Here is a 72,089-nt window from a genome sequence, read left to right on the forward strand (position 1 = left end):
CAATCGAAGGTTGCCAGATTTCTTGCAGAGTGAGAAACTGAAATATCGGAGCGAGAGTTGGAGGAAGCTGGCTTGATTTTAGATGGGGCAAGGAAGAACATAAAGAAATTTACCTTTTTAGCCCTTTTAAGTAATTGACTCATCAACTTGAAAGGGGTAAAAGTGTATCTGTTTGTAACCTTCAGACGCACCCTTTTTTTATTATATTTTTTGAAAAAAAAATGAATTTTTAAAAAAAAGTAGTTGAAAAAAATAGGATGAATACTTATTGTTTGGATGTGATTTTCATATATGTTGGACAACTTTGGATGCTCAACAGCTTCATAGAGTCATTTTAATTTTTCACTCATTAAAAAAAATTATTTTATTTTTTAGAATTAATAAAAATATTATTAAAATGTTTAAAAAATATATAAAATTAAGAAAAAATACCTATTTTTGTTGAAAAATTATGTATAACATATGTACATAATGTCCAACTTCAAATGGTGTCAAATACATCATTATGTTATAATATTTTATACTTTAAGATATAAAATATTTTTAATAAAAATTTTAAATTTTATTTTTAATTAAGAAATAAATACTAGAGTTAGGGAATAAATAAGAGATAGCTATTTGATTGTTTTAGTAGCTTGCCATTATGTTTAATAGTTATGAATACAATACTTTAAGTCTTCAATAGTTACTAATACATGCTTTTTTATGTAACAGTGTAAAAAATAAGACATTTCTTACACAATGGGGGATATAGCATGGCAACATGGAGTCCCGATGTCCGAGAATAAAAAGAAGTCGAAGTGTAACTATTGTGGAAAGTTTCTATCTGGAGGAGCCACTAGGTTAAAGCAACATTTGTCTGGTATAGGTAAGGACGTTGCCTCATGCCCAAATGTTCCGAGTCAAGTGAAACTGACTATGGCACAAAACTTGAGAGGAGTATGAACAAAAAAAGTTGAGAGGGAAAGACAATAAATAGAGTTTGATGAGGTAGTGCTAGAGAGGGCTGGTGTAGAGATCCATGGAGGAGATAATACTAAATATAGGTCTACACCTGGTGAGTTCGAATCAGAGGCTGAATGGAGAATTTACCAATAGACTTTGGCAAATAGTAGACAAAGTTTGCATTATGAGAATATGAGAAGATATGCGTAAGCAAGAGGAGCTGGTGGATCTGGCATAGCTGCACCAGTGCAATAAGTTGAGAGGAGGAGAAGCACTGATACAAGACAAATCCTATGGCCCCCAGCGTGACCACGAGCACATTCCCTAGATCCCAATTTTTGAGCAAGATCCATCTACCTTTAGGCAACAAGATGCCTACCAGCCAACCATCCCACAAGTGTTTGGTGGTAAACAAGAGGAAGCACAGAAAGCCTTCAGCAAGTTCATGTTATACAATGGTATTCCAGCTAATGTAGCACAAGGAACATATTATCATGTATTCCTTGACGCTGCAGGGAGGGCTGGCCCAGGATGGAAGGGGCCTTCACCACATGAATTATATAATATATATTTGCCTAAGGAGGTAGATGAGCTGAAAGAGTACATTGAGGGTCTGAAGCCAAAGTGGGAGACGTATGGGGTTACCCTTATGACTGATGGTTGGACTGGACCTACTAGACAGTCCATTATGAATTTCATGGTGAGTTGCAATGGGAAGACAATATTCTTGAAGTCTGTCGATGCATCAAGCATGTAAAGGATGCATCATACTTGTATAAGATACTGAAGCAAGTGGTGGACGAAGATATAGAAGCAAAGAACGTTATCCAAACTGTGACGGATAACAGTTCTAACTTTAAAAAGGCTGGAGAGAAGTTGATGAACAAGAAGAGTAAGAGGATCCGCCTCTTTTGGACTCCATGTGCAGCACATTCCATTTATTTAATGCTAAAGGACATGGGGGGAAAAAGCTTTGATGGCAGGTGTAGTCAATAGGACAAGATAAATGACCAATTTTATATATAACCATGGTTATGCTTTAGCCAAGTTGAGGGAAAAATGTAAGGGGGATTTAATGAGGCCTGGTGTCACTCGATTTGCCACCAATTACATTGCATTGAAGAGCTTTTAGATGAAGGTGATAGATCAGAGGTCTATGTTTGCATCTGAACAGTGGTTTGGCTGGCAGGGGTCTAATTCAGAAGAAGGGAAGGCAGCACAACAGACCATTGCAAGTGACCAATTCTGGAAGGACTTGCATAAAGTTGTTGCCATATTAGAGCCAATAGTGACAGTACTAAGGATGGTTGATATGGAGAAAAAGTCTACCTTGCCCCACATTTATATTGCCTTGGAGAAGATGAAGGAAATGGTTAGAGCTATGATAACCCGAAGTGCTAGATCATACATTAACATTATTGATGAGCGGTGGGAGAATCACTTAGGTCATCCATTGCATAAAGCTAGTGAGTTCAACACTTCAACATACTTTACACTTTATATGAGTTTTTACATTTACATATTCAAAACTCAAAAACATTAAGTCACTAACAAGTTATATTTGTGGTTTCCACTTTACTAGCATACTATTTGAATCCGAAGTACCCGTACTCGCATGATCTTGGGCTAGACACAGATTTTTTAGTGGCAGTTCAAACTGTTATTGAGAAGTTGGAGCCCAATGCCAAGACACAAGCTGACTGCAATGACGATGTGAGAATATGGGACTTTGGTACTTTGGTAGTAAGTAAAGGAATGTAATTACTAAATAGCAACTAATGCCTCTAATAATGTTTGAAATTTAAAATGAAAATAGATCAAATTCTTCAGAGAGGCCTCGACAAGTTTTTGTAAAAAATCTGTAGTGGAGGGTAGACAAAAGTCAGACCCTGGTAGGTGGCATGACTTTACAATTATGAATTATAATTTTATCCTTTTAGAATGTATATATTTTTAATATTCTATATTTATAATGCAGCCAACTAGTGGGTGCTTTATGGTACAAGTTCACCCAACCTGAGGAAGATAGCAGTGAAAATACTCTCACAAATTTGTTTAACCTCCGGGTTCAAGAGCAACTGGAGTACATTCGCATTGATATACTCAAAGAGGCGGAACAGATTGGGTAGTCAACGACTGGAGCAGCTGGTGTATATGCATTACAATATAAGACTAAGGATGAGGCACATACGTGAAGGAATTGACACCAATGGCAAAGATCCCATCGAACTAGCCAACATCTTCCAAGAGGACTCTGATGATGATGAGGATCCCCTATTCCAATGGGTGAGGGATCGTGGTGCACCAGATATGGATCAGCATGGAGGTAGGCCCGACCCCACCATTGTATCCGTAATCGGTACAGATGTTGAGGACTATATGTCACAAGAAGGGCGTGCATATTCAGAGTCACCGAGACCTTTTGAGGCTGCAACAGGACCTGCTGATGATGATGATGATGGTGATGGTGATGGTGATGGTGATGGTGATGATGATGGTGATGGTGATGGTGATGGTGATGGTGATGATGGTGGTGGCATGTGGAGTGGTGGTTATTATAATGATCATGCGGGGGTACGCGGGCACTACCAATATGAGGTGGGAATGCAGGCGGACCTTGTGCGTTACACAGGTGAGTCTCAGTTTACGCATGCCATACAAGATCAAGACCATGGTGCCCACACTAAAACGTACAAGAGAAAGACGGGTCGCAAACACCAGCAGCCTCAGGATGATGATACGAGTATGAACACCATGCTTGCAAGTTTCGGAAGCATGAGTATAGATACCAGTAGTGAGCATCAGTCGTGACATTCATCTTAGCCTCATCATTACTATGATTATGGCCAGAGAGCACCGGTTCTGAATATAGTGCCTATGGTCAGTTGGGCAGTCAACACATGAGTTTGACAATCATAGCACTGGGTCTGATGTTGAGCCCATATTCCCAGTCCCATACATGCCTCAATATGACAATAGCAATGGATCTCACACTTCATGGCAACCGTTTCACGCCTTATGGCAACAGCTTTACCCTAGGATAGGGGCCTTGGCATAAGTGGATGACAACTTTTATATGAATGTTGTGGAGCACTATATGCAACAATGCAGCAACAATATGTCATGTGAAGACTTTGTGGCATGAGTGGGGACTGAATACGTGATTCTATTTCATTTTATGTGATGATAGTTGTAACATTGTTAAACAATTTGATGTATCACTTTAACATTTCTAATGTTTATTAAGTTGTTTTACTATTAATTGAATGTTTTGCTCGTTTTCTATTACTAAATTATGTAATTTTTGTGTAGAGTAGAGTATTTTAGTACGTCGTCGTCTACCAACTTAGGGTCCGATGTAAAAGTCCTATTTGGACTTTGTTTTTGCAAAATCTGAGAATGCAATTGTGCTTAAATGGCCTAAAATAGGCTAAATACCAAGTTTCAGACCCAAAATAGGTCTAAAACCCACCAAATTGGGGCTTCGAATAGGAAAAAAAAAATTGCACCAACTCGCCGAGATCTTAGAGAGATCTCGACTCGACTCGACTCGGTTTTTTGAGGGACCGAGATGTCACTGAGACCCGAGTTTTAAAACCTTGATCTAAAATAGAAACTACTAAATCCTAACTAAAACAGAAGGTCACCAAAATTAGAAACTACTAGACGTTATAGTTCAGCCTTCTAAACAAGCAAGGAAACAAAAATAGAAACAAATGAAATTAGAAACTATATAATATACTTTCTCAAATTGAAAATAGAAACTAAACTATGGCAGCTTTTGAATAGAATCTTTCTTCACTTGATGGGCCCACAAAATCCTCTAAAAGATATCTCCACATAAGGAAAATAGGGGTTGTGACACTATTCACATGAACAATGCGTGAACAGTGTTTTGGCCTCTTTTCCTGGCCCTTCTAGAAGACCTGCTGGGCTGGCTCGACCTGGTCCAGTTCTGGTCCATCTGGAGTTGGTTCAATGGGCCTTGGTTGTTCTTCTTCTTCTGGTCAGTCGTGGGTTCTACATCAACTCTCCCCCTCTTAGAAAAAATTCAACCTCGAATTTTGAAGAGGGTAGGACTGATCTTTGTATTGTGCACGTCTGTCTTCAAACCATAATAGTACTCAGGCAACTCCTTGATGTCTGGATTGAAGTCTTGTAATCGTGGCTCTTGTTCTTTGAAGAATTTAGGTGGAAGAATGAACTCTACATGATCTGATTTATAACCAACAATATCCTTTATTATCATATTAGCAGAATTGTATTCCGTTGTGGGCTTAAACTCCTCCTTTTCAGACTCCTGTGCACTGGTGATCTCGATGAGTTCTTGTTGAGGAACCATAATCACCTCGGCTGTCTCTTCAGTATCATAATCTAAGAGGTCATCATCAAGGGTTGTATTGACGGCCCAAAAACCATTGAGCTGAGGCTCGCAAATCTGTACATTGGGGTTAGCTTTCATATCCGCAATGATTGAATTTATTGTCTTCATGGCTGGCCACGGTAGGCTTTGATACCAAATAATGCAGAGTCGATCTCAAACTAGGGAGAATCCAGTGAGCGATCGATTGCAACCAGGATCTATTAATAGCGTGCAACAGCAGCAAATCTGAACCCTGTTTTTACTTGATTCTGATCTTCAAGAGGTCCTCATAGGCTCACAACACTTGTAATAACTTCAAATGACAACAACAATAAAGGACATCAAACAGGGTAGGGAGGAGAGGGAAAATAAGATAGAAGAAGAAGGGGGGTAGGGGGATGGGCCTCTCACCCTGGGTCTCTCACCCATGGCTATCTCAGTTGTTACAGGCTTACAGCATAGGATTTCTCCCATAACCGATGGCAACAAGGTCTGCAAATTCTTTTCTCCAAATCTGTTTTTTCATTATAATGTGATGCCTATTAATAGCTTAGGCAAGCTTACAATAAAATAAAAACTTTCCAAAATATAAACTAATCTAAAATAGAAACTCAGGAAAATAGAAACCACTAAATCCTAACTAAAATAGAAGGTAACTAAAATTAGAAACCACTAGGCTTTATAGTTCAGCCTTCCAAACAAGCAAGTAAACAAAAATAGAAACAAACTGAAATTATAAACTATCTAATATACCTTCTAAAACTGAAAACAGAAACTTAACTATGACAGCTTTTAGATAGAATCTTTCTCCACTTGATGGGCCCACAAAATCCTCTAAAAGATATCTCCACACAAGGAAAATAGGGGTTGTGACACTATTCACGTGAGCAGTGTTTTAACCTCTTTTCCTTGGCCCTTTTAGAAGACCTGCTGGGCTGGCTCGACCTGGTCCAGTTCTGGTCCATCTGGAGTTGGTTCGATAGGCCTTGGTTCTTCTTCTTCTAGTCAGTCGTGGGTTCTACATAACAGATACAACATCCCCGAGATGTATCCTAAGATTATCTCGCACAACCTTTATTCATTCTGATTTTTGGCTCCTCACATTAATCATCACCAAGAACTACGCAAACTATGTCCCTTTGCTTGTTCCCCTGTAAAATTCATATGTCATGGAATTTTATGGGAGCAACCCGAATTTTGTATATCAAAATCAGGAAACGGGGGAATCACCTTGATAAGAGCTGTATCCCCTCATAAAGAACTGGAGCTTTTCCAATGAAGTAGGATTCATGGAAACCAAAGAGTCGTCACCATTTGCAGCTTCATCAACAATAAGACGGTTTGGAGACTTCTTGTGTTCCAATATTGCAGTAGAAAAGTCCTTTTTTGTTACTTTTCCTGTTTGAAGTACACGGATTGAATTATTATCACAGGGAATGTAAAAGAACAAAGAAAAAAACGTATATTAGCCTAAGAGGAAACATGTGTAACATGACAAAACATGAAAACTAAAACGTGCATAATTAGTGCATTTAATTTCTAATAAAGGACAATACAAGTTGTTGAATCTGACTGGATATAACTCATGTTAGTATAACTCACTACTTTTCTACCTTATCCTGTAAGATTTGTTTGAGATTTCAAGCTGAATATGCATGGAACCTGTTTCCAATCTACAATTATTTGCAAAACTTCTCACAAAGGAGAAACAACCTTCACATCATTCCTAATGACTTACATTCTTGAATAATGATTTTTGGAGGTTAATGAATTACAAATATATGATTATAGTAAGGTGCACTTCAACAACCATAACAGTAATTGTACATTATGTGTTCCACAGACACCATACGATGATACGAGACAAATTATTCAGCTGAATTATTTATGGATTATAATCTCAACAAAGGCGAAGAGTAAGACACATATCAAAGTACTTAGCTTAGAGCTCACTTCTATTCAGCAACATACCATGCCAATGTCAAAAGATGATAATAGGCTTCCACAATTTTCCAGATGTAATATTGTTACTCAATTCGGGTGTTGTAAGTCAAACACTTGCACATGCTAGTTTTGATTATGTACATCTCAGTTTACCTACAACTTTAAATTCCAGAATATCGTAAAATCTGCGATTGTTGAGTTTCATGCATTCTTTCAGAATATGTAGATTACCAACAGAACCCAAGTTGTCAAAAAGCAGGCAAATGATGTGCAACCTCCCTTCACATGTTGTAGATTCATGTTGTAAAGTTCAACGTCGTATGCCAATGCTCATAGTAGAATTTGCCTCTAAATTTTCTAAACTATAGCATTCCTATTGAAAGACCCAATGGCTAAAGAACTGATGGAGAAAAATTAACAATAAACATGGAAGAAAAATATGTCCCGCTATGCTAATACAAAATACCCTGTAATCATAAGATAAACGAGACAAGAACCTGCAAAATCTGGAATCAGGGTTTCCTTTTCTAATTTAGGAAAATTATATATATGGGTGGGAAATGGTGCGTGGAGGTTAACAACTACCCTAACCAATAGCCAAGCTAGTGTTGCGGCTTGCAAAGAATTAACAGATACAGTCAAAACCCTTAGTTTCTAGGGTAAATTCGGATCAAACTAAAACTGAAACCAGTATTAAATCTCACCACTACGAGAGATTATGGCTAAAAGTCAGGTCTTTCTTCTCTCACTCTCTCTTTTTCCTTTTTAGAAAAAATCATTTCTTTATTATAAATGTAAGAACTACAAGGTTGTGGGTAGAACAGAAGCTTGAATACGTACAGGTCCGACGATAAAGAAGGCTACCCTCAATCTGCTGTGGATGAAATCAAATATGCCATTGCTCTGCGAATCTTTATTCTAGGGCTTAAGAGCAACTGCGATATAAGTATTCAGCAATGAAATTCAATATATTGACAGCTTTCTTTGGTGATGACTGAAGAATGTAAAACTTTTTTTCAGAGTCCTACTGCCACTAAGATTCTGTAGTCCGAATGGTCAGTAGAGTATTAGCTTACCTCTACTTTTCTTAAACAAATAAATAAAATTGTTTTTCACAGTCCTAGTGCCTTTAAAATTATGTAGTCTGAACAATCAGTACAGTATTAGCACTACTTTTGTAACATATATACAGTTACCACGGCCAAATCAAGGATGCGTCACAAATGAGATGGATTGCATTCAAAGGAAATTTTGGTGGGGTTAAATCAAGGCTGAAAAGAATATATTGGGTCAGTTGAGATTTTATGCCTATACGTGGTCATAAAATTAACATTCACATTATGACAGGGCGATGTAGACAGTCATAAAAACAATACTACTAAAATTAAATTACTTGATTAATCATGATGATGCAAAATATCTTTATTTCCACGAGAAACCAGCCATAAGAACCCTGAATTTCTGTTCTCCCGATTTCCCTTGTAGTGGACAGAAGAGGTTGGGCTGTCAAGAGGTTGTGCATCAGATTCCACGTCATGAGAGCTCTATTTTCAGGAGAGTACATGTAAGTTATTCCAGAACTTGATGGCAAAGGAAAAGTTTCTCCAATTTTACCTGATTCAAATTTGATCAGAAGGCATAGGGAACTCAGTATCCTAAATTGGGTTGGATGGGAGGGGAGAGGAAAGATAAACATATGACGGATTGTATAACCTGATGCTTTTAGATATATTAGAAGAACCCCATCTGGAGGTAACTCTTCACATGTTGTGGCTAGAACCTGCCCATGGAAAACATAAGATCACAAAATGTGATAAATATTGAAATACTGACAGAAGAGATGCACACAGACACAATAAAACCATAGGTGCACAAAATCACAAGAAGCAATGACACCCAACCAAAGCACAGGTGCACAAAATCACAAGAAATAAAAACAGAATAGGGATAGGAGGTTTCCAAACACCATTTTTTCCAACAAAAGAACTGAATCAGTACCTTTGCCATTGGTGCACTCAGAAGTAAATATATTTAAATAATTTAAATGAGTCCGAAAATATGTTATAGTTCCTTGATTGGTAAATCTCTGTCTCTACAAAGTAAAAGAGGCTAAAAGTTGCCAATGACAGCCAGGCTTCTCTCAGATAACCTAATGAATATGTAGCATCATTTCAAACTGAAAAAGAGTAGTGAGGTGCATCCCACACAATTTTGGTTGTGTCTATTGATCCACCATGTAAGCTGTCAGAAAAGATGGTGGTTTGAAAGAAGGCTCTGAACATACACCAAATCGTTCCCAAACATTGAGCTTGGAAGACCCTAAATATGATGAGGAACACAGGTAAAAATAAACTCTGTTGAAGGTGTGAGCAACTTCTAACTATTTGTTTGTTAAACATGTAATTTGTTGGTTCAATATACACCCCTTTCTTGATCCATCAAATATATCTTCAACCCTTACAGGTTCAAGTTACTGAAAGGGTTCTACTACAGCAGTATGTTGCTCCGTGTCTCTCTCAGGATTCTAAGAACAACAGATGCAACTACTTGGGTCAGTATCAAAATCCAGAATCAATCACCTGGCAGCGGAAAGTGTGCTGATGGCAGTTCCATTGCTGCATATCACAACAATATTCATCGTAGCCCTAACAACTCAATTTGTCAAAGTACAATGTGAATCCTGCGTCTCCAACTACCAAAGCCATCCAAGCAACAGATACTCATAAGAAACGAGATTTGGATTGTGGCTAAAGGGACCTTCGTCTTTCTAATAAGTATCATGCACCCAGCTTGATTAGTAGTACAAGAAAAAAAGGATCTCAAATAAAGAAATCACCTCAAAGAATTGGGAAATTGATTCACAGCTCTGAGAAAAGTTAGGTAGCAACTCATTCTGTAGTAGAAGTAGTAGATATAGACTGAATTGATTTTGGAAAAGTAATGACATAGATGATTGATTTGGGCAGGAATTTGGAAGGACTCGATCAACAACAGATCTCCAAGAAGCGATGGAGAGGAAATGCAACTAGCGGTTGTGGATTAGGTTAGGTAGCAACTCAATCTTTTCCATGTTGAGGTGAGGCCTAAAATGAAGAAGACAAAAGCTTTGAATATTGAATTAAATATGAGAATTCAGGTATTAATATCTAGTAACTACAGTAGTCTAGTAATTTAGCCGATTCTTCATTCCTAAGAGTCAACTCTATATATATTACAGTTGATCCAGTTGTTTCATGGCCGCATCATATACACAATGAATTGGATAAGCACTTTGTTCATTCTTTCACAAAGTCGTTGGCCCAATCTAAATTCTATACAAACCAAACTAAACCTAAGCAGCTAGCATCATTCTTTTCTTTTTTTTCAATGCCAAACCTAAGCAGCATTTGAATGGACAGAGTTTGTGGAAAGGAAATAGACTTGGAACTTCAAAAAGTCTATCCAGAGGTCGTCTTACATATTTGATTTTGAGTTCTGTAAGTAGTCAGTATCGAATTTAGAAAGAAAGGAACCAATATGTTCTCAGAGAGAGGGAGTAGCCGTCATCGCTGGTATTATATATGTTTGCAGAGCCAACTGTATCAATAAAGGAAAGTGACCCTTTCATCTACCAACCACGAAATTGATATAATAGCTTGAAGACTCCAAGATCATTTCCACTGTCAATGTAAATTAACAGGTACTATTTCTTACTGTCTCTTCTTGTCAAGGAAAGGTGATGGCAATACAGCCTTGGTCCTCTAGTCATTTCCTCAAGGTGTTGTGGCCCATTGCAAACAGTTGAGACATCAAGATCATTTATTGAAACAGGCAATTCGTAATGAAGTCTGAAGTGTTGCTTCCCTTCAAGCTAAATGTGTTGTGTGCCTCTGCAGGCCTGTATATGAGAAAGAGAATGAATGCGATTCAACAGAACATAAGGGGTAATTTAGGGAAAATTAAAGGCACAAAGTAAAAGGGCATGACAAAAAGAGGCTTTTTTAGGTAGTGAGAGGAATTGAGAACTTGTGATTCAACAAAACATAAGGAGCCAACAAGATTTCCTCTGTGCCCTAGATAGATGGGATAAGGCTTAGTAGACAGTCGGGTCTATGCTCCATAACCCTAAGTGGATCAATCATTGGAACTTAATTGAGCATATAGGTGCTTCTAGTTGGAGCCCCTCTCAACAACACCTACGGGCAAATGACAAAGTATTGAATCATCCTTAATTCTCAATTATCATATTGATGCACAGAGACAATATCTACAAACTTCAAAATATCTTATAATAGATCATCTAGGCAACAACAACCAGTGACAATACATAATAAGGAGCATAACAGAGGCAAGTGATATCACTTAGCTCATTTAATCAAATCCATTTCAATATAATCTTCATTCCTAGTGTGATATGACACAAACATGTTCTAAAGGAGTATTATCGTTGGGTACATAATCCTCAGAACAACAGAATAATACCATCAGATTCATATTTTCCTGAACAAACCTCGCCTACTCCATTAATCACACCCAGAACAAGGTTCATTCTTGATTCAATCAAAATATTACTCTTACTCAGATAGGGTCTCTGAAATCTCTTACATATTTCTTTTAATCCCCATCCAATTTCTCCTCTAATCTAAGCGAGATAACACCTTGTTGCAAAATTCTAGAATGAGAGTTCCTCCACCCTTTTTTTCGGAAAATTCTGAATATTGATTCTAACTGCAGCATTAAAGACCTGGGAAAACAATTTTGATGAACCAAATTCCACAACTTTCTGGTTCACATTTTAATTTCTTTTCAAAGAAACTGGGAAGAAAATATGATTCAAAATTCAGAGCTCCACATACACACACAAACAAAGAGGGACAGGAAAATATGAATCTAATAGTTAAATGTGCTGGAAGATTAGATGCATCACTAAAACAATTTCTATTTCAACTAATGTTCAAACAAATACATGCAAGTCTCACCCAAGTCTCACATACTAAGAATAAGCCTGATTAAAAAAATTAAAGACATAATATTATGGCCTTAGTATAGACTCACAAAAGACTCGCTGAATCAAGAGGAATTTGATGCATGGCTATTACAAAAACAGGTTGCTTTTTGGTAGTTCTAACAGTGTTGTATATTTTTCATATGCACCAGGAACTCAAAATTGGAAGAAATGGTAGCTACAACAAGATAAAGGAACCTTATGAAGACAGCATGGGTTACAAAAGTAACAAAATGTTTAAACACACAAAAACAGAGAGAGAGAGTAGTACCTTGAGTAAATTTGTCCAAAGATTCTAATCCATTATCAGCTGGAATCTCCGTCAGCTTCTTGTAGTCATTACCTTTTAGCTCCTTTAGAATTTTTTAGTTTGAAAGATGCGGTAATCTTTCCAAGGACTCGCAGCTAGTAATCTTCAAAAACTCAATTCTTCAACACCATGAATCTTGGGTAGATTTTTGCAGTCGCTAATCTTTAGACACTACAAGTTTTTTAAGTTTTCAAGATCCGGTAATCTTTCCAAGGAATCACAGCCTATAATATCCAAATGGTTCAAGAATTCCAATCTGTCAACACCATGAATCTCGCTTAGATTCTTGCAACCTCTAATCTCTAGATGAGTTAAGTTTTTTAAGCTTGAAAAATCCGGTAATCTTGCCAAGGACTCACAGCCACTAATTTTCAATTTCTTTAAGTTTTCCAATCTGCCAAAACCATGAATCTCGGCTAGATTCTTGCAGCCTTCAATCTCTAGAAACTCCAAGTTTTGTAAGTTTGAAAGATCCGGTAATCTTTCCAAGAACTCGCAGCCACTAATTTTCAAATTCTGTAAAATTTCCAATCTGCTGTCAATACCATGAATCTCGGCTAGATTCTTGCAGTCTTGAATGGTTAGATACTTCAAGTTTTTTAAGTTTGACAGATCCGGTAATCTTTTCAACGACTCGCAGCCGAAAATAGACAACTTCTCTAAGATTTCCATTCTGTCAATACCAAGTATCTCGGCTAGATTCTTGCAACCTCTAATCGTTAGCCACTTCAAGTTTTTTAACATTGAAAGATCCGGCAATCTTGCCAAGGACTCGCAGCCGATAATTCTCAAACTCGCTAAGGTTTCCAATCTGTCAATACCATGAATCTCGGCTACATTCTTGCAGTCGTCAATACCTAGAAACTTGAGGTTTTTTAAGTTGAAAAGATCCGGTAATCTTGCCAATCTGTCACTGCCAGGACAAATATATAGGTGACTCAACTTGTTTAAGTTTGACAGATCAGGTAATCGTTCAATCAAGTGGCACTCCCTGATTGTAAAACACTCCAAGTTCTTTAGGGCTGAGATATCCGGTATTGTTTTTAATGATGTGGGCCCATGAATTGATAAATGTTTTAAGCATTCATAGTCCTCAAGGCGCTCAATCTCGGTTAATTTCGGACAATTATCGATTTTTAGCATCCACAGCCTTTTCGAATCTGGCAGATATGGTATTTTTCTTATTGATTTGCAATTCTCAATGTCCAATATCTCCAGAGAGTCCATCCCTTCCCCTTCAAAATCGGACATGAGGTCGTTCTTATTGAAACGAAAAGTCACTAGCTTTTTCAAGCCTGTCAGTTTTACTTTTTTTAATGATTTGCACAACTCAATTCCGAAGATCTCCAGGGAGCCCAATTTATAGTCAACACCTTCAATTTCTTCTAGGCTGCTGCATTGATTAAGAATTAATGTCTTTAAATTTCTCAAGCCTCCTCCTGATGATGTACATGATAGTTTTACCATTGACTTGCAATGTCTAGCATCAAGGCTGGTCAAACTTGAGGGAAGACCGGAGATGCGTAGAATTGAAGTGCATTCCTTAAGATCAAGGCTTGTCAAACTTGAGGGAAGACCAGGGATGTCTCGAATTAAGGAGCATTCACTGACATCAAGGCTAGTCAAACTTGTGGAGGAAAGATCTGAGATGCATGTAATTGAAATGCACCTCCTAATATTAAGGCTGATCAAACTTGATGGAAGAGCTGAGATGTTTTGAATTGAGGAGCATTCACTGGCATCAAGGCTGGTCAAACTTGTGGAGGAAAGACCTGATATGTCTCGAATTGAAGTACACCTCCTAAGATTAAGGCAGATCAAACTTGATGGAAAACCACCTGAGATGTTTTGAATTGAGGAGCATTCACTGGCATCAAGGCTGGTCAAACTTGTGCTGGGAAGATTTGAGATTTCTCTGATTGAAGTACACTTCCTAAGATTAAGGCTGGTCAAACTTGAGGGAAGACCTGTGATGTCTTGAATTGAGGAGCATTCACTGGCATCAAGGCTGGTCAAACTTGTGGAGGAAAGGCCTGATATGTCTCGAATTGAAGTACACTTTCTAAGATTCAGGCTGGTCAAACTTGAGGGAAGACCTGAGATGTCTTGAATTGAGGAGCATTCACTGGCATCAAGGCTGGTCAAACTTGTGGAGGAAAGACCTGATATGTCTCTAATTGAAGAGCAGCGACTAATATCAAGGCTGGTCAAACTTGAGGGAAGACTTGAGATGTGATGAAGCTTCTTCCATCCTCGAAGGGACAGGTTTTGTAGATTTTTTACGCATGAAAGCATTGGGAGTGATCTTATCAACACACAATCAGAAGCATCAAAATATTCTAAACTAGAAGGAAGATTTGGAAGCGATTCAAGTTTATTACAACCACTTACACAAAGTGTTGTCAAGGAGGTTATGCGGTCCAATTTCTCCGGCAGCTTATTTAGACTTGTGCACCGCCGTAAATCAAGTGTTTTGAGATAAATCAATTGACAAATTTCAATTGGGAGATCCACTAGACTCCGACAGTCACCCATATCTAATGTGACTAAGTTCCTGAGATAACCAATAGATGTGTCGATCCAAACCAAATTTTCAGACTCTGTAAGAATCAATACCTCCAACTGTTGGTTTGCTGAAACATCAGGAGTACTAGATAGTAGATAACAAGATGAGAGACTTAGAACTTTCAGATTTACTGCCATCTGCAAAATATTAAATTATCTAATTAGCTTAAGAAGGACTAATTCAAAGAAAATTTGAAGTTTTTTTTTTTTAAGACTTAAAATTGAAATGAACAAATTAAACAAAAGAGAGGTTTCTTCGAGACCTTGATGTAGTTCCAACCCATCCATTTTTCTGTAATCTCACTATTTGATAGATCAAGGACAACCAGTTTTTGTGGACAAAAATTGGTTAGTTCATATTGGTCAGGGCATCCTCTCCAACTAAGCCACCTCAGTTCTGAAAAAGAATTTGTCAAGTTTGGAGAAAATTGTGCATGATCAACTTGGAGTAATCTTAGTTCAATCATTGCAGCAAATCCTTCACTCATCAAACATTGCCTCCTTGCTCTATTTCTGAAGTCAATAGTGAGTCCTTCACAATTACTTGTTCCCTACAAAATAGCCGACCTTAATTAAATACCAAACTAAGGTTGTTCTAATAACCAAAGAAAAACCATCAAAGACCTAATTCAAAAAGACCTTACAAAAAATAAAAAATCTGTATTCAATACCTACCGTTTGTTTAATCAGTACATCCAAGACTTCCTCTTGAGACCATATTCGACTACGCTCCCCTGGCTTTTTTATGCTCTCTTGACGAACAATATCCCTTCCAAGATCGCGAAGCAAATCATGCATCCCTAACTTACCATCTTCACTTATCGTTACCAAAGACTTTGCACAAAGAACATCAAGTCCTACTTGAGGAGAAAAATCACACCCTTCCCATATATGGCATGCAATATCTTTTTTCATTCCGATGAAAAAACAAGCAGTATCAAGAAAAATTTGTTGCTCCACATCTTCTAATCCATCGTAACTTATTTTCAAGCTTTTCCTAACATCATTATTGGGAACTTTTTGCAACTTCTTTAACATGCCTTTCCATACTGATTTTTCCTTCTTAAATAAAGATGAACCTATTACCTGAAGAGCCAAGGGAAGTCCTCCAGTAATTTTTACCATGGCTTCTGAGAGACCCATATAATCTTCTAGAGGACGGTCCCTTCCAAACGCATAATGACTAAAAACTTTAAGAGAATCATCTAAAGCCATTTCCTTCGCCTCATAAATCGAATCTGTTTTTTGAGCAATTAAAACATTCTTATTTCTACTTGTGATAATGATCTTACTTCCAATACCAAACCATTCAAGGTCCCCAGCCAAAAACTTTGCTTGATCTTTATCCACATCATCAAGAACAATAAGAACTTTTTTTGTGCAGAATCTTTGCTTGATCACTTTAATTCCAGTATCCACATCAGCAATCTTAGGATTTCCCTTTTTAAGGATACCTGTGATAAGTTGGTTTTGCAGATAGTGAATCCCATACTTTTCAGCATTCTCTCGAATGTTTTCAATAAATGTATATTCTTCAAACTTACTAAGGATTGTATTGCAGACAGCCCTAGCGATTGTTGTCTTTCCAATGCCACCGAGGCCATGGATCCCCACAATCTTTCTGTCATTAGATTCAATATCTAATCGCATCAACATTTCTTTTATATGAGATTCTATTCCAACTAACCTGTCAGAAACATGTGACAGTCTCTTGTTCAATGTACTCCGAACTGTTTTGGCAACTTGTTTTACTAACTTCCCTTCATACCTACATAATTCAAACAAAAAAGGGGTAAATATTGGGTGATGAATAATGTACATAAGGAATAAAATTCAACATGGAAGAAACCACAAATGAATTGTGTGAACCGAAGTAGATTATGCAAGTCTTAATATGTGTTTATGTCTTATTTTTTCTGTTTCTATCTTCGTATTGATTCTCCATCAAAACATTTCACAAGTGAGCAAATAGGTAGCACGTAGGGTGAAGAAAAATGATAAACAAGATCTCACATTTTGTTGGCCCTTAACCCAATTAGTTTTTTTCTTGGGTACCCCTAAACCCAAAATATTCTTTTTTCTATAAGTAAATACATACTAAAAATGATCAAAAAATTCCTACCAAGAAAGAAAGGAGAAGAGGACGACAACAAATAATTTTTTTCTCTAATAATACATTAAAGCAATTTTCAATGTTATAATGCTAAAAGAATTTTGTGAAAAATATGTATAATTAATAAATGGACCTTGAACCTATTTTATCATAGCCCTTATTATGATCATTTTTTTTCCTCTTTTAATTTTTCCTCCCCTTTATGGTTGGACATCAAGTGTGTCAATCCTGGTTCACTTGAAGCCCTAAAGACAAGCCTAAAGAAACTTGGCTTTAAGCTTCAACAATCAAGCCCAAGTCAAGAAGAATCGTTCAAAACCATAGGTAGGCTTGGATTTTAATGAATTGGACTTTTTTGGGTACAAGTAATATGTCCAAGTGTCTATACATATATTTCTTCTAATCTATAAACCTCAGTCTTTATTATATGTCAAGAGAATGAATAATTTCACAATAAATTATCAAATACAATTAAACATATTTAAAAATTAAGTTAACAGACAAAATTACTTGAGAAGATATCATGATCATCGGCATTTTGAAAAAGAAACACCAAATGGAATCTGAGACATCCCTTTCAAAATATTTATAGTGTTTTGAAGTTTCATGTCCTTATAATGGGAAAGGGAGACCACTCAAAAAACTTTTAAAAGATTTGGTACTCTCTATTTCCAATTGAAAAGGCTTGAGATTAAAAAGGGTCATGCTTGGTGTAACCACAGTTAATTACATTGAGCATGTAACGGGATGAAACTGTTCCCATACATAAGTCTGAAATGGGGGTAATATTGACATCTTAGACCACAATTTAAAATTTCCATCATTGAATGTTTCCTTAACTATATGGGTAATAATGAAAAATTATTTAAGTGATCTTACATGAGCTGATAGCCTTGGCATCACTTCAGAGGGTGGAGAGAGAGAAACACTCTCTTTTAGACATATGTCCCACTTAATAAAAGCACTTCTCACTGTTTTTATCTACTCTTTTTTTCCTCTTCCTTTGTTACTGAAATATTATGAAAGCAAATAAGTCACCTTGATCATGTGTTCAAGCCATTAAGCAATATCGACAGATTGTGGATCTTGTTATTATGATTCAATAGACACCGATTTTGAACCCTTTCTTTTTTGGGTCTTAAGATTTGGGTTTCGGCTTTCATCGCCTCTAAATATCTCACAGGGGCTTGATGCAGGAGAGGAGGGAGTATTGCATGGCTTTGTTGATCTTGAGGGGGTCTTTGAGAGAAACCAACGTCTTTGAGGGCTTGACGAACTTCAGAGATGGAGGCAAAAGAAGAAATGATAGCTCGTCTTGCCCTTGGAGATAAAGGGAGACATGGGTGACCTCTGCAAGGGGTTCAAGATCGAGCATGCTTGAACCTTTGATGCAATAAAGTGCTAGATAGAGAGAAGGGGAATGTTTCGGGGTTCCCTATTTTAGTCCTACTATGCAAGATTCAAGATTCCACATTCCACAATATTTTAATCTTGAGTCCTTGTGAGAACAGTGAAAATCCTCTTCCAGAGAATGAGATTCCCGGATTCTTAGGAAAGGGTCGTCACCTCTTTGGGAAAAGAGAGAACAAATATGGACTCACCACCTAGATTAGGGTCTAGCTAGGACCCACAAAAAAAATAAATTGATTCTATGATGTCTAAAATGGACATATTAAACCAAAAGATTAGGGTACGTGTTACGTTGAGGCTTGGGGAAATGTTTTTTTTTTGGGTGAATAAAAAATCCATTACCAAAGGAAGAAAAAGAAAGAACAGGAGGCCCCAAGAGGGGAAAAGAAAGAAAAAAGGACGCCCAACCCCAGCTTAGCTGTAGTGGTCCAAAGCAACAAAAGAAACATTATGAAGGCCCCAGGAATCAACAATAAGCCTGTTCCTAGGGGTATCTAAGCACTGGGAAGAAGCCACAGAGGATATCTTTGCAGAGATCTCGAAGGAGATGGAATCCCAAATCTGCCTGTAAGATGTAGAGTTGGAGGTCCATTTCCTAACATTGCGCTCCATCCAAATGTGGTTTAGGGTTGCACAAAAAGCCAATCTGCCCACACAGTCACATAGGGAAGAGCCTGCAAAGTACTTGGCAATCCACTGCCATTCTCTGGGAAAGGGCCGGATACGTCTCTGAGTAGGCCAGCGCTTGAAGAGGATGCCTTTCTAGATAGCTTTGGTGGTGGGGCACTCAAAGAAAAGGTTATTCAGATCTTCATCATTGTTCCAGCAAAGACAACAAGTAGGAGACACAAGGATCTGCCGGCTGCGAAGAAAAGCCTGAGTTGGGAGGCAATTGTTGAAGATTCTCCAGGCAGTGAAGCTGTGCCGAGGGATGTGGTGTTTGAACCAAATGAGCTTGTACCAGGGGACCACCGGGGCTTTAAGCGAATGTAGTTCCAGGCCACTTTGGAAGAAAACACACATGGCTTGTCTATTGACCAAGTAACACAATCTCCCCTTGTCCTCTGCCTTCTGGAAATAGATGGGAGATCATTCCAAAAAGTGGCAAGAGCAGGGGTAGGGGAGGGGGGAGTCCAGCCATCTGAATCAAGGATGTCTGCCACCAAGGAGAGCCTATGGAGACCTGAGGCATAGATGGTTCTCGGGGTGACCAAGTAAAGAAGAATTCCCCTCGGGTGCCAATTGTCCAGCCAAAGGCAGAGGAAATGTTAGGAACCCCCACTTGGTAAAACCGATCTTCCTATTTACTTGGTATTTTTTTTATAATTAATAAATATTCTCGATCATTTAAAGAATCAAACGTAATGACATGTTTTACAAAAATCAATCAGGTATGAAAATTTAAAAAAAAAATGCAAGGAGAAGGGAGGATGTTAGAAAACAACTTATGTAAGCAACCTATAAAACTTAAGAATTTTACAAAAAACAAGGAGAAGGGAGGCTGAGATTTACAGTAGCTGATGTAGAACTACAATACAGGGATTAGTGTACATGAGATAATATGGTAGTATTTAAATAGTATGCAATAAAATCAAAAGAACTAAGCTAAGCTACCATTGGTTAGTAAAATAGAAACTAGAACTCTAGAACACAAACATGCTTTATTTACTATAAGGGAAATTATCAGCGCCACCCCCTGAGCTATCCTGTTATTTTAATGCAACCCCACTAAGTACAAAAATTTCAATTCTAGCCCAAAAACTAACGGGTTAACTGAGTGTAATGCAAATGACTAAACTACCCTCTACACCAAAACATAAAGAGTAAATAACACCTGAGATGCCCATTGTTTAAGGTACCTTGTGAACTATTTTTCTTCACAAATCAAACAAATTTCCTATTTTACCCTCTCCATCTCATCCTCTACCTCCACCTCCACCTCCATCTCAACTTCCGCCCCAACCTCATTTTCAGCTACCGCGGCTTGCTGTGCAACCTCCACTCCCACCACCCACTGCTCTCCCCCACCACCGCCTGTCCTTGCCACTCACTCTCATCCCCAGCTTATAAAGTATAAACTGTCCCTGAGAAAAGGGGGACGATTCAGTTTCAGCCTTCAGAGGCAATCAGAGGTTCTTCTTCTTCTTTTGGGATTTAATAAAGTAGTATTTGATCTGATTGAAATACTATAGTACAAGTTACAAAATTTCTTACAACAACGGTTGCCAATAACATAACCAAGGCAGTAAGGAGGCCAAAACAAAGCCCAGGAAGGAAGGGCACTAAAACCCAGCAAAGTCTGCATGGCTCTGCTTTCTCTGATCTGAAATTTTATGGGCTGTGGAGGTGGTGGTGGTGATGGAGGGAAGTGGGAGAGAAAGCAGGAGGAGGATCAGACTCTGTTTCTTCCGTTTCTTTGTCTCCTTTCTCTGTGAAATTCTACTCTGCAACTGCAAATTCTGGTTCTATTTTTTGCTACCTTGTTTTCGTATTTCCCTTTATAATTGACCAATGTACCCGAGAACACACACACTCCTTTGAGAGCTCTGTTAAGAAAATTGATATATGAGTTAAGATTTTTGGTGAGACACTTATAGACAAAGGGGACGCGGGAATTAGAAAGCCTTGCAGAATTTTGAAATGGAAAAAGAAGAAAGAGAAAAGAACAAATACAGAGATATTGAGAAACTTAGTATTCTGAACAAAACCAAAAATCGGATAAGAAGTTAAGAATCAAAGCAGAAAAGCAGTCATACAAATTAATTCACCAACCAATTTGCGCACCAAGAGAAAATGAATCAAACAGAAGCCCTAGAACGAACTTAAGAAATGCCACGGATAAGATTAAATTTTGATGAAAACTCACATGTGATTTCAATGGTGACTATAATCAATAAATACAACGGCACTTGATTCCTGTAATGGTTTCTCACATGCAAACTTCAATACAAAACCTTGATTCTTCGTATTTCGACAACTCAATCATTCTCGGTCTCTTTTAGCATTGACGATCTCCATGGCTGCGTGAGCTTTGCTTTGCTTCTTCTTCGCATCATCGGCCATATTTGATGCCGTTGCCTAGGAGGGGAGAGGGATGCCATGGTTGCGGGAGACGGAGAAGAAAGGGACAGTGAGAGGGGGCAGGTGGTGAAATTACAATATCCACACTTAATGTCATAGCAAGGGCAACTTTGCCTTTTAAAAATATCTAACTTGCTGTTATAACATCACTAATTAACAGGTAAAAGACTAACCCGTTGGTTTTTGGATTAGAATTGAAATTTTGGTACTTAATGAGGTTGCATTAAAAGAACGGGAGAGGTCAGGGGATAGTCCCTTACTATAATCATAATGCTATTTAACATAAATTATAGGGTATCAAAGAGAATAGAAAAAGAAGGAACCCAAAAAAAGTTGAAGGATGGGTTTTTTTTTTTTGGGCAATAAAGGATGGGCTTGTTGGCCATGCTATAAATTAGCAATGAAGTATGGTAATTATTGTTGTTGCTAAGCCAGAAGATTTCTTAGACTGGTAGATCAAGGAAAATTTTCTGATTTGTGCATGTACTTGTGCTTGTGGAAAGGTATTGGATATTTATGGAAGGGTCTAGATTGGCCTCCTGTCAGATTTCAGTTTCAAATTCAATAATTAGCCAACATGCATGTCAATGCATCCTATCTAGGGATGTAAATGGATAGCCAAAAATCTACAGCCGATTTTGAATCGATTTAGGGGTTTCTGAATCCGGAATTTTGGTTTTCGAAAAATATTTGAATCTATCTGAAAGATAATTGGGTTTGCATAGTTTCATTTCAAATCGGATAATGATCTAGCTAATTTACTATCCGATTGTAAAATGAGATTAGTTTAATATTTTTGTTAAAACATATGATATGTTACTATATTACCTTTATTATAAATACTTTTATAAGGATATTTTGATAATCAAAGTTGGCAATCGGTAATTGAAGTCAGAAAACCATAATTGATATAGGTCAGATTCGTTTACTAATCGGATAATTTATCGGATCATATAATATCCGGATATCCAATAAACTCTCGAATTCAGATATGATATTAGTTTTTAAAATTCCGTCAGATATTAGATCAGATACGGATATGTCATTCGGTAATTGGATTTTGATTCGGATTCGAATAGTAGTAAATCCGAGCCGAATGTGATCCACTTACATCCCTAATCCTATCCTCTATCTGTTAACCCTCTTGTAGTATATAATCTTTTCGTAATGTATATTTTCACATGGAAAACTCTTATTGGGATGAAGCATGGGATTTTCATCCTCTAAAGTGTACCACAGTTAAGGATTCAACCGTCCACCCAACACTTGAGAGGATAAAAAGACGACACTGCCCAAAATTTCTTAAAGCACGGCATGAAAAGACCGCCACACCCCCTGGATAGGTGGAAAGATCCAGGGATGCAACGGTCTTTTAGCACCGGGCTGTGTCTGGGCGCAGGTACACACAGCACCGGTTATCGTTCCTTTTCCCATATCTTAATTATAACAAAATCAAAGCAATCACATGAATGCGAATATCTCAGCACAGTCTAGTTGGCAATAAATAAATTGCAATTCTGTCGAACATGATTGCATTTGATGAAAAGACTGAGCCAAATATGGCCTTAATTAGATGACACACCACACAGACAGTAATAATAAGCAGTTCCAAAACAGATAGAACTGTTGAATTAAGGACTTACATGCGCTCCTTCAGATGCCATCCATTCAATTCTCCAACCTCTCTCAGAGCCTTTTTCCACTTTTGCACAATTTCTTTTTCTTTTTCGGTATTCAAGCGCATCTGGTGTTCCTCAAAGGCTTTTGCATAGATTTCGTCGAAGCCTGTCTGGTATTTGTCGAAGCACATCTGGTATTCCTCATCAGAGACTTTCGCATCTATTTCTTTCCTGTCTCGTACATCCCTTGGTTCAACTTTGTAGAAAATGGGAAAAACACTCTGTTCCATTGTTCGTCTGCATTCAGATATCTGGGTTAGCTCATTGAGACACCATTTGCTCGATGCATAGTTCATCGAGAAGATGGGAATAGAGATTTTTGACTCTTGGATTGCAGAGATTAGCTTTGGGCCAATGGTGTCTCCCTTGGGTAGTTCATCCTCGTCCCTAAAAGTTCGAATTCCAGCTCCATCTAAGGCATAGTAGAGATGGTCAGCGAAATTGGTGCGAACGTCTTCGCCATGAAAGCTCAAGAACACTTCATAACTCGAACCCGAAGAGGCCTGAGGAGCTGCCATTCTATCAAATCTCTTGCTTGATATCCTTTCAAATGTAAATGGTGTTAGGAGTCTATATGTATATATATTCTTCAATCTTTTTTGATTCTGCTACTCTGAGAAGAAAAAAAAACGGAAGTCAATGAGTTCGGACTATTGGATGATTGAGCGATCAGGTGTTGACATCTCCACCCCGAACTACTTCACTGCACACTTTAGAAATACCAAATCACCCTTCTTAGTGGCAAGATTAGTTGTCCCTTTTTTTTTTGTTTTTTTCTTTTTAACAAAGTTTTTCTAGACAAAACACATCTGAATAGTCCTTCGGTCAATGGATAATTAATTGGAAAGTCTCACATATAAAATATATACTAGTAAAGTTGTATGTGCAAATGCACGTGTTTGCTTTTTTTAATGTATGAATCACCCAAATGAACACCCAACATTTTAGATGTTTTACTTAAATAATAAAATTTTTTATATAAACAAACATTACAATAATCCATTTTTTAAAAAGAATAATTTAGCTTTAAAGTTGTGAGAAAACTAAGTTGTGAAACGAATGGTACCTTAATTTTTATAAAAGAATAATTAATGCAACACTGAGGGGGGGCTTTATCATGGATAATATTATAATATATATATCTATATATATATTTAAGATAAGATGTTATTAATGGAAGAAGAATTGAATTTAGCTGAAAATTATAACAATTAATTGAGGGGGGTTTATCGATTGTTCAAAGAATAATGGATAATATTGTAAATTTTTCTTTTGGTAAGATAAGATGGGATTATTTTATACATTGGAAGTGGGGTTTTATAGATTGTTCAACGAAAAATGGGATTATTTTACTCTCTCTTTGTAATCTCTAATTTTTAATTTTTTAATTAATAATTATCTCTTATTGAATTTATCTTAAACAATGTGAGAAAACTGAATAGGGAGACGAATGGTCCCTTAATTTTTATAAAAAAATAATTAATGTGACATTGAGGGGGGGGGGGTTTATTACTGGAGGAAGAATTTAATTTAGCTGAAAATTATAACAATTAATAATTAATAATTAATGAAGGGTATTTTTTTGGGCTTATTGATATTGTTGAAGGGTATTTTTGGTATGAAAAGATTTGCCATGACTTTTGAGTTTCTATATTTATAATATAGTATAAAAAAATAATTAATGTAACATTGAGGGGGTTTATTAATGGAGGAAGAATTTAATTTAGTTGAAAATTATAACAATTAATAATTAATAATTAATGAAGGGTATTTTTTTGGGTTTATTGATATTGTTGAAGGGTATTTTTGGTATGAAAAGATTTACCATAAAAAAATAATTAATGTAACATTAAAGGGGGTTTATTAATGGAGGAAAAATTTAATTTAGCTGAAAATTATAACAATTAATAATTAATAATTGATGAAGGGTACTTTTTTGGACTTATTGATATTGTTGTAGGGTATTTTTGGTATGAAAAGATTTGTCATGACTTTTGAGTTTCTACATTTATAATATACTAGTAAACATGCACGTGCAAATGCACGTGTGACTATATATGACTACAGAGAAAAGATATTGGAGAGCAGAGGGTTACTTGTGAAGAAAGGGAGTTGAGGAATTAATTTGTAAATATGGTAAGAGGTTTTAATGTATGAAATAGCAAATCAAACTTGGTCATTCAAAAATGGACAAGATCTCATAATTATTGAATAGACTTCTTATAACAAATCATATTTTCTTCTACCACAAGTTTGATATAATTTTACCCTGTCGACACACAAAGAGAGAGAGATGGAACTATTGACCATTGGTAATATAAATCAAATACTCTAGCTTTTTAGATGTGTATCACACATAGTGTTCTAATTGTTTAATAATCACATAAACTATATTGAAGCTAATCCTTCAAAGAGTGAAACCTTGATGCATGTCTGGGATCTCTCTGATGTATTGCTTGAACCATGTTGAAGTCCCACTTGGCCAATTCAAGAATGATAGGGTTCATATCCTCTTGTCTCTTGTATGCATCAATATACAACCTTGTCTCTGACCTAAGCGTCCTCCAGTTCAGGGGAATTTCCAAGGAATGATTCACGGTTTGGGCTTCAACATTTAAGTCTTTGTATTCCTTTATGTCTTCAAGATATCTTTTAGAGAAATCTCTGGCCTCATCCAAGATGCTCTCACCTTCTGCACCGAGGTATGAAGCTTCACACAAGCTCGGCATTCCTATAATGTCACCACAAAGTGACTACTTAAAATTTCAGAGTATTTGCATTAAAATATTGCTTTAATTGCTTAAGAACGTATATGCAGAGAATAAAGACAGTAGGTAAGGTTTTTTTTTTCCAGGAACCTTGGAGAATAATAATGCTAACAACAATGATGTATGAAGACCAAAGAGATGGTATTGTGTTCAGTTTCTAAGCAATGGGAAAATAAAATTTAGTAGGTAATTTTATTTTCACGAACCATGATGTCTTAGTGAGATTTAAATGACAAATAGACAGACATGGTACTATCCATGAGCATCTCACACAGCTTGATGGATCACTGTTCAGAGGAATCTTGGATAACAATAATGCAAGATTTTTGTTGCACAGAATCACTTGTAGTGGCATACATTATCAGCAGCAAGGAAAAATTTAGGCAAATCCAAAATATTAAAATATTTTATGTTGTAATCAAAATTCAGGAGATGGCTTCCCAATTTCACTTCATTACTTCTAATGATGACAGAGCAGGATTCTTACCAGCCTACAAATTTAAAATGGGTTCCCCATTTACTACCACCACAGCCCCGTAGTTGCCCCTTTTAAGTTCAATGATAACAAAAAGAAGCCACAATGTCCCTAAACCATGAATCTATTACAAGCACCATGAGTTTATTAATTAAGAGATCAAATCCTACTGATGTTTTATCATAAAATTAGCTTGCTGGTAGGATAGCTTTGCTTCTATATTGTCCCTCATAGAGATTGAAGACAATGCCATCGGCCCACATAAACAATGCGGTTAATGTTATATTTCTTTAATCAATTAGATAGTGATGGAAAGTGATGTGTAGATTCTAATCAATCAAACATGGGTAAAAGGATCTAGAATAGTAACTGTTGATCCTTTGGACAATTTGCAACCGAAACAAATATACACTTTCTTTCCCTTCCCCCACCCTTCTTTCTTTCTATACGGTATGTTTAATACAAGCTTAAAGTATGCTCCATGATTATCTTTGAAGCCTAGCTTCATACCAGCCAATTTCCAAGAATTTGTCCATACATGTGAGGAGCAACCCTGCATGATTAGCTATGCTATTGACTAAGGAGGGCTCTAAATGATATCTGAAGATGCAGTTATGTAGCTGTTTCTGAACCAAGGCGGATTGCAAACTCATGATACTTATTCAACTACTTCAGTATGAGCTCAGATGCTTGTTTACTCCACAAATGATAATATGATCAGTCTCTGGAAATTGTATTTGTCAATTGCATCATAATTGCACAGAATTACTTTAGCAATTAAAAAGCAATATCTTCATTAACCCTCAACTTGAGTAGATGATTAACAAAGGCATGCCCAGGCTTCGCAAAAGCACTCCTCTAGATAAGACAGTGAAAATTGAATCTAAGAGTATTGAAAAGAAAAAACAGATCACAGCTCATTATAACAATCAAATCATTCAACAAATTCTTGAATTGGCAACAAGAATGGGTACTTCCATAGATATGCCTTGTAACTTGCCAATTTCTTTCTGGGATAATCAAATTATGGAGCAGAAACACAAAAGCCATCTAGCACTCAGTGTACTGTAATAATTAAATCAGGTAGAAAGGGAGAAAGCTATACTCCTAACTCCCTCCCACTGTTGTATACAATGTAGCCATCAAGCAGGTTGGGTCTTCAAGGCTCCCAAAAAGAACATCTTCTAGTTCAGATGTTGATTCATTCTTAACGTAACCATAAGGTCTAATGCAGCTGGAAGAAAATCCAAATAATAGAGCTAGACTCTTCATAGAAGACAAGAACGAAGACAATTAATAGAAGACAATCAGAGTGAGAACGAAGAGATGTCGTGGACATAGCAGAAGCATCAGCCTTTTCCAAAAGAACCAGAACCTTTAATGAACTCACAGATTATAACTAAGAATACTGTAATAAAGACAAAAAAGACCAGAGACGAAAATATTATGAAACTACTTAGGAGCTGTACTGGAGCAACAAAGCCTGGAGAGAGAGAGAAAGGGACGTGAGGAACTCGTGTTGGAGAAGGAGAGTACGTGCCCTGCCACCACATTTCTACTAATTCCTTTGTTCTCTATCCATTTTGCTATTTGCTCATATACTCCTCTCTCCTAGATCATGATTGTCTGTTACTCAATGCCTCCACCAAAATCAAGGTTGTAATGATCATCTGTGTGACCACATTAAACTTCAGGATTTGGGTTAGGGGTTATGGACTATGGAGGGGGAGTTGATAACAATATTCTTGAATCTTTACACAAAGAACTCAAAAACTCAAAAGCTGTGTGGATCTTAAAGGAGATTGCTTAATTTCGGGTGAGGATGTTTGGCTTGTAGCTGCACTCACATCTGAGTCATTTAATTAAGAATTTTTCCAGTTTTTTCACCCACTGGGTTAAACCCAATGCCAGACGTTTCATTTAATGAGATTACCAGGCCTACAACCCAATAGGAATGTACCATATTTGCCGAAAAGGGCTGACCATTACTGTAGTCAAGAACTTTGAAATTTGGCTACTTACGGAAAACAACATAACCAAAATAAATAGCAAAACTGATGGAAATCCAAGACAGGAAAGCCCAAAAACAGGGCTGGACCCATTTGAGAAACAATATGAATGCAGGGCCATAAAATGAAGCTAGTTGAATGCGAAGGATCTCATTCAAAAATGCTTTACAGGTGGAAAGAAATGGAGTTCGGATCACAGCAAAATGCTTATCATCCTTTACCTCTAAAACCATTCTTGCTTTTCCTCAAAAAGAGATTTTAGAATTGTTTATGAGCTGGAAAGAAATGGTTTGGATACATGAGACAAAGAGAAGTAATACCCTATCCCCCAATCCTGCCAAAAAGATAAAAAAGAAGAAATATTCCTATCTAACATATACTAATATATCCATGATAGAAATCCTAATCTGATGGTGTTGAGAACCATGCTAAAGATGGTTGCATGACTCAACTAAAATGTTCCTAAGACCAAAAGAAACTCAACTGAAATTACCATGGCGGGTGGGAGACAATGTAATTGCAGAGAGGGGGAAGAGTGAAGGAGTAGAAATCAGAATGGCCAAGCTAGAAGTGCATGTGGGGATCGGTAGGCTGGAAAGCAATCAACTCAAACACTACATGTGGCGGTAAACATGCTTCAGCCAGGAAAGAAAGTGTGACTCAATGGTAGCACTTGAAATCTAGTCGAAATAAAAATCAATAAATAAATCGAACATATCATGCGACCAACTATGTTACTTTTCTTTGATATCTTCCGAGAAGGCATTGAGTAATGGAGGAGAAAAGCCCTAGCAAGAGGGGAGGGGGAGAAAGAGTGAAATTAAAGAGGGAGTAAGAGAGACATGGATAAGTGAATGAAAGAGAGTGTAGCTAAGGTCAACTTTGAAGTCACTACATCCATCAACAACCCATGTCAAATTGGTGATAGGATCATGTTCTCATGTCAAAAAAAGTCAAAGAAATAGCAATGGGATTAAGATCATACTTATCATTCACAGAATAGAGAAATAATAATGGGCTTGGGACCATGCTTGTCATTCACAGAACAAAGAGATAATAAAAGGATTGAGATCATGATTGTCATCCACAGAACAAAGAAAACAGAGAAATTACAAGAAGTCTGGAGTTTCTTACCTGAAAGAGAAGCCGGTCTGTTGTATTTACGAATAGAGCAGCTTCAATAGATGATTGTGGGAGCACCGATGCGATGACCGGATCGAAGTCAGCAACAAAATAGGTGGGATTTATTACAGGCCAGGGATAAAATTACTAATCACCAATGAATTAATTTTATTGGTCAGCAAAAAATGCACGTGCCTAGTTCATCCCACATCAATTATTTGTCCAAAAAATGCATTGTATGGGAGTTTACAGACTCCTGATGGTTTGCAGCTAGAGAAGATAGGACTTCAAAGTTCAACTCCATGTAACATAACCACCACACAATGCTGAAGCCAGATCTCCCGTCCCCCATCCCAAGGTTGTTTTTTTGGGGGGGAGGGAAAAGGGAAAAAAAAAATTTGAAGTGAAAATACAGAAATTCTTTAACCAAAATATAATTCTTTTCGGTAGTTAGTAGCCGATTCTTCTTTGTCTCGAATCCTAAGTAATGAAGGTAAAAGTTTGTCTCCCTGAGTTTTTGAATAAGGAATCTGACTTCAATTCAAAGGTGTACTCATCACATGGATGGGAATCTACATAAATAATAAGATGAATCATCTAGATTAGCAATGCATGATTCATCCAAAAAAAGATTAGCAATGCATCAAATATCAGTGGTTCATGACAAAGAAAATAAAGAGGACTCCTTACTATATAATAGCTAGGTTTTCCAAGCTCCCATTACTCATAAATTCATATAACAACATGTGCTGACCCTTATCCACACAATACCCGACCAAATTCACCAGATTACGATGATGCAACCTACCTAGCAAAAGTACCTGCAGAAAAGACCAGGCTTAGCTAGTAGGCGATAATAATAAGAGTTTGGAAAGAGAAGATTATTTACACATAATACTTCCCCCAAATTTCAAAGTCTAATTGCTTCTAGATAACGACTTGAATGGTAACACTTAATACTTCACCCAAATACTTCCCCCAAATTTCAAAGTCTAATTGCTTCTAGATAAAGATTCGGATGGTAACACATGCAATGTGAACTAATATTTCATTTTTAATAAAGGGAAACAGAAGTCCTATCCTTCTTAAAAATAATTTCCAAACTTAGAAATTACCTCTGTTTGGAACTCTTTCTCCCCTTGTTTGGAGTCAGCTGCAAGCACTTTAACAGCTGCCACTCCACCTGTTGGCATTGTAGCTTTATAGACTGGACCAAATGAACCCTGTCCCAAAATAGTAGTGAAGTTCTGTGTGGCTTTTTGAATATCCCTGGCAAGCAAAACCAATAGAAAATCTTGGTCTTTCACTTAATCATATAGACCCACACCAATCTCGTACTATACTATGTGAAGATCTACCAGTAATTAGCATGCTTATCTCCTAGACATGTTTTTTCCTAAAATATGATTCTTGATTTGTCTACTCAGCACATCATTGTAATACTGGAAAAAGAAAATATAGCTTTCAAAGGAATTTATTGAGATATTTTGAAAAGAAAATGTTCAGAAACCCTTCTTTTTTTGCAGGTCTCTGGATTTTGTGCAAAGTTTCTCTTGCATCTTCATTCACCCCCTGGTTGGGATGGGGGTGTTACAGGAGAACACGAACAATCATGCAATTGGAATCAACAAAGTCTGATGCTCAATCAGGTTCTCTCCAAAAGTGAAGCACCTTTACTAAAAAGGTAAAGTAGCCATCAGTACCGTAATATAACTGAAACATGGCCTGGCAGCCAAGGACACTCAAGATTTATAATGTCTGCAACCCTTTGCCAATCTATGCCAACAAATTGGTGGGTTTTGAGTAAATATTCTAAGTTGCATTTACACAATTATACATTTTATTCAAATAATTAATATGTACAGTTAAATAAGAAAAATACTGGCCAAATGATCCCTGTAGCCGTGAAATTTAATGAAATGCAAATTAAAAAAGAACAAGCATAAAACATAAAATCTACCAAGGATGCCAGCAGAAAATTATAAAGTTCCAATATATTAACAGATGAAATTACATAGCACATACTTGTATGCGAATCTCAGAATGCCAGATGTTGATGCAAACTGATCTTTCTTGTGACGGTTCCACCTGAACCGCTGGGTGTTTTCTGGAAGGTGATGCGGGACAGGAATAGTTATGGAATTTGAAAGAGATGCACTGGAGTCAATACTTGCTCCTATGCCATTCGTACAAATAGGGAGAGTAGTTATATCACGATCATTTGAACAGCGTCGAAGATTAGACCCTTTTTCTTATCCCTGAGGGATAAAATAGTCCGCCTCTGCAATCACCAATCAATTAATTAAAAAAAAAAAAAAATAGAGAACAAGAGAGTGAGAGAAACCAACAAATGAATGTTAGAATTTTAATTCTAATAAAATTTCATATGGATATAATTAAATCCCTAAATCAGGTTAATTAGGATTTTATTCTAATAAAGTGGGGTCATTAAGTTATATTAGAAGTCTAATGTGGACTGGCTTAGTGTGGGCCAGATAGATTTCTATTGGGACTGTGATGAGTCAGACCCTATAGGGATTACTATATAAGGAGAGCTAGGTCCCCCCTCTACCAATGACAACTAATTATTCTCAATCACTATTGAAGAGTGCATTCTGGAAAAAGAGGGAGATATTCAGTGTTCATCGTCCCTGCGCATACGGTATTCTCATCAGGCCAGTTACTTTGGGAATAGAGGGGAAGTACCTAGATTTTTGTTCTTTATTTTCCGCTGCAATCATCATCACTATGGATGCGAAACAAGGTCAGTGGTTCTATCCCTATTTTCTATTATTTATTTGATTGTGTTCTTGAACGCCTTATGGAGATCCTGACTTTTGGGATTTTGTCCCTATTCGGATCGATTTATTCTAACAATGAATTCATGGAGTTTTCATCCATTAAACAAAACTGGCAAAGAGGGTAACAACTATAAAAAAGATATCACAATGTAAAACTGAGCATAGAGAATCGCTAGAATTAATCACAGAGATAAAAGGGTCTGGATACGAACGATTAGCAATGTCGACATAGAGTTCAAACCTCCTGGTTCACATCCTACATCCCTCCCTACTTATCCAAAAAAAAAAAACTTCAAGTTTCCATGAGGATTGAGGATGATGAGAGGAAAGAGAGAGGTTCGTTTTGTTTGAGCCGTGAGAGGACTGAAATTGGGAGATTGGAGAGGGAGAGGGAAATAGAAGGTCACACGATTAGATAGTTTTGATTAGAGAGGTTTTTGTTTTTTTGGTAAGAATGGGATTCGACAGATTTACTGTTATAAAAAAGGGTTTTAAGAATTAAGAAAAAATAAAATCATATAAACTAAGGGTACCAATTTTAAGAAAGAATATAATAACAAAAGACGGGAGAAAGAATGAGAAGAAGATAGAATTATAGATAAGAATGAAGGGTAGAATAGGTAACTGAAAGATTTGCCACAACATGCTTTTATATAATAGTATGATATATATATATATATCAAGGCTCACTTGACTAGTCAAATACATCTCAAATTTTGACTATGCGAACACACCTCATAAGACTCAGATTACTATAGCACCACCCCCTATCTAAAGTCTCATATACCCCTTATTTTTAATGTTTTCTCATAATATCACTTTTCCAAGGCATGAAAACTGTCTTGCCACAACCTGCACTGCCCAATGCAAAAGCCTTTGAGGAAACTGCAATATGGTCAATATATACATATATGCCCCTCCTTGTACTATGGCCTAATTACACATTCCTCCCTTGGACTTTCCCTAATTATACTCTGATCCCTTCTAGTTTGCAATAAATTACTATTACAGCCATGCTATTAGCGTCTGTCTGTTAAGTCGTAATGTGGCTTAATAATATTTTAAATAATCCCCAAACTAACCCTGTATCCATGTAACATGACCCTGTTACCCTTCTTCTTCTTCTTCTTCCTCCTCCTCCTCGTCCTGCAACTCTACCCCCACCCTGCTCCTTCCCTTTGGAAAGCAACCCTACGGCTCCATCAGCGCACCAGTCCTGCCACCTCGTTTGCAGATCTCTTGTGACCCCATCTGCAAGACCCATCACAATCAGCTCTACAACACCCCAACCCTAGCCTTTGAACACCAAGCCACACCCTGCACCGCACCCAAATCCTCTTCACATCATCCCAGCCCCAACCCATGCCATTGATGAAATCACCCAACCCAACCGCTGCCCTGGTCGCATTGTTGTACAACTTGCACTACCGCAACCATCTGCACCTCAGCCTCTGAAACACTGGCGTTTGCCATTTTTCTGCTGGGTTTCAGGTTTCGTGACGAACAACAAGACCAATATAGTACCTTCCCAAATCCCAAACTCTTCTCTCTCCCCCCTCGTCTTTCCTTCATCTAGGTCAAGTGTTGAAGAGATGAAGGCTTCACCCGCCTGTAGCCTGTGGTCTACTATCTCTCTATCTCTCTCTTATGTTGTACAGAATCAGTTCAATTCAACAACGATTAATCCATTAAATTTCTCCATCAAATGAGAAAGAGTACAAACAAAATGAAAGAAAAAAACTAGCAAATTACCATTGTTATGGCTATCAAAGCTTTGCCGAAGGACTTTCTTTGCATTATCCATTAGAAACAGATTACCATTGTTCAACAAACTAGCAGTTTGAACACCCAAACCACTAGTATTACTGCTCCAAACAACTAAGGTTATCAAGTAAGATCAATCTTCCATCCATAGAAAGCCTAAATGAAGAGTTCTCAGAAACCCTAACCCACCACCAACAGTCCACACAGGCACATTTGTAGCCCTGTTTCCCAAGTTATACTGTATACCAACCGCAAAACCATCATAATCTTTCCGATAATCATCGAAGAACCCAAAAGTGAAAACCCCATTTTCGGAAACCGAACTTTTGTTTTCAGACACTAAAATTAGTAAAATCTCAAACCCAAGCGGAACCGAAACCATTGGAAAGACCTCACAAAATCCAACAGACCTAAAACCTAAAACAACAATTATAGCTAACACATAACCAGAACCTTCAAAAGAGTAGTTTTTACAGAATGTACCTTCAAAGCACTTGGCGGGTACTCTTGCTTTGAGTTGATTTATCCTAACTTCATGTACTGAAGTTCTAAGGTGGATATAAAGCAGGGGAGAAACAAAGATGAAAATTGAAAAAGGCTAACAGTGACACCTCAGGAGTGGAGATTTTGAATTTTGGGAATTGGGTTGGTAATGGTCGAGAGGCACGAATACAAAATTCAAATCTTCTTGGGGACAACTTCACAACTGATTCCTAGCGAGTGGCAGCCTTGTTTTATCCCACTAAGTTCATTAGCAGAGAACTTTTTGTTTCATATTCCAGGATAGCTCGATAGGATAAAGCAGACAAAAAGGCAGAATTTAGATTTCTCAAATCGAGTTCATTGTACATAACTTCTCAACAAAATGATCCCAGATGGGATGAATTGGGACTTGGAGAATGGATAGATAATTTAATAGACCATTGCTCTTCTTTCTAAGAGGGAACTTTTTGTTTCATATTCCAGGATGCCCGGCGTAGGTGTTTTAAGTTGAAGACGAAGAAAAGAGTAGCATTGTAATTTTATTTTTAATGTTTTAGTACACGGGTAAATTGTCTTTTTCATACTAAAACTAATAGTAGGCTAACTGCCGTCACCTCAAAGGGGTCTGAGTGTAGTTGGGGAAAATTCAAGAAAAGAATGTGTAATTAAGGATTAGTAAAGGGGAGGGCATGTAATTTTCCATACATATCATATTATCATATTATCATATTAGAAATTCAAAAGTCATGGCAAATCTTTTCATACAAAAAATACTCTTTAACAATATCAATAAGCCCAAAAAAAATACCCTTCATTAATTATTAATTATTATAATTTTTAGTTAAATTAAATTCTTCCTCCATTAATAAACCCCCCTCAATATTATATTAATTATTCTGCTATAAAATTAATGGACCAATCGTTTCCCTACTCAGTTTTCTCACGTTTTTCAGATAAATTCAATAAGAGATAATTATTATTAATTATTAATTAAAAATTAGAAATTATAAAGAGAGAGTAAAATAATCCCATTTTTCGTTGAACAATGTATAAAACCCCACTTTTCAATGTATAAAATAATCCCATCCTATCTTACCAAAATTTTTTTTTACAATATTATCCATTATTCCTTAAACAATCGATAACCCCCCTCAATTAATTGTTATAATTTTGAAAATACCCTTCATTAATTATTAATTGTTATAATTTTTAGCTAAATTAAATTCTTCCTCCATTAATAAACCCCCCCTCAATGTTACATTAATTATTCTTTTATAAAAATTAAGGGACCACTCATTTCCCTATTCAATAAGAGATAATTATTATTAATTATTCTTTTATAAAAGTTTTCTCTCTTTTTTCCAGATAAATTCAATAAGAGATAATTATTTTTAATTATTAATTAAAAATTAGAAATTAGAAAGAAAAAATAAAATAATCTCATTTTTCGTTGAACAATCTATAAAACCCCACTTTCCAATATATAAAATAATCCCATCTTATATTATCAAAAAAAAAATTTACTATATTATCAATTATTCCTTGAACAATCGATAAACCCCCCCTTACTTAATTGTTATAATTTTCAGCTAAATTCAATTCTTCCTCCATTAATAACATCTTCTCTTAAAAACAAAAAAAAAAAATTACAATATTATCCATGATAAACCTCCCAATGTTGCATTAATTATTCTTTTATAAAAATTAAGGGACCATTCATTTCACTATTTAGTTATCTCACGATTTTACAGCTAAATTCAATTCTTCCACCATTAATAACATCTTATCTTAAAATATATATATATATATATATATATATATATATATATATATATATATATATATATATATATATATATATATATATATATATATATATATAATATTATCCATAATATTTATTATTAATCATTAATTAGAAATTATAAAGAGTGAGTAAAATAATCCCATTTTTCGTTGAACAATGTATACAACCCCACTTTCCAATGTATAAAATAATCCCATCTTATCTTACCATAAAATTACAATATTATCCATTATTCCTTGAACAATCGGTAACCCCCCCCCCAATTAATTGTTATAATTTTGAAGATACCCTTAATTAATTATTAATTATTAATTGTTATAATTTTCAGCTAAATTAAATTCTTCCTCCATTAATTAAACCCCCCTCAATGTTACATTATTTATTCTTTTATAAAAATCAAGGGACCAATCGTTTCCCTACTCAGTTTTCTCACGTTTTTTCAGATAAATTAAATAAGAGATAATTATTATTAATTATTAATTAGAGATTAAAAATTAGAAAGAGAGAGTAAAATAATCCCATTTTTTGTTGAACAATCTATAAAACCCTACTGTCCAATGTATAAAATAATCTCATCTTATCTTACCAAAAAAAAAAGTTACAATATTATTCATTATTCCTTGAACAATTGATAAACTCCCCCTCAATTAATTGTTATAATTTTCAACTAAATTCAATTCTTCAAAAGAAAAAAGGGATTACTGTAATGTTTGTTTATATAAACAATTTTATTATTCAAGTAAAACATCTAATGTGTTGGGTGTTCATTTCGGTGATTCATACATGACAAAAAAAACAAACACGTGCATTTGCACGTGCAACTTTTCTAGTATATATGTATAGGGTTAGCGTTCTCTGTAGAGGAGCATGGTCCCTACACGTATGAGGGGACCAATGAGAACACCTGCGTTGGCATCATGGGGGCCGAGATTTCCACCATTCATGAGTTCTCCCCCTTCGTTTTTGGGTGTGGGTGGTACAGTCCACCACAGAAAATTTTTATATATATATATATATAGGGAAAAAGAACTCTGTCCGGGAGTGTGGCCTACGCCAGCACTCCCATGAATCTATCTCTCTTTTTCCCATATGAAAAGACAACTCTACCCACTTGTTTTAAGGAGGAGAGAGAGAGACACATGGGGAGTGCTGGCGTAGGCCACACTCCCGAACAAAAAACTACTTCCCGTATATATATAACTTTGATGGGCTGATGTTTTCGGTTCCCGCAGCGTAGCTTGCGCCCAAACATATGGGCCTGCCATTCAGGGGGGCAGGCTGGTCATTATGCCCACCCCGTGTGTTTGGGCGTAGTCTGTACCCCGACACAGAAAACATTCTCCCAACTTTGATATTGCTACTCGTTAGCAGCTTCTTGGTAAGGACCAGCTCATTTGTATATTCCCATACAGTCAACTGTAGCTAGGAGACATAATTTATAGTTTGGGAACATTCCTACAACTTACTCGATCACATTTTCATTTTGTATTTGGAGTACGGTTTTCTGGTGAGCACATTCAGAAATTTTTCTAGAAGAGTACCCATGGGTTAGTGATGCTAGTGCAGAACATTAGGCTCTATATGGTAACCATTTTTTTTTGTGTTTCTGGTGTTTTTTCGCTTTTTTGGAACAGAAACATGCTAAAATCTGAATGATATGTCCGATTTAATTTTTTGTTTTTTTTGAAACGAACTAAGCACTTGGCACAATTTGATCATATCAATTGATGTTTCTCACTTGGTAGAAACACTTCTACTAATTTTCGGAGAAACACAAGTCCACCTTAAGTTAACGAGGGCAAAACTGGAATTTGTCTTCTAAACATAACAATAGTGGTTTTTTGCCATAAAACCTCACAATCGTCGCTCACAAAGAACTCACGCTTCTTCGCTTGACCGTTGCAAATCCGAGAAAGCCTCTGGTGTGAAGAGAAGCGCAATCAACCTCTGCAACTCTCCATCCGGCTCAACCTCTACCGCAGAATAAAGTTCCCCGACTTCATTGTTCCGGTGAGTGCTTCCTCCCTTCCTCTGGTAAGTTTTGGTTTTCGTTTTTGGTTTTCCTTTTCTTCTTCTTGTCTTTCTTCTCGGGTTCTTTTCCCCTTCTTTCTTCTTCTCCTCATCTCCTCCTACTTTTTGTTTCAAAAGAAGAAAAGAAATCGAAGAGAAGGAGAAGAACCTACCTCATCTTCCTGCAACAAACGCAAGAAAAAATTCTTATAAGTCTCAACTTTCGATTGGCTCGTCAGAATCATCTGCAACTCTCAAGGTTTGTTCTATTCCTGATCTTGGTTCGGTAGTAATCTTGGACTTGTTGATTTTCTTTATTTGAACCTTTAAACAAGTATAATCGGGAGGTCAGGTTTCATTACTGATTTGTCTGCTGTGTTTACATATCTGAATCTGAGTTGGGCATTATTGTGGAGGTTACAAGGAAGATAATATTCTGTTAGACGCTGCTGGATAGTATACTGTTTTGGCATATCCTACAGTAATCTGCTTAGAGTTATTCTCTATTGGGTTGTATTGTGAGGCTAGATCATCCTAGATTTGGCTTTGCATTAGGCTAGAAAGAGAAATTTCAATGGAAGTGGTAAACCATTTTCTTGGTTGCACAAAGCTGTCTCACTTTTGTTGGGATTGGAATGGTTTATTTGGATTGAGTCATCGTATGACTCAATCATCTCAAGTCCTAGTAGTATTATGCTTCATTTTTATTAATGTTGAGTTTGATGGTACTTAGGTACTACAGCAACTGAAAATCACATTACCAATAACTTAAAACAAACACAACTAAAGAAACATACTATCAGATGAGCCAAAACCCTTTCAAAAAGAAGAAGGAAAAAGAGAGAGAGAGATCCAACGATCAGGCTCTTCAACAAAACAAACCAGGGGTTGAGATAAGAAAATCCTTTGTTTTTTGGTCTAGAATTGATTCACATATCTGCAGAATTAGTGACAACCAAATAAAATTTCCAAAATTATGTATGTTAGAATTGGTGGGCAAAGCTTATACATCAAAACATGATTCTGGAATTCTAAGAATTGAGCTCTTATAGAAAGGAGCAAATCATGAAGGAGTGTCGGTGGACCTCTTGCTTGTATATTTTGTAGGTAACTCGGGTAGGTTTCTTGCCCAAAATAAAGTGTTAGCTAGTGCTGTTCTTTGGCTTCATTCTATAGATTTTGAGTTATTATTGGGTAAGACAGATGTTTATGGTTATATGTTGAGTATTGGGTTTGAAGAAAATAGGTGAGTTTTATGAAGGCATACCCTTTGCATGATCTCTTTAACCCACAAAAATCACTACCAGTAGATTTCTTACTAGCTTGCTGTTAAAATCACACTACTAGATCTCCTTAACCATGCTATTTTGATTATGATTAGAAAAATTTTATTGTTATCAAATCAGAATTGGAGGAAAATGAAACCAGAAGTGTCTAACAAAGATTCTTTTTACTGTTTAGGGTTATTTTACTTGAGACGAAGAGGGATGATCATGAGTCTGTTGATGAGTCTAGCTCAGCTAATGGGATAGATGAGATACTCAGCACTCAACCTGAACTTACTAACTCACCAGCTTAAAGCCAGCCACCAACCCACAGGCATGATAGGACTCCTAATACGAAGAGAAGGAAGAGCAGATCCGGTGATTGGGCACTGGCCGTGAAAGCCATTCAAGACATGATCATATCAATTGTTCTTGTTTATGTTTTATTTCAACTCTAGAATTCAGTTGTAATAACTTATTTAAACTCATGGTTGTACTGTCTAAATAAATTAAAGTAGTTTTTAATTGTGATGTTTGCCTTTTTTTTTTTGCTAAAAAAACCATAAGTATAAAAGCCATTGTGTAGGTGACAATAACGTAACTTTTGGAAAACAACACAAACGGTTCTGTTAAGTGTGACCCATATAGATTTCTGTTTCTTCTAAACTTTAGAAACATTTTTTTTCTTCTGGGTTACCATACATCATTTCAAGACCCAAAAACGCTCAAAAAACACAGAAACACATAAAAGTGTGCCGGACCCAAAAACACTAAAAAAAAAAAAAAAAAAAACAGAAGCGTTACCATACAAAAACTTTGGCCTTTTCTTGAATTTATTTTTTCCATCCATTTTTAAACTATATTTTAAGGGATTGAGATCCCTGTCCCGTTGCATAGTGTTGTATCCTGAAACCGTTGAATGGATCCTTTGGGATAAAACCTATAGAGGGGAACTGTCACACCGTGATTCCCAAACCACTGGAATTTGTGACCGAAGCGTACAACTACGCTCCCGCACTTCCGTTAGGATCACAGATGCAGTAGTTAAGCTAACTCATCCAAACCACATATGATAATTCAAAGTTAAAGATGAAATATTTATATTTAACCAAAATCAGAGTAGCAGAATCTATGTTATAACTTAATATATAACTGTGGCAGTTTATCCAAGTTTAACATTTCAACTCATCCAAACATCGGCTGATACCGACCATTCCCATTAGGACTTATGTATTACATAATAGTTAGATAATACATCGCTCATGACGGAAAAATCAAAATAATAGTAGCATGATCAATGTAGCAAAATATAATGTATCAAAAAGGGGCCACCAACCCAAATAACCAAATAACGCTACTCTCCCAAGTAGCACGACTCACAGTAGCAGTCAGGTCCATGCTCCCCTACCTCAGGGGCCCATCAATCCTCGCCACTGCCACCCTGAGGGGCCCCGCATTTTGAGCCAATCGGCTCCTCCACACCTGCATCACAATCTAAAAAAAAGGTTTTCCACGAGGAATGAGCTCCCTTGAGCCCAATGAGCAAATCGAATTATGCAATTGGTTACTACATACATGGATGGCAATATACAAGATGAAATAAACAATAACAATGTGCACCTAAATCTAAATCTAAGCTAGGTATAGTGCTACTGCAACACCCTAGGTAGCATCCCCAGCCCTCCATCTCTCACGGATGGCCTATTTGGCGATGTCAAACCCGAGTTACGTAGGGAGCCTGCCGGTTCAGGTCTTCGATCGGACTCGCTGGTCCTAGTACCTCAATCGGAATCGCTGGTTTACCCAGCAAACCCCCAAGGTTGACTCCACTACCACGGTTCCGATCCTCCATCAGAATCGCCGATTCCAGTCCTCAATCGGAATTGCTAGTTTTCCCGTGGGGGATCATCCAACACATAAACCCCTGTTGGCAAGGGTCGTAGCATTGGGTACGCAATGCCTAGCCACAACACCTACTGTCTAGTGGTGTACGTACACTGTAACATATGGATTCCATCATTGTCAAAACGCATAACATTGTCATTCACAATATACATCACCATATTCTCAGTCAAATATCATATCATAACAGTAATTGAAAGTAAAGTGCAACCTAGTATCTACACTCAACATAGAAGAGTTTCCATCATTAAACAATAGATCTTTCGATAAGTAAACATACATGTACGTGTATGACAATCAAATAATGAAATGCAAGTAGGTTCGGGTATCCGATTTCCTCGCCTTGAGATCCGGACCGAATATACGTTAAGAGGGGTCTGGCATCCTAGAACGTGGTATGGCCTCCGTGCTTGGGTGCCCTAAGATTACACTAAAATGCATGAATTGCCCGCACATAGGTGTTCAAAAGAGGAGGGGTATCGATAAGGTTTTAAAAACCCAAAACAGGACATAGGAAGGTGGACTTCCTCGGACAGGAAGATGAACTTCCTGCACCCATCTTCCTATGTCATCTTCCGGCATTTTCCCGAGAGGAAACAGCAGATGGAGGCCTCCAGACAGGAAGATGGTCACCTGGGCTCCATCTTCCTGTGAGCCCGATTACATCTTTCGGTGTCTATTTGAGTCTCAAATGCCATTTTAGTTTTGTGATTTTTGCCTCTTAATCCAAATTGGTTTCTACCAATGGCTCTTTATGATCTATTGGTCAAGAGGGACACCACAAAGTTAGGGTTTCATAGGTTCCAATCACACGGATCTACAAACCCAAGGGTTTGATGGATCATCATACATAATAGGGGTTTTTGGTTCATGGAGGTGCATAAGAGGGGAAGATATGCTAAATGAAACCTCCATGAGTTGTTTGACACAGCCATGTGGGTATAGCTCCAGGTTTCAAAGGAAAACTTTAAATCACAAGTTCTTAGGTTAGGGTTTACCTAAATGGTCTTAGGTTAACACTGATGGAAGCAAAGAGGCCATTATAGTTCATTTAGCATAAGAATGGAAGCATTAATGTCCTCCATTGATGGCACTCCTCATTGGTAGGTAGAGCTCCATTAATGGGAAGACATTACTCTTCCATGATCCCTTCCAAGGACAACAAAGAGAGGGAGAAATTGAGATGGAGGAGGGTGTACCTTCAATGGTGAGGTGAGGTGAAAGGGTGCTCCTCCCACCTTCTCCTTCTCCTTCTTCCTCTTCTTCTCCTCTTTCTTCTTCTTCTCTCCTTCTCTTCCTCTCAAATTCGTTTTAGGTTTCCTCTTAGTGAAGTGAATAGTGAATCCTTAGATTCCTATTTACTTTACCCATTTGTGCCTTAGGTTGTGTTTGGGGTAGGTCTAAGTACTCAGGTCTATTTACCTAGGGCTTGTTTGGATAGGTCTTACCCTTAGGCCCCTTTGGGTTATTGGCTTTAGAGTTCACTTAGGCCCATGGGCCAGACTTTATTCCTAGGTAGGGTGGTCTTGCAGTCCTAAGCCCACTTAATGTTTGTATAATAATAGACATGTGGGTAATGACTTACCCCCAGTCATCCCAAAGTGGTACATCGAATCGGGCCGGGCCTTGTGGGTCCGCCTGTGGAGGGAACGACAAGAACACTCCCTTGTTGACAAACTTCCCCCTGTCTTTGTCGATGAACCTCTTCTCGATGACCTCCCCCGAATCAAGGTTAATGATCTTGTGAGACAGCTTGAGTATCATTGCCCATAGTTCCCTAGAGTACTCCGTCGCCGATTCTACACAATTTAAACCATGTCAGTTAGACCGGGCTTTAAGTCGGGGTTTAGGCACGGATTTAACATTCCCCCCACCTTATAAGAATTTCGTCCTTGAAATTGAGACATACCTGGCATGTCGAATAAGTGAGGGTGTTTTGCTCGAACTTCACTTTCGCGCTCCCAAGATGCTTCCTTTTCAGAGTGGTTCTTCCATTGGACCTTCACATAAGAGATGACACAATTGTGGAGTTTGTGCTCGTTCCTCTCGAGAATCTTCACAGGTTCCTCCACATAGGTTAGATCCTCAAAAAGTTCAGGTGGTTCATGAATCAAGACATGGGTCGGATCCGGAATGTACTTTTGTAGCATCTATACGTGGAACATGTCATGAACACTCGCCAATGCCGGAGGCAGGGCCAGTCTATATGCCACGGGTCCGATTCTGGCTAGGATCTCGTATGGCCCAATGTATCCAGGGCTTAACTTCCCTTTCTTACCAAACCGTAACACCCCTTTGGTTGGCGACACTCGAAGGAAAACCTTGTTGCTCACAGCAAACTCGAGGTCCCTGCGCTTCAAATCTGCATAACTTTTCTATCTCGATTGCGCTGCCTTGATTCAAGCTCTAATCAAGTCTACCTTCTCACATGTAGCTTGTATTAACTCGGGCCCCAATATCCTTCGCTCACCCACTTCATCCCAGTACAATGGTGTTCAACACTTTCTCCCATACTGTGCCTCGAAGGGTGCCATGCCAAGAGTAGCTTGGTAACTGTTGTTGTAAGAAAACTCAATGAGTGAGATATGTTCATCCCAGCTACCCCTCATATCGATGGCACAAGCCCTAAGCATATCCTCCAGCGTCTGTATAGTCCTTTTTGACTAACCATCGGTCTGCGGATGAAAGGCCATGCTAAAATTCAGTAGTGTCCCCATAGCTTGCTGAAAACTACCCCAAAACCTTGATGTGAATCTAGGATCACAATAAGAAATAATGCTCACTGGAACTCCGTGCAAGAGAACAACATTGTCCATGTACAATTTCGCTAACTTATCCATATGATAGGTCACCTTTATCAGAATAAATTGTGCGGTCTTGGTGAGCCAATCCACAATCACCCAAATGGCATCAACCCCCTTAGCAGTTCGGGGCAAACCTGTGACGAAGTCCATGGTGATGTGTTCCCATTTCCATTCCAGAATTGGAAGTGATTGCAAAAGCCCATAAGGTCGATGTCTCTCCGCCTTGACCTTCTGAAAGGTGAGACACTTCGACACAAACGTCGCCACTTCAGCTTTCATCCTTATCCACCAAAAGTGTATCTTCAAATCTTTGTACATCTTAGTACTGCCAGGGTGTACAGAGTATGGATAACAATGGGCTTCATTTAAAATCTCTTTCCTCAACTGCTCATCCTTAGGTACACACAACCTACCTCTGAATCAAAGTGTACCATCCCTAGATAATGTAAAATCTGATTCCTTTTGCATCTCTCCTTGAATGCCATCTATTAGCTTCTGTAATTTTGCATCGATGGATTTAGCTTCCTTAATCCTCTCTGCCAATGAGGACTATAATGACAAGGTGGCTAGTGACATAGTGGTATTATCAACTAATAATTCCAACTCCATCCTTCTGGCTTCCTCTATAAGCCGCTCGTTGACTGCCAACGCTGCCAGAGAAAAGGTTTGTGATTTCCTACTGAGTACGTCGACTACCACATTCGCCTTTCCTGGGTGGTACTGGATGGTAGAGTCATAGTCTTTCATTAGCTCTAACCATCGCCTCTGCCTCATATTCAGCTCCTTCTGAGTGAAGAAATACTTCAAGCTCTTGTGGTCGCTAAAGATCTTGCTCTTCTCACCATACAAGTAGTGATGCCAAATTTTCAAAGCAAACACCACAGCCGCCAACTCCAAGTTATGGGTAGGGTAGTTCTTCTCGTAGTCCTTCAGTTGCCTCGAAGCATAAGCAACCACCTTGCCATTTTGCATTAGTACGCACCTGAGTCCCAATCTAGATGCATCACTGTAAATAGTCATGCCATCGGTACCTGATGGGAGTGTCAGAACTGGGGCGCTGACCAACCTCTTCTTCAACTCTTGGAAACTCTTCTCGCATTCCTCTGACCATTCATACTTCACTCCCTTTCGAGTCAGTCTAGTCATCGATGCAGATATACAAGAAAAATTCTTAATGAATCTCCTGTAATAACCGGCTAATCCAAGGAAACTTTGAATTTCTCCCACATTCTTCGGTGACTCCCAATCCAGTACTGCCCGTACTTTACCAGGATCCACTTCTATACCCTTCTCAGAGACGATGTGACCTAAGAATGCCACTTGTTGAAGCAAAAATTCACACTTGCTAAACTTGGCGTACAATTGCTTCTCCCTAAGCCTTTGCAAGACCAGTCTGAGGTGAATAGCATGTTCTTCCTTACTCTTGGAGTAAATTAAGATGTCGTCGATAAACACGATGACAAACTTGTCAAGTACGTCTTGGAAGACTCTATTCATCAACTCCATGAAGGCGGTTGGAGCATTAGTCAACCCAAAAGACATGACTAGGAATTCATAATGCCCATACCTAGACCGAAAAGCAGTCTTGCTGATGTCACTATCCCTGATCTTGAGTTGGTGGTAACCAGATCTTAAATCAATCTTAGAAAAGGCTCTTGCTCCTTGCAGCTGATCAAAAAGGTCATCTATCCTTGGTAATGGATACCAGTTCTTGATGGTTAGCTTGTTAAGCTCCTGGTAATCGATGCACATTCGCATACTACCGTCCTTCTTCTTAACAAAGAGGACCGGTGCTCCCCATGGAGACACACTGGGTCGGATAAAACTCTTTTTCAACAGGTCTTGCAACTGGGTCTATAATTCCTTCAATTCCATAGGAGCCATCCTATATGGTGCCTTGGACATTGGTGCTGCACCCGGAATCAAGTCAATCATGAATTCTATTTCTCGATCTGGGGGTAACTCTATCAGATCTTCTGGAAATACATCTGGGTATTCTCTTACTATATCGATCTCAGTCAAAGGCTTGACCTTGGCTTCCGTATCCATAACTGAGGCAAGATAGCCCTGACAACCCGAATCCATCAATCTTCGTGCTTGGAGGGCAGAGATAATTAACCTCTTTTGTCTTTTCTGGTCCCCTACAAATGTAAATTTCTTCCCTCCCCTAGGCTTGAAGATAATTTGTTTCTTGGCACACACCACATTTGCCTGGTATTCTGCTAACCAATCCATCCCAAGGATCACATCGAAGTCGGTCATGTCGAGTTCGATGAGACTTGCTATCGTCTTCCTACCACATACTTCCACCGTACAAGGTTCATAAACTACATCCAACTTCACTACACTGCCTGTAGGTGTACTAACAGCTAACCCTTGAGTCAAGTCTTTTGCAGTAATGTGCATCTTCTTTGTGAATGTGGGGGATACAAACGAATGAGATGCTCTAGAATCAAATAACACATGTGCAGTGGAATTAGCAATAGTTAAAGCACCTGACACATGGCTCGAATTAATTTCATAATATGCATGCATGATCATGGTAATGCCAACATACAATTTGACAAGATAGATATCATACCTGTCACCACACCGGGTGTGCTCTCTGCGTCAGTGTTGGTGACAGCGAATACATGCCCTAGTATCCTATTGCCTTGGTAAGGCTGAATAGCACGGTCCACTGAACGGGGTAGAGGCGGCCGTGAAGATGATGGCTGTGACACCTCAAGCTTCTTCTGCTGGCAGTACTTGGAGATGTGCCCATACTGGCGGCAGGTGAAGCACCTGATGGGAACATTTGCTGGCTGCGAGGATCTGGCGGACTGGATAGTACGTGTGGGCTGGGGTACCTCAGGCTTCACATACTGAAATGGTGCAGGGTTGACATAATATGACTGAGGATATTTGCTAGGCCCTTGAGTGTTCTGTGAAGACGCAGTCCACTTTCCAGTATTGGACTGTGGGTGAGAAGTTTCATTCTGTCGATCCTCGATGGACTTTTCCATTTGAACCAGTTTGGTGTACCGCTGGAGGTTATGACTCAACACTATGGCCCCAACAGTGTTCCTCAGGCCTCTCTCAAATCTGCTCGCCTTCCCTTGCTCATCTCCAAGGTAAGGAGGAGCGAAGTGGTGTAGCTCCTCATATTTCTGTTGGCACTCTTGTACCAACTTTGATCCCTGAACAAGTGACATAAACTCAGCTTCCTTCTTTTCTCGAAAGTTCCTAGGGAAGTAGTTCTCATAGAAGGCGATCTTGAATTGGTCCCAGGTGAGGTTGGGATGAAGAGCCATGAGATTGGGTTGAGTACTTTTCCACCAAGCCTCGGTGTCTCCCTCAAGTTGAAAACCGGCACAAGCTATTCTTTGCTCGTCCGTGCAGCCTAGGAAATCAAAGATCTTCTGCATTTGTTGAACCCACTTAGAGGGAAGGAGCAAATCATTGTTGAGTCCGGCGAAGGTACGAGGTTTGAGCTTTTGGAATCGCTCAACAATTGGAATCATCGGATTCACAAAAGGTAGAGCCTGCTGCCCTAGAGGAGGTAAGTGATATACCAAGGGAGGTGGTATAGCGACCCATGTGTGAACCACAGGTGATGGAGGAGCAGCTCGGACTTGAGGTGCTTACCCAGCAGTGGCAGTTTGGAATTGGGTCCCAATCTAGGCCAAGAGTCGCTCTTGATGCTGCTCCGATTATGTCATCAAAGTCTCCATATACTGCCTTTGTTCCTCGCGGAAGTCCCTAAGGATATCCCCCACAAGGGTGGTGACCTGATGAACCGATAGCCCCGGCCATGGGGGAGGAGGAATAGATGAGCCGAACGCCCCTGTGGTGTGCTACTCGGGCCGGGGTGGAAGAGCTGCCGGAGGTGGTATGGGAGGAGGTGGATCGGCCAGATTCGTACCCTCGACTAGTTCTTGTCCCAGATTGGCGGCACTCTCAGAGTTACTCCGAGTTAGAACCATTTTGATGCCCTAGAGGAGAAAATTGCGAATTGTTAGAATCATATGCAATACGGATGACAATTAAATATGAACACCGTAATTAAGGTAAATCTAAAAAAATTTAGTCCAAGCGCGACCACGTTCGCTTCCTACAGTTATGAGAATCATTACACAACATCAAGTAATGTAACATGGTATGGGTGCAAACATGGGATTTATTAACATAGGAATGCCCTAAAGATGTGGGGGCGGGTCCCACTTTCAAGCCCCACACAAGCCCATGTTAAAAGGCCTAAAAATCCATACAGGAAGATGGGTTATGGTCACACAAGAAGATAGAATCTTCCTGTATTTCTGAGATCTCACCTTCCGGTAAATTACTGAGAGGGAAAGGAAGATAGGGTGGGCTACACAGGAAAATGGGATCTTCCCATGTCTCTGAGTTTTCATCTTCCTGTAAATTACCGAGAGGAAGCGGAAGATGGGGTGGGCTACACAGGAAGATGGGATCTTCCCGTGTCTCTGAGTTTTCATCTTCCTGTAAATTACTGAGAGGAAGCGGAAGATGGGGTGGGCTATATAAGAAGATGGGATCTTCCTGTGCCCTGGGTTTTCATCTTCCTGTGTCAAATTTTGCTTTAAAACCCCTTACGGGTTTCATTTTCTTCATTTCAAAACCAAACCCCACTTTGAGAGGAGGCTTTCAAGGAGCTAAGAGGAGGATTTCCAATCTCCACCAAGGCTTGCAAGGGTCATTGTCATCGAAATCTCTCTCTCACATCCATTCAACGGTGAGTTCTTTCAAGTTTCAAAAATCTCTTTCCCTCTTTTACTGTTGTTCACTGGATTTGCCTAAAATCCATTCCTCCTATTGTGATTAGAACACCATATCATCTCCATGCTTATTTCTCCTTGTTAATTTCTATATCTAGTGTTACTATTATACTTCACACACACCCAAATGGATTGTTCTCCACTGCCATGATCTATCCCTCTTTTCTAGGGTTTGAAATTTGGGGATTTCCCATTGCCTATAGATTATGTTCTACAATTAGTTGTTTTTCTCTTTATTATTATTATTATTATTTTTTTTCTCTTCTTGTGATGTGTAGGTTCTAGTCATGCCTCCAAAAACTAGAGGACGGGGTAGCGATGGGGCCCAAGGTCGAGTAGAGGGCAGAGGGGGAGGAAGAGGGAGAGCGAGAGCCCAAGTACAAGAAGGGGGAAGAGGAAGGGGTAGAGGTGCAAATGTACCACCTCCTTTCGATAACCATCTATTTCGGTTATGGGAAAATGAGGCTAAATGGCATCAATACCAAGCCAAGCCGATATTATGCGAGAGAGATGTTTTCTCGGACGACCTCTCATCCTTCAAGGTCCATGAGCGCTTCCAATTTCAGGGGTGGCTTCCTATGCTGACGTTCCATGATGAGGTGTTCCCTATATTGGTGAGGTATTTCTATTGTAACCTCACTTCCGAGGAGCTTGATGATGGTACCCTACGTCTCACGAGCAAGGTTAAGGGCATGGAGTTCTCCTTTACATCTGCGAAATTAGCGGGCATTTTGGGTATCTCAAATGGAGGAGAGATGACTTACTACCCTCCCAAGTCCAAGCCGCACCTACACTAGGGGGTGCATGAGCACAACCGCATTTGTGGTTTCTTGAGAGCCGATGGTAAAGGGAACGTGTTTGCGTATCCCGAGTTCCACCCCACTGCTAAGGTAATAACTAAGGTGGTGCAATTCAACATATTACCCATCACTGGTCATCTTCATGAGTGTGATGTGATGCCTGCTTACATAGTGTACTGTCTTCTTACCAGTGGCCGGATCAACCTACCCAACATCATCATGTGGAACATGGCCTTCAAGGCCAATAGGCCCAAAGAGAGCAACTTTCCTTATGGGAGGTTACTAACACGTATCCTTTCACACTTTGGAGTGGAGCTTGAGTTGGACAGCGTGCGGGGTAAGCTGCCAAAGCGGATTGATATCACCACCATTACAAAGATGGGTTTGGAAGGGAATGAAGGGAGCGGGGAAGCCCCAAACTTGGGCTTAGAAGGGAGTAGTAGCAAGGAGGACAGTGATGGGGAGGGAGATGATCAAGAGGGAGAATCGGCGGCTGGTGATGACCATCATGGCCACCAGGACGACGTTGACGTTGAGGAGCCCTAGGCTAGTTAGCATACTTGAGGGAGTGGCCGTCGTGCTAGTGAGGCTGCCCATTCCACAGGTCATGGTGGAGGATGGGCCCGCTTTACAAGTACTCATGATGTCGAGGCTTCTTCTTCCCATGCGGCTGAGCCTAGTCTTGGTTTCCTTGTTGGACAGATGACTGCGTTCCAGGGCCAGTTGTTAGAGCTCAGGACTATGTACCGTGACATGCATGGGATGTATCGCGACATGCATGCCAGAGTGGTCAGTATGGAGCGTCGTACGAGGCGTATTTGTTCTCCTGATACGCCACCACTGCCAGTGCCACAGTGACACTGATAGCAGTTCCAGATCCACTTCTTTTTGTTGCCTTTGGCCTTAGATCTTTCGAACAAACAGTTTAAAGTTTCTTAGTTTATAATGTAATCTCTTCTTTTCTCTATTTTGATTCCTGACTATGAGCCTGGGTACTATCCAAGACATAACATTATCTTGCTATTAGTACGTAGTACTTAACTTTATTGCATTGCTTCTTTACTTGTCCTATCACTATTAATGTGTTCTTACAAGCTTTTATTTAACCCTATCATGGAATAAATCGGATCGGTTGGATCACGAGTTAGCTTAAGGTAGAGCATCGCGCTCTGATACCAAGTTGTTACACCCTGATTCCCAAATCATCGGAATCTATGATCAGAGCATACAACTACGCTCCCACACCTCCGTCAGGATCACAGATGCAGTAGTTAAGCTAACTCATCCAAACCACACATGATAATTCAAAGATAAAGATGAGATATATATATTTAACCAAAATCAGAGTAGCAGGATCTATGTTATAACTTAATATATAACTGTGGCAGTTTATCCAACTTTAACATTTCAACTCATCCAAACATCGGCTGATACCGACCATTCCCATCAGGACTTATGTATTACATAATAGTTAGATAATACATCGCTCATGACGGGAAAATCAAAATAATAGTAGCATTATCAATGTAGCAAAATATAATGTATCAAAAAGGGGCCACCAGCCCAAATAACCAAATAACGCTACTCTCCCAAGTAGCACGACTCGCAGTAGCAGTCAGGTCCATGCTCCCTACCTCAGGGGCCCACCAATCCTCGCCACTACCACCCTGAGGGGATTCACGCTCTGAGCCAATCGGCTCCTCCACACCTACATCACAATCTAAAAAAAAGGTTTTCCACGAGGAATGAGCTCCCTTGAGCCCAATGAGCAAATCGAATCATGCAATTGGTTACTACATACATGGATGACAATATACATGATGAAATAAACAATAACAATGTGCACCTAAATCTAAATCTAAGCCAGGTATAGTGCTACTGCAACACCCTAGGTCGCATCCCCGGCCCTCCATCTCTCACGGATGGCCTATCCGGCGATGTTAAACCCGAGTTGTGCAAGGAGCCTGTCGGTCCCGGTCCTCGATCGGACTCACCGGTCCCAGTACCTCATCCGAAATCGCTGGTTTACCTAGTAAACCCCCAAGGTTGACCCCATGCGAAACAAAATTGCTGAGACATTCATGCGAGTTCCCTCTTCGAATCGGCTCATCTCCACCGGCGGCGGCATCAAACCTTACCTTACCACCGTCGTGCCACACCTTCTTATTCGATTTCTTCTGTCTCCTCCGCTCATCTCCCCCCTCCTCTCCTTGTTTTGTGCCAACATTTGGTAACCCTGATTTCATTATCTATAGATTCATCGTCTTTGATAGATCATATGTGAGTTCGAGCTATAGAACACAATGTTTTGAGGTATTAATAGTTCTTTCGACTATGATTTATTCGATTTTTTCCTTATGTAAGATCTGATTTTCCTACTCAAGCCTATAATCTTTGTTAGAAGAAATTAGTTTTGTGGAGGAGCACTTCGTTTTCAATCAAATCTACAAAGAAGTTTTTCTTTTTTGTGTAGATAGGTAAAGGTATGATTTTGAATTAAACTCTTATCGTGATAGTTCCATTTTTAAGTTTCTTATTGAATTTTCCAGTATTGATGTCGTAACTGTACCTGTTTTGGTGCTTCCCTCTTTCCACAGTTTTTGAGTGGATTCTTTGAAGGAGGTTGTGTATTTCAGTGAGATTTAACTTGAAAAAATAAGTCTCTCAGTCGATGTATTATTAAAGTTTATTGAAATGCTAATTTCTTAATATCAGGAATTCATGCATCGATTTCTTCTAGTGTCTCTGGTTGAGATTTCTCTCTCTTAATAGTTTTAATAGATTTTTCCCTTCCATGTAGTCTTTTAAAATCAAAATATGATTGATGTTTCACCGTTACTGGTTTTAAGTAGACTTTCTGAAGAATTTGCTTGCTGTCTGAGAGTGCTTTCATGAGCCTTTGCTTCAAGTTAGTTTTGCTTTGTAAGGAACCACATGCTGGAGCACAAGGTTATAGCTTTGAGGTTTCCCCTAGTAAATCAAAATTTTCCCTTAATTGACAGCATCTCCCCTTTGGTTTCGCATGGATCAAATTTTATGGCTAGTGGTGCTCTTAGCTAATGGGTCTTAATTTTTAGGTTGACACCTTTTCTAGTATTTGAAGAAATTCTACCCATAAGCTGAGACTGAGCTTTTTGAGTGGACCCATTGAGCTATATGATGGTTCAAACTCAAAGATTTTATTTCTAGGACCTTTCGAAGTTCCAGAGGAAAATATTGAAGTATTGTTGTAGTAAAGTCTTAGCTGAAAACTATTATCAATAGCCAAGGGATATTGAGGAATATTGCTGGTTGATAGCAAAACTTGGAGAGGTAGGAACTTTTATTATGATATTTGAGGAGGCTTGGTTACAAGGGAGCCTCAAATAATGAACTCTATTGTTCTTACTAGTAACCTATTTGTAAATTTTAAAAATCTGATGTCAACTAATTATTAATTGTAATGAACTCTATTGTGCTACTTGATCTTTTAATAGTTTTTATAGATTTTTTCCTTCCATCTAGTCTTTCAAAATTGAAATATGATTGAGGTTTCACCGTTGATGGTTTTAATTAGACTTTCTGAAGAATTTGCTTGCTATAGAAGTTTTTGAATAACAAATTAGTTTGTATTTTTTTCTTTAGTGTTTTTTATTTAATCATTTTGTTGTTTCATATGTAAGAACTTCCTTTTGATTGTCCATGTGATTTCTATATTTGCAGTTGTAGTTTACCATATATGGAAAGAGATAATACCATGGGAGATTAAGACATAGGTCTAGATGTTGAGAATGAGCCTCGGATTGGCATGAATTTTAATTCAGAGAAGGAGGCTTATGAATTCTACAATTCTTATGGGGGAAGGATGGGTTTCATTGTGAGGAGAGAACATGCACATTGGAGTAGAGCCAATAAGTCAATCCTAACTTCAAAAAAATTCGTATGTAGTAAACATGGTTTGAGAAAAATAAACAACCGAGATAGTGATACAAACAAACCTAGAGCAGAGACAAGAATTGGTTGTCATCCACGGATGGGAATTGTGCGTGTTGATAATGGAAAATATCAATGTAATGATTTTGTTGAAGAGCATAATCATCTTCTTCATTTACCGGATACCTTACATATGGTGCAGTCACAACGAAAAGTTTCAAATGCACATGCGTTAGAGATTGATTTAGCCGATGATTCGGGAATAAGACCTAAGGCCATATTTGACTACATGAGCAAGCAAGCAAGTGGAAGAGAAAACCTTGGATACACTAGTCAAGACCATAAGAATTATCTCCGAACAAAACATCAGTGTGACTTATCTTATGATGAACCCTGTAGTTTGTTCATGTACTTTGAAAAACAAATAAGGAGAAATCCTTCTTTTACATACGCGTTATAGTTGGATAATGAGGAGTAGATAACAAATATATTCTGGGCTGATCCGAAGATGTTAATAGACTATGCCCAATTTGGTAATGTTATTACCTTTGATACAACATTTTGCACCAACAAAGAATATAGGTCATTCGGTGTATTTGCTGGATTTAGTCACCATAGAGGTATATGCATTTTTGGGGCTGCTTTGTTATATGATGAGACTTCAGAATCTTTTAAATGGTTATTTGAGACTTTCCTAGAAGCCCATGGGTAGAAGAAACCATTAACCATTTTCACTGATCAAGATGCTGCAATGGAAAAGGCGATATCTGAGGTGTTTACCAATACATGGCATGGTTTGTGTATTTGGCACATAATGCAAAATGACATCAAACATTTAGGAAATTTGATGAAAGATGAATCACACTTTTTTAAAGATTTTAAAACTTGTATGTTTTATTATGAGGGAGCATTAGAGTTTGAAAATGCATGGGAGAAATTGTGTAGTGTTTATCCAATTAAAGACTCTTCATGGTTAGATCGTATCTATGGGTTGAAAGAGAAATGGGCTGAGTGTTTTACGAGGAAGACTTTCACCATAGGTATGCGAAGTACACAACTCTGAGAGTTTGAATGGGGATTCGAAGGATTACTTGCAATCCAATTTGGATCTTATGCAATTTTTTAAGCACTTTGAGAGGGTGGTGAAAGATAAGCATTCTAAGGAGTTGAAGGCCGAGTTTGATGCAAGAAATAAAACTCCAAGAAATATCTTTCCCATGTCACCCGTAATGACCCAAGCGTTAGAAGTTTACACTCCTAGAATATTTGAAGAATTTCAAGAGGAGTTTGATTGGATTACTGCTTCAACATAAATATCGAAATGAGAGTCTAGCCATTTGTGAGTACATAGTTGCTGTTGTTAAAAGAGAAGGGGATTTTGATGTTATGTCTCACCCAATTGGCCCTATTATTGCTTGTAGTTACAGGAAGTTTGAAACATTTGGCATTTTATGCTGCCATGCTTTAAAAATCTTAGATGTGTTGGATATTAAGTTCATTCTTGCTCCTTATGTGTTAAGGAGATGGACACGGGGAGCAAGGAACATGATAGTGGAACGTAGTGACAGAGTCCAAGTTGAAGAAGATGTTAACTTGGATTATACACAACGTTGTAGGCTTCTTTGCCCTAAATTAGTGAGGATAGCCTCAGAAGCATCAAATTCTTTTGAGGGATATTCATTGGTTGACAGAGTTCCTAATGATTGGTGTGCACAACTTTAAAATATTGTAGTCGATGGCCCCCAAATGGATGTCCCAAATGAGACTTATTATGTGAACATAAAAGGGTTGAAGAAGAAAGAGCCTAGCAAAGGAAGAAACCGATGGAAGAGTTTCATGGAAAAGTTTGGATCTAAGAAGAAAGTGGTAAAAATTGACACTTCCCAATTTTCTCATCTAATTCAACCAAGTGCACCATCCCATGTAGGTAATTGGAATTCTAATGGTGAATCACAAGATATGGATAACAACAACATTTGTTTTACTTCACTATTAGCGGTAAGAAATCTTAAAACTTGTTTTCATTTCCTTACACCATTATATACTATCAAGTTTGTTAATTGCATTGTCGTGATTGTGCAGGGGTCTGTTGATTTTTTCCAGTCATCCTTGTTCTCTTCCCAATCCTAAAAAATGTAATTGGCCCTTCTTACAGAATCTTTACATTTTGATTATTGAACGTATGTGGGTTAATCTGTCTCTCATTTAATAAGTTGAACTCTGCTTTTCTTGGTACTGTAAGTTATTAAACAATTTTTAAGTTATTCGCCTTTGACTGGTATTACTCGGTAAATTGATCAATTATGGTTTTCAAGGTATGTTAGTTGTTATACTGTTCTTTTCTACTGTTTGTTGCTGCTATTAGTTATTGAATTTGTTTCTAAGAAATTTTATAGGAAAAATTTCTTAGATCTACTAGATAAGAACGGAAATTACAAGATAAGTAGATTTCAAATTTGTTTTACATCCACTACTTTCTATTTTAAGAAGATTTACTCCATCCCCAAAGTTGGTTAGTACTCATGCCATGCAAGAATAAAATAAAAGCAAACTTCCAAAATTGCCCCCAAAATATGTTTTTTTATTGTTTCTATCACTCTTATTTTTTTATTTTTTTTGTTTTTTTTTTTGACCAAGTTTCCTTCCACCATGGGTTTGTGAACCCTAGGACCACCATCTTCTTTTTATTGTATTCTTATGTGGTATGAATACTAACCAACTTTGGGGATGGAGTAAATCTTTTTAAAATAGAAAGTAGTGGATGTAAAACAAATTTGAAACCTACTTATCTTGTAATTTTTGTTCTTATCTAGTAGATCTAAGAAATTTTCCCTTTTTTATGGTGGAAGAAACTAATGTAGTTTATGGAGCTAGGTGAGTCTTTAGCTCAAAATGAAAGAGCAACTGGGGTTACACTCAGTATATGGTGGTTCGAATCCACCGAGATTCCTGTTGAGTGTGAACTTCTAGCTTTATGAGTTTTGCCTTTGATATTTTATTTTATGTACAGTGAGAAAAATAGAAACCATTTCGCGAAATACAAGGGGTGGGGGTGATTGTGTGAGTGTGTGCTTAGGTGTAGGGGCAGCAAGGGGTGGGGATGAGTGTGTGGTCAGGTCTAAGGGTAGCAAGGAGTGGGGGTGACTGTGTGCTTAGGTGTAGGGGCAGCAGGGAGTGGGGCAGAGTGTGTGAGTGTGAGTGTGTGCTTAGGTGTAGGGGTGTCTTGTCCCATCCCATCTTAATTTAGAATATCTAATTGAATGAGATTTAATTCTCTTAAATATATCCCATTTTTTATTAGGATATAAAATGGTATGGCAAATCTGTGTTCCAAAAAGTTGTTGACCTCAAGGGAGGTTTTATGCTGGGTTGGGATTGAGGCAACTCTACAAACTTCTATATTTATGTATTACTTGACTATGGGTCACCACTGTGGGAGAACCTAGAGGGAGTGAATAGGTTATCACTAGTGAAATATTGCCCTTTTCAAAATTTTTTTGAGTTAAGATAAGATAAAGAAAGATAAATGCTCAAATAGAGGACACACAAGAATTATAGTGGTTCGGCTAAACCAGCTTACATCCGCTCCTCTCAACCTTGAGAGAATTTCACTAGTTTCTTTCTTTCAGTATAGTAGGTGGGAAGAACACCTTTATAATATTTTTTTCGGGATAAGAGGATCCCAATCTTTTAAGGATAAGAGGATCCTAGCAATGCCTAAGTACAGTCTAAGCTAAAGTAACAATGCTTTGTTAACTAAAAAATAAATACAAAAAAGTAAATGTAAAGATTAACTAGGCAAGCAGTGTGATATGTACTCCTTGTAAGTGTTAAATGATGAAGAATGAATGCTTTATGATGATGACCTTCTTTAAGACTTCTCTTTAGAATATAAACAAGTGAAGGTCTGTGAGCTTTGAAGTCAATCTTTAAATGATCTTGATGTAGACAATTTGACTTCAATGATTAGAGCATAAATTGACTTTTCACCTTTCACAAAAGTTGTATTTTGGATTGTAGTGGATAGGTGAAAAGGTATGACATATTCTCTATTTATAGACTCATTAATGGCTTTTAGAACATATGTTAAATGTGCTCTAACGGATCTAGTTTTAACCTATCCAGTCGACCTGAATATTGATCCGATCGACCGGATCATAGCCGTTGGAAAAACTAGCTGTTAGAAACTAGTCGTTGGAGGGCAAAATTGACATCCGATTGGAGTCTGGTCGATCAGATCATCGTCCCACTTGATCCAGTTGATCGGATTATTTTTGGAAACGTACCAGTGGAGCTACTATCTGCACCCGGTTGATGCATACCTTGTGATCCGGTCCTTGTCTTGGTTGTTTCAAACAATTTGACTGCGGGGACTTCTTCGGGACTTTCTCCAACTGATTCTAACTTATTTTAAGATCAAAGGGGGTTTAATTATAACCTCCTAAGGTCTCTAAATGATGCATGTGTACTTTCATTTATTTTATGCAAATGTATTTACAAGTATGCAATGTGTGTATCTATGTATGCGCACATGAGCATCTTGATGAGGGTCTTGACTTCTTTTCAAATGATGTTCTTCAATCTTCAAAAGATTTTTCAAGATCTTCTTTTCTTGAGAAGCTTCGCAAGCCTTCGAGATCTTGATCTTCAAGGCTTTATTCTGAACATCTATACTTTGTGCTTTATGTCTTCTAATTCTTTGACTTATTGGTTTTCATCATCAACCTTGTTGACATAATGATACATAAGAACTTATCCAATATGTTTGTTATCATTAAAACAATTATGGAGATAGGGTAGAATTCCCCAACAATCTCCCCCTTTTTGATGATGACAAACATATGATTTGGTAATAACATATAGCAACAATATATAATGCAACAAGATATAATGCAATGTATATTGATGAAAATAATCATGTGCATTCACAAGAAAAGAAATTCACACAAAAGAAATTCTCAAGTCATGCATGATCCACTGCAATATAGAATCATATGCAGAAAATAAATAATGAACTAGATTAGAGAAGTGAAAGTATTGCACCATATAAAAAGTCAACCACATAGTTATACGAGTTTAAACCAAATAGTCATAAGCACTCTCCCCCTAGAGATGTGCATCACTTAAGGTGTCTCAAAGGTAAAGACATACTAAGCATAAGTTAAAAAATAAAATTAACTTAGGGTGACTCCCCCTAAGAGTGTGCTTTCTCGTCAATCATAATATGTATCTTAATAAATCGCACGAATCAAGATAACATATCATAGCAAATATAAGAGCTTAAGCTTACCATTTTATTTGGTTCTTTCTCTTTAAGCATAGCTATAATATAAAATTATTTATACATTGGACCCCATAATCTCATGGGTCCATCGTTGTTAGAATTGAAAGTTCCTTTAGGTACCCAAACTTTCTTATATTTATTATTTTTGTTTGGAACATAGTTATTGGGTCGTTGATACCTAGGATTACAGATGTTAAGTGGAGGAGGTGCCCTTTTTCGTCTTTGATGATCAGAATATTTTTGAGGTCTTCTACCTCTTTGGGGTCTTTGAGGTGCATAAGGTCTATAGAGATCGCCTTGGATAGTGAGTCCTATATGGTCTATGGTTATATTGAGGTCTAACTTTTCTTTCCATCATATGCAGAATTTGAGGTTGATAATATTGTCTCTGTGGTCTTTGAGAAAAATATTCTCTTTGAGGTCTATTTCTTCTTTCAGAAGTATGATGATTTTGATTTTTGTGCCTTTGATTGTTTCTTCTTTTGTTTCTTGAAGAGGAAATTTGAGAATTTGACGTTTGACTTTGTTTTACTCTTGCTTCTTCTATATACACCACCTTTTCTTTTTCCTTGGCATATTGTGGGATTCTCCCGTTATAGCTTAGACCCTCTTTATCTTGAGGTATCTTTTGTGGGGTGTTCAGAAGAGCATCCAAGGATAATTGTCTTTTGGTGAATCTGACGTCAACTTTTCTTTTTCTTCTTCTAGTTTCGCAATATGAGCATGCAAATCATCTACTTTATTATGTTGACCAACTACTTCTTTTTCTAATATAGAATTAGAAGTTTCTAATTTGCGGTTTGCCTCATAGAGAGCCTCAAATCCTTTTTCTATATCATTTTCATCTATATCATCAGTGTCAATATCATCAATTGAATCATTGTTTTTAGGATTTGAACTAAAAGAATCAGAGCTTACCTCTAAATCATCATCTTTTTTAATATGTGCCATTAATGCTAGGTTGGTGGTCTCTTCATCGGAATCATCTTCATCACTTAATTTACTTGTATTTACAGCTGGATAAACTTTCTTCTTATGATCTTTGAATTCCTTTGCTTCAATGATCCTGTCTTCATTTAGTTCAACTTTATGAGTTTGAAGTGAACCCATTAACTCATCTATGCTCAATTGTTCAAGATCTTTGGCTTCTTTGATTGTCGTTGTTTTTGATCTTCTTTGAGGTGACAATGATTTTAGAATCTTCCTCACATTGTCTGATGTGGTGTAGATCTTACCTAGACTTTTAAGCTTATTTGTGATGTTAGTAAAATGAACAAACATACTAGCAATATCTTCATATTCAAGTATTTTGAACAATTCATATTCATGAACAAGCCTATCAATTTTGATTTCTTTAACTTGTGTGGTTCCTTCATAAACTACAACAAGTTTATCAAATATTTCTTTAGCTATGTCACACATACTAGTTCTATTAAAATCTTTTTCATTAAGAGCACATTGAAAAAATGTAATTGCTTTATGACTATGTTGAATTTTCTGCTTATCAGCTGCAATCCATTTATTTCTAGGTTTGGGTATTTCTATATCTCCAACAGTTTTAGTGATTTCGTATGGGCCTTCTTTAAACTCAATCCATATATCAATATCATGGGCACATATAAAATTCTTGAACCTACACTTCCAATAGGCAAATCCTTCACCATTGAAATATGGTGGCCTAGAAGTGTTAAGTCCCTCAATTTGGTGTGAGAATAATGAAGATGTCATGGATCTTTTTAGCTCAAGTTAGAGCAACTATAGTCTCAATTTTGAGCTCCCGCTCTGATACCAAATGTGGGATAACCTAGAGGGGGGTAAATAGGTTATCACTAGTGAAATATTGCCCTTTTTGAATTTTTTCTTGAGTTAAGAAAAGATAAAGAAAAATAAATGCTCAAATAGAGGACACACAAGAATTATAGTGGTTCGGCTAAACCAGCTTACATCAACTCCTCTCAACTTTGAGAGAATTTCACTAGTTTCTTCTTTCCAGTATAGTAGGTGGGAAGAACACCTTTACAATATTTTTTTCGGGATAAGAGGATCCTAGCAATGCCTAAGTACAGTCTAGGCTAATGCAACAATATTTTTTTAATTCAAAAGCATAAACAAATACAATAGAGTAAATGTAAAGATTACCTAGGCAAGGAGTGTGATATGTATTCCTTGCAAGAGTCAAATGATGAAGAATGAATGCTTTATGGTGATGACCTTCTTTAAGACTTCTCTTTAGGACTTCTCTTTAGAATGTAAGCAAGTGAAGGTCTTTGAGCTTTGAAGTCAACCTTTGAATGATCTTGATGTAGATAATTTGACTTCAATGATTAGAGCATAAATTGACTTTTCACCTTTCACAAAAGTTGTATTTTGGATTGTAGTGGATAGGTGAAAAGGTCTGACATGTTCTCTATTTATAGACTCATTAATGGCTTTTAGAACATATGTTAAATGTGCTCTAACGGATCTAGTTTTAACCTATCCAGTCGACCTGAATATTGATCCGATCGACCAGATCATAGCCGTTGGAAAAACTAGCTGTTAGAAACTAGTCGTTGGAGGGCAAAATTGACATCCGATTGGAGTCTGGTCGATCAGATCATCGTCCCACTTGATCCAGTTGATCGGATCATTTTTGGAAACGTACCAGTGGAGCTACTGTTTGCACCCGGTTGATGCATACCTTGTGATCCGGTCCTTGTCTTGGTTGTTTCAAACAATTTGACTGTGGGGACATCTTCGGGACTTTCTCCAACTGATTCTAACTTATTTTAAGATCAAAGGGGGTTTAATTATAACCTCCTAAGGTCTCTAAATGATGCATGTGTACTTTCATTTATTTTATGCAAATGTATTTACAAGTATGCAATGTGTGTATCTATGTATGTGCACATGAGCATCTTGATGAGGGTCTTGACTTCTTTTCAAATGATGTTCTTCAATCTTCAAAAGATTTTTCAAGATCTTCTTTTCTTGAGAAGCTTCGCAAGCCTTCGAGATCTTGATCTTCAAGGCTTTGTTCTGAACATCTATACTTTGTGCTTTATGTCTTCTAATTCTTTGACTTATTTGTTTTCATCATCAACCTTGTTGACATAATGATACATAAGAACTTATCCAATATGTTTGTTATCATTAAAACAATTATGGAGATAGGGTAGAATTCCCCAACAATCTCCCCCTTTTTGATGATGACAAACATATGATTTGGTAATAACATATAGCAACAATATATAATGCAACAAGATATAATGCAAGGTATATTGATGAAAATAATCATGTGCATTCACAAGAAAAGAAATTCACACAAAAGAAATTCTCAAGTCATGCATGATCCACTGCAATATAGAATCATATGCAGAAAATAAATAATGAACTAGATTAGAGAAGTGAAAGTATTGCACCATATAAAAAGTCAACCACATAGTTATACGAGTTTAAACCAAATAGTCATAAGCACTCTCCCCCTAGAGATGTGCATCACTTAAGGTGTCTCAAAGATAAAGACATACTAAGCATAAGTTAAAAAATAAAATTAACTTAGGGTGACTCCCCCTAAGAGTGTGCTTTCTCGTCAATCATAATATGTATCTTAATAAATCGCACGAATCAAGATAACATATCATAGCAAATATAAGAGCTTAAGCTTACCATTTTATTTGGTTCTTTCTCTTTAAGCATAGCTATAATATAAAATTATTTATACATTGGACCCCATAATCTCATGGGTCCATCGTTGTTAGAATTGAAAGTTCCTTTAGGTACCCAAACTTTCTTATATTTATTGTTTTTGTTTGGAACATAGTTATTGGGTCGTTGATACCTAGGATTACAGATGTTAAGTGGAGGAGGTGCCCTTTTTCGTCTTTGATGATCAGAATATTTTTGAGGTCTTCTACCTCTTTGGGGTCTTTGAGGTGCATAAGGTCTATAGAGATCGCCTTGGATAGTGAGTCCTATATGGTCTATGGTTATATTGAGGTCTAACTTTTCTTTCCATCATATGCAGAATTTGAGGTTGATAATATTGTCTCTGTGGTCTTTGAGAAAAATATTCTCTTTGAGGTCTATTTTTTCTTTCAGAAGTATGATGATTTTGATTTTTGTGCCTTTGATTGTTTCTTCTTTTGTTTCTTGAAGAGGAAATTTGAGAATTTGACGTTTGACTTTGTTTTACTCTTGCTTCTTCTATATACACCACCTTTTCTTTTTCCTTGGCATATTGTGGGATTCTCCCGTTATAGCTTAGACCCTCTTTATCTTGAGGTATCTTTTGTGGAGTGTTCAGAAGAGCATCCAAGGATAATTGTCTTTTGGTGAATCTGACGTCAACTTTTCTTTTTCTTCTTCTAGTTTCGCAATATAAGCATGCAAATCATCTACTTTATTATGTTGATCAACTACTTCTTTTTCTAATATAGAATTAGAAGTTTCTAATTTGCGGTTTGCCTCATAGAGAGCCTCAAATCCTTTTTCTATATCATTTTCATCTATATCATCAGTGTCAATATCATCAATTGAATCATTGTTTTTAGGATTTGAACTAAAAGAATCAGAGCTTACCTCTAAATCATCATCTTTTTTAATATGTGCCATTAATGCTAGGTTGGTGGTCTCTTCATCGGAATCATCTTCATCACTTAATTTACTTGTATTTACAGCTGGATAAACTTTCTTCTTATGATCTTTGAATTCCTTTGCTTCAATGATCCTGTCTTCATTTAGTTCAACTTTATGAGTTTGAAGTGAACCCATTAACTCATCTATGCTCAATTGTTCAAGATCTTTGGCTTCTTTGATTGTCGTTGTTTTTGATCTTCTTTGAGGTGACAATGATTTTAGAATCTTCCTCACATTGTCTGATGTGGTGTAGATCTTACCTAGACTTTTAAGCTTATTTGTGATGTTAGTAAAATGAACAAACATATTAGCAATATCTTCATATTCAAGTATTTTGAACAATTCATATTCATGAACAAGCCTATCAATTTTGATTTCTTTAACTTGTGTGGTTCCTTCATAAACTACAACAAGTTTATCAAATATTTCTTTACCTATGTCACACATACTAGTTCTATTAAAATCTTTTTCATTAAGAGCACATTGAAAAAATGTAATTGCTTTATGATTATGTTGAATTTTCTGCTTATCAGCTGCAATCCATTTATTTCTAGGTTTGGGTATTTCTATATCTCCAACAGTTTTAGTGATTTCGTATGGGCCTTCTTTAAACTCAATCCATATATCAATATCATGGGCACATATAAAATTCTTGAACCTACACTTTCAATAGGCAAATCCTTCACCATTGAAATATGGTGGCCTAGAAGTGTTAAGTCCCTCAATTTGGTGTGAGAATAATGAAGATGTCATGGATCTTTTTAGCTCAAGTTAGAGCAACTATAGTCTCAATTTTGAGCTCCCGCTCTGATACCAAATGTGGGATAACCTAGAGGGGGGTAAATAGGTTATCACTAGTGAAATATTGCCCTTTTTGAATTTTTTCTTGAGTTAAGATAAGATAAAGAAAAATAAATGCTCAAATAGAGGACACACAAGAATTATAGTGGTTCGGCTAAACCAGCTTACATCAACTCCTCTCAACTTTGAGAGAATTTCACTAGTTTCTTCTTTCCAGTACAGTAGGTGGGAAGAACACCTTTACAATATTTTTTTCGGGATAAGAGGATCCTAGCAATGCCTAAGTACAGTCTAGGCTAATGCAACACTATTTTTTTAATTCAAAAGCATAAACAAATACAATAGAGTAAATGTAAAGATTACCTAGGCAAGGAGTGTGATATGTATTCCTTGCAAGAGTCAAATGATGAAGAATGAATGCTTTATGGTGATGACCTTCTTTAAGACTTCTCTTTAGGACTTCTCTTTAGAATGTAAGCAAGTGAAGGTCTTTGAGCTTTGAAGTCAACCTTTGAATGATCTTGATGTAGATAATTTGACTTCAATGATTAGAATATAAATTGACTTTTCATCTTTCACAAAAGTTGTATTTTGGATTGTAGTGGATAGGTGAAAAGGTCTGACATATTCTCTATTCATAGGCTCATTAATGATTTTAGAAAATGTGTAAAATGTGCTCTAAAGAATCTATTTTTAACCCATCCGGTCGATCGGATCATAGCCGTTGGAAAAACTAGCCATTAAAAACTAGCCGTTGGAGGGCAAAATTGACATCCGGTCAGAGTCCGGTCGACTGGATCATCATCCCACTTGATCCAGTCAACCGGATCATTTTTGAAAATGTACCAGTGGAGCTAGTGTTTGCACCCGGTCGATGCATACCCTATGATCTGATCCCTATCTTGGCTGTTTTAGACAGTTTGACTGTGGGGACTTCTCCGGGACTTTCTCCAACTGATTCCAACTTATTTTAAGGTCAAAGGGGGTTTAATTATAACCTCCTAAGGTCTCTAAATGATACATGTGTACTTTCATTTATTTTATGTAAATATATTTACAAGTATGCAATGTGTGTGTCTATGTATGTGCGCACGGGCATCTTGATGAGGGTCTTGATTTCTTTTCAAATGATGTTCTTCAATCTTCAAAATATCTTTCAAGATCTTCTTTTATTGAGAAGCTTCACATGCCTTTGAGATCTTGATCTTCAAGGCTTTGTCCTAAACATCTTTACTTTGTGCTTTATGTCTTCTAATTCTTTGACTTATTTATTTTCATCATCAACCCTGTTGACATAATGACACACAAGACCTTGTCCAATATGTTTGTTATCATCAAAACAATTATGGAGATAGGGTAGAATTCCCCAACAACCAATCTATTTTAGTAGTACTAATTGCTACTAACATACCACTACATACTTCCATTGAACAACTATAGAAAACAAAATTGGAATTTGGAGTTGGGCATTTTTGTTGCTTGTGTACATAATCACTATATTGCAGTCAGCTTTGTTGTTGGAATAACATTATAACAGTTCACATTTTCTCTGAAATTGGAACTTGGGATAAAGTAACAAGATCTCCCACAAAGTAGTACAAGATAAGCAATCCTTGAATGAGCACCTATTTCTGTTATGTGGCAATTCGGATTGTACTGATAAACTGTTGTGGATAGGTAGATCCCAAGCTTCCCTTTCTCACATGTGAAGTTTTAGTCCAATTAATTAGAGTTTTACTTCATTGTCACATTATTCTTCTTCAAGGTAGAACAAGTTGCATGGGCAAGAATAGAACTTTTGCCATAATACAATTTAAAATGTGAAATTAATCATAGTTTTGTTGAATGATTTTTTTAAGAAACCCACATGAATTGTACATTTATAGACAGATGAAGGTTGACGATAAGTTGCAACTACTGAGGGGGAATCTGCCGGGTTGGTGGAGAAATCTAAAGGAATTTATATCCAATTTGGATAATCTTCACCTCCCCTTGTGAAAATATTCCAATCCAACTCAAAAGAGAACAAGCTACAAAAAAAACATAATTTTTTTAAAATTATTCTTGACATATGGCATTAGCTTCAATTCTTTATCCTTGCAATTGAAGAAGATATGTAAGCAACCTATTCGATATTCTTCTGTTGTTTACCATTATGGATTTATCCTCCTCAATTTGTTTTCCACAATTGAAACTTTAAACTCAGAAACAAGAGATTTTCAATTAACCAAAATTTGAAGTTGAACATAGGCTGAAACATAACAACTTCCAGTAATAATAAAACAAAAGTTCAGATTCCCCCAACCCTCATCCTATTCTAATGGGTAAATCAGTTCACTTCAAGATAAGAAATTTGAGAGTCATTATGGAGTCGAACCATCATCTCCTGGGAACAAACCCAGGTGCTCTTCCTTTTGAGCTAAAGACTCACCTACCTGCATAAACCATAGACCAAAAACATACATAAACTGAAGAAGAACGTAAAAAAACATTTGAAGCCAACCTACAAGGGAACCATTAAAAGCAATCAACTAAATGTTGGAAAAGGAATTCGATTATGAATCGGATTTCAATTCCCATTAGGAAAACCCAGGGGTAATTTGGTAATTACCCCATTACTTTGTAATAGGGTTTTGCATTATATGTAGATATGGTGTGAAAACCCTGGCACAGACTCTTCTAATATTATTGAGGTTTTCCATCTTCTCCAGTGAGATTGCATTCAAGGGAATGCAAAGGTGCACGTGTGCGTGGGACTCATTGCGAAAGGACTAAGATCGCGTGGAGGCTTTGCGCTTGTGAAGTTTCAGGTAACGATTGAAACCCAAAGTTTCGTTTTGAGTTTTGAATGGTTTGTCCCATCGGTTGCAACGATTCCAATTCGCTTTCGCTGGATCGTACCTACGGTTCTAACAGTAGTATCAAAGCCTCACTTCCGAATTGGGAGACCTTCAAATTTATGTAAGCATTGTGTACTTGATCCTTGAATTTATCTTATTTCATTAAAAAAAATTAAATAAATAAGGACAGCCATGGCAGACCTCTCGGCCAGCCATAGCAGACACTCTTTTATGTAGTCTATGTACATACCAAGCACTTTGATGGTTAGATATTTTATAATGTTTAATCATTACATACCCAACGCATGCAAGATAGCTTGTATAGCATTGGCAAACCCTCACCCTGCTTAGGGAATTTTTTTTTCTTTCTTCAGTACACTACTTATGGCTACGGTCAACATCGTTCGGTAGTTGTAGTAGGCAGCCCGCAAGGGCCAACGGCTATGGCTGCTCCGGAGTACCTTCTTCTACCACCAGTGGGTCTAAACAAAACCTGTAGAATTTAAAGACTAAATAAAAAAAAAAACTGCAAAAGTTACAGTCGGCGGCTAGAAAGAAAGGGGAGGAAGAAGAAGATGGGGCTAGGGTTAGTTATTTTCATATTGAAAAGCCCACTTTACCCATGTGACTTAAGTCATCGGGTAGGTTTTATGTATTGGGTTGGATCTTTAAGCATATGTGATATGCTAGTAATGGGTCAGAAATTGTTTTTGAGTCCATATGGGCTTAAGCTGGTTATGGGTTATAGTAATTCGGGTTTTGGCTGTCTCTGCATAAGTAAACCCTTAATTCCTAAAAGTTTAGCACTGTGAAACTATGGCCCAGTTAGTGTTATGGACTTGTTCTTTCATGTTGGGTTTTAAAAACCATTATGACGATAAGTACATGACAAATTCTTTAATGCTAAATTAGATTTAATGTTAAGGCCTTGTTTGGTAGGCATGGAATTTTTTGTACATGAGATGTACATGTGTCATAAGATGACTTAAGTATTTACTAAAAGTTAGTAAATTGGACATGTGGTTTTTTATAATTGTTTTTCCCACATTAATGGAATAAAATTGAAATGATCAAATACATAATGTGCATGGTGGTTATGGGATTTAAAAATTATAATCATGAGATGCATCTATGTGGATGGTGAATGGCATGGCATGCATGTGGTGATGTGTATTTTATTCCAATTTCTCTCTCCTCCTCCTCTATGTAAAGTTTGTAATTCCCCTCAGGCAGTCCAATTGGTGGACTGGTTTCCTGAGTTTTATTTATTTAAAGAGAATGTAATAAATATGATTAGATTTTAATTTTATTTGATCGTGCTATGATCGTGATCGTGATCGTGGATCGATACCTGTTCGATGGTGCTGATCGAGAGAAAATTGGAGGATGTGATTGCTTTCTTGAAGAGTTCAAGGCCTTTTTGATTATTTCCTTGTAATAGGTATGGAGGATGTAATTTTAATTGCATTTGCATTTGCATTGTCACATTAATAATGCCGTGTGGGAGTGACATTTGAGGCTATGATTACTCCCACCCATCGTACAGTCAAAGTGAATTCACATTGGATGCGAACTCATGTTGATTCTAGATGTAATCCCATAACCATTAGTTCCTTTTATTTTCATGTGATGAATGGATGGATGGATGACCATATTATGGTGATGATTGTTCCTGTTTTCCCTCTATTTAAAGCAAGTGTGATATGAGAAACCCTAATTGGTGGGATTCTCATGGCCTCCCTTAGTCGGTGGGTGTAGAAATCTTGTTAACCTACTCTTGCAGATGCTGATAGGATAATACTTCAGTAGTTTAATGGGATGGTCTACATTGATCTCCTATGTGATAGGTAGAGGATATGGTCAGTGGGAAGATGCACTGCAATAGTGAGAATTACACCCACGATGCCATGATTCACTCCGAGACAAAGGGTATGCATTTTACTTGAGTGTGTGTTAGCCGATAGGAATGGACATGACACTCAGGTGGCCAAAAATCATTGGAAGTCTACGTGATAGACACAATGGTTCACTCAACCAACATGTATGTGATGAACTCCGATAGGCTAAGTCATGTGCATAAGGGTTGATTTGTTCCAATGCACACCCCAAAGCTTGGAGGGAAGTTTAAGGTGTGAGTGACCATTGATAATGCCCCTTCCTTTCAATGGTTTAGATCATACTAATTTGTTATTTTGTATATCGTGTAGATTTGCTACAATGTCTTCCCAAATCAACTATGCTAACCTTATCAAAGATCACACTTTAAATGGCGCAAACTATGTTGACTGGAGGAGGAACATTAAGTTGCTCCTAACCGCAGAAGGTCTGATGTCTCTCCTAGAGAAAGATGAGCCTAAATACCTAGAAGACAAGAACCCTGAACTTGTAAAAGCCTATGAGTTATTCAGGCAGAATAATTCTAAGGCCAAGCTTCTTGTTTTGAATTCTATTGATAACACCATCGCTGATTCTGTCAAGGATCTTTCCTTAGCAAAGGATATGTTGGAGGAGCTGAAAGACTTGTACGGTAGGCAGAACAGACATGCCCACCATCAACTAGTGTTGCTTATCCACAGTACAAAGTTGACCCCGAGGACTCCAGTGATTGACAATGTCATGAAGTTGAGGAATTTATTCCAAGAACTGGAGACCCTAGGAACAACTCATCAGTTGGAATATAAGACTGATGTTATACTCGACCCTCTTCCTCGGGATATCTACGTGTCTTTTATTATCAATTTTAACATGAATAAAATCTTCGTAGAACTTCCTGAGCTTGGCAATATATTGCAAGAAGTTGAGGCAACTTTAAAGAAAAGTAAAGCGGAGGTCTTAACAATAGAACAAAAGCCTTCTTCTTCTAAGCCCAAGGGTAAGAAGAAGAAGAAGACCAACAAGGGTAAGACCCCCAAGGTAGAATCCAAGGAAATTCAGAAGAGCAAGAAAACTGAAAAGGGACTTTGCTTTTATTACAAAAAGGAGGGACATTGGAAGAGAAACTGTCGTGCTTTCCTGACATCTCTTAAAAAGAAGACGAAAGAAGGTATTTCTGAAACTTTTGTCCTTTATGAGTCTAATTTGTTAGAAGAACCATTTAACACTTGGTTGGGGGACTATGGTTCTACTACCCACATTTGCAATATGTTGCAGGGGTTCAAGCTAACAAGAAGGCTGAGTAAGGACGAGGTTCGTCTCAGAATGGGTAACGGGGCTGAGGCCATTGCAGAGGCCATTAGAGATTTTTATTTATGCTTTGATAATACCTTTTTGGTTTTAAGAGATTGTTTTTATGTTCCTAATTTTAGGAGGAATATTATTTCTGTTTCGAAGCTAGTTTTGGATGGATATACTTTTCAGTTTGGAACTAAGTTATCTATTCGGTTGAATGATTCATATGTTACCACTGGCTTCCCTGATAACGGATTATATCTCTTGAAACCGGTTCTTAATGTAAATGAAATCTCCAATATTACTACTAAAAGAAAATCAGCCTAAGACAATTCAACTTATCTTTGGCACTTGAGATTAGGTCATATTGGAGTAGATAGGATAAACAGATTGGTAAAGGACGGTCATTTAGATAGTCTAAAGGTAGAGTCTTATCCAACTTGTGAATCATGCCTACAAGGAAAAATGACCAAGAGGCCCTTTTCCAATAAGGGCAAGAGAGCTAAAGATTTGTTAGAATTGATACATTCAGATGTATGTGGACCCATTAACGTTCAAGTGAGGTATGGCTATGAGTATTTCGTAACCTTCACTGATAATTACTCTCGATATGGATACATATACCTAATGCACCACAAATCGAAAACCTTTGAAAAGTTCAAAGAATTTTGAGCTGAGGTTAAAAAGCAATTAGGTAAGTGTGTCAAGTGCCTCAGATCAGATCGAGGAGGAGAGTACTTATCAGATGAGTTCAGGGACTATCTGAAAGATGCTGGGATTATATCTTGGTTGACGGCCCAAGGAACACCTCAACAGAATGGTGTTTCAGAGAGACGAAACCTAACCCTATTGGATATGGTTCGGTCTATGTTGAGTTATTTAGAATTACCTTTATCATTTTGGGGTTTCGCCTTGGAGATTTCAATCTATACATTGAACAGATTACCAACAAAATCTGTACCTAAAACACCCTTTGAGTTAGGGTATGGCGCTGCATTGCACATGTATGTAAGCAACATACAGATAAGTTGGAAACTCGTACTGATAGATGCTATTTTCTTGGATACCCTAAAACTACTATTGGATATTACTTTTATGACCCTGTTGGACAGAAGGTTATAGTAAGTAAACACGCGACATTCCTGGAGGATGATATGATTTCTTATAAATCTGATCCAACAGTCATTAAAGAAGTAGTTAATGACCAAGAATCTTCTATACCTGTAATACCTTTAGTCGACATACCCACTGAGGAATAACAATCTCAAGAGCCTCGAAGTAGTGG

General features: G+C 37.6%; 1 protein-coding gene and 1 long non-coding RNA gene across 2 annotated transcripts; both read right to left on the reverse strand.

Annotated features, from left to right (window-relative positions):
* Positions 1-8,668: 8,668 nt before the first annotated feature.
* LOC122639353 lies at positions 8,669-9,093 on the reverse strand. The gene is made up of 2 exons (XR_006329503.1): positions 8,966-9,093; positions 8,669-8,866 (listed from the first exon to the last, which is right to left on the reverse strand). It is a non-coding gene; the product is annotated as an uncharacterized LOC122639353 (long non-coding RNA).
* A 3,624-nt stretch (positions 9,094-12,717) lies between these two features.
* Positions 12,718-23,950, reverse strand: LOC122638894 (TMV resistance protein N-like). The gene is made up of 4 exons (XM_043831746.1): positions 23,359-23,950; positions 15,787-16,879; positions 15,375-15,662; positions 12,718-15,249 (listed from the first exon to the last, which is right to left on the reverse strand). The coding sequence occupies exons 1-4, from the start codon at positions 23,910-23,912 to the stop codon at positions 12,718-12,720; spliced, it is 4,467 nt and encodes a 1,488-aa protein (XP_043687681.1). The 5' UTR covers positions 23,913-23,950.
* Positions 23,951-72,089: the final 48,139 nt, after the last annotated feature.

This window comes from Telopea speciosissima, chromosome 9, assembly GCF_018873765.1.
Source record: "Telopea speciosissima isolate NSW1024214 ecotype Mountain lineage chromosome 9, Tspe_v1, whole genome shotgun sequence".
Taxonomy (NCBI): domain Eukaryota; kingdom Viridiplantae; phylum Streptophyta; class Magnoliopsida; order Proteales; family Proteaceae; genus Telopea; species Telopea speciosissima.

Excerpts from the sequence above, each read along its gene's own strand:
- LOC122638894 (XM_043831746.1), bottom strand. The coding sequence starts at position 23,912 with ATGGCAGCTCCTCAGGCCTCTTCGGGTTCGAGTTATGAAGTGTTCTTG. Across the intron at positions 15,663-15,786 it reads ATGTACTGATTAAACAAACG|GGAACAAGTAATTGTGAAGG; the intron begins GTAGGTATTGAA and ends GCTATTTTGTAG. Across the intron at positions 15,250-15,374 it reads TGGGTTGGAACTACATCAAG|ATGGCAGTAAATCTGAAAGT; the intron begins GTCTCGAAGAAA and ends AATATTTTGCAG.